This window comes from Typha latifolia, chromosome 5, assembly GCF_019914945.1.
Source record: "Typha latifolia isolate L0001 chromosome 5, TyphaL0001v2, whole genome shotgun sequence".
Taxonomy (NCBI): Eukaryota; Viridiplantae; Streptophyta; class Magnoliopsida; order Poales; family Typhaceae; genus Typha; species Typha latifolia.
The window spans coordinates 7,075,877-7,147,965 of NC_133090.1; the positions used below are offsets into that span (position 1 = coordinate 7,075,877).

General features: G+C 41.0%; 1 protein-coding gene across 1 annotated transcript; it reads right to left on the reverse strand.

Moving 5' to 3' along the window:
* Positions 1-6,892: 6,892 nt before the first annotated feature.
* On the reverse strand, positions 6,893-54,071 carry LOC140788499 (cytochrome P450 89A2-like). The gene is made up of 2 exons (XM_073137763.1): positions 52,534-54,071; positions 6,893-7,172 (listed from the first exon to the last, which is right to left on the reverse strand). Exons 1-2 carry the CDS (start codon positions 54,069-54,071, stop codon positions 6,893-6,895), a joined length of 1,818 nt encoding a protein of 605 aa, XP_072993864.1.
* Positions 54,072-72,089: the final 18,018 nt, after the last annotated feature.

Below are 72,089 nucleotides of genomic sequence, written 5' to 3' on the forward strand. Positions count from 1 at the left end.
GAGACACGAAATGGGATTGCGCTCCTCTACAGATGGAGGAACTTCTGGGGTCTCAGTAGGGGCCTTATCTATGGAGGTCACCCTGGACTGTGAACCTCTATGACGGGGCGGCATCTTTCTATGGAAATAGTCAAATTCATCAACTGATTAGTGATCAAGTACACTTCTAAAATTTATCTCTTGTGTAACCCTAAAAGCACAATACTTCCCTAGACTCAAGGTGACAATGTACAAAATCTCTTGATGATATGCCGGATACTTAACAAACCTAGGCTCTGATACCACTCTAAAATATAACACTCAAACTCTAAACACATGCACGGCACGAGCCCACACGGCACGTGCGTGATACCTGACCATTTGGTTAGTTACTGACAATCAAATAAACCTATATCAACATCATGATTTTATCCACAATGTCTAAACTAAGAATAACTCAAGTTTTACTGTCAACAGCATACAGATAACCCTACTTGGGCCCCACATAGGCCACAACACATCATCAAAAGCTTTTCACAACTATATATACACAACAATGGTATATACATAATTATATAAGTACAAAATCACCTGTTAGAATATAAGACAAGGATTAAGACACACTTTGGAGGATATTGATACAAATCGGATCACATCAAAGGGAGATTAGGCTCAATGGATTGAGTCTAATTATCTTATCTGGTTATTTTGTTTAGTTAGAGTTTTAGTAGGTTAGGATTTTATTTAATTAGCTAATTTCAACTTTGCGCAGTTTTAGGAAAATATTCATAGAATAATCTACACATAAACAAATAATATCAAACCAATTGGATAAGGTCGCCAATCTCCAAATCGACAACTTTTATATTCATAACATCTCCAGATTCAGAATTTATATGTGACAAACTGAAAGCTTAATCTGAAAGGTAATCGGAAAATATAAGGAATACTGGTTTAGTTGGTTTGTTAGGGTTTCATATTGTTTTAGGACTTGTTGGCTAGCCTCTATAAATATGTGGATGGTAGCCAACTTCACTATGGAATTGGATTCTTGATTTCTTGCCTCCTATCTTCTCTCTAGACTCCTCCCTCCTCCTTCTTCACCATCCTTCCACATCTACCGTTGGCAAGGTTTCTCCTCGCTTCTAATCTCCCTCGACTATCGAGTCAGCCCTCTTCTTTGGGATCTCGACCACTTTATTCCCTTCGTCTACGTCCCTTAATCACTTTCACAATCCACCCTTATCTCCATACTCATCTATAACCCTAACATCCACTTCACCCGTTACCACCATCATCACCCACGTTATTTCATATTTTTGTCCCTGCTACAGTTTGAATATGTCAAGAGCATAAATACGAAAGTTGTAGATTAGGAATTTACGGATCTAACCCATTTCATAATTTTTTGACTAGCGGAGAATATCTGATGAATATTTTCCCACGGTTGCACGGACTGCTTCCTGCAATAAATTCAGTTCTTAAGGAATTGTTCCGTAGCCGATCTTGGTAATAGATCCTATTAATTTGGTATCAGAGCGCATCATTTGATATCAAAGCTTATCAATTGTATTAGAGCCTCATCAAATTGGTATCAAAGCTTATCAAATTGGTATCAGAGACTATCAATTGGTAATAGAGCCTAACATATATCCACTAATATATTAGATAAGATAACTCATCTAGCGTATAACACTAACCACACTTTACTCTTCACCCACTGGCAAGACCTCTAAGGAAGTATCCTGCTCCACTCGTTCACCTGGGTTTTTGGAAAGGAGAAAACAAAGAGAGTCGTAAGCTAAAAGCTCATTGGATATACCTTACCCCGAATAAGTGATGCCAAATAGAGAGAATCAAATACTAGATAATATGAATTAGAAAGAGCATCATGTCATGAATGAGTATATGAATGTTCCTCAATAATACATAATGAAAAATAGATAACATTTCATGTCATAACTGATAAAATATATAATCATCGACAATGTATAAATAAATCTCCATATCATTCCATCATCATAACTCTCTTTCAAATATAACACATATAATGCATGCCGATCATGATCATGCTATGATATCAAATGCAACCATCTATGATGCATATTGACCATTCAATAATCAGATATGATAGATGATAATGAAATCATATGCATTTCTCAACATAACGATCATCACCGACATCTCAGTATAATATCATCATACTAGACCACTGTGCATAGTCAATACCCAGTATCTGAGCTCAACATCTTGCCCGTAGGCTCAAAGCATATCTTATCATATGCACTCACCACACACATGCCCTAGTGAACGATAGGTGTCCAATTGTCTGTGTGCATAGACTCAACTAACCTCGGACATAAGCCATGAGATATCGCATATCAGCGACCATAATCATCACTGCAGGCACCCCTATCCCTAGCGACTACTCGGGTACCCTCATGCTTTTTCTATTAACTTTCTTATCAATGAGATTTATGCATTTCCTTCTATATGATAGATTACGTGCATATATCCAGTACCATAACAAGTCATGCATATGAGGAATTTAGGTGGTAAGGAAGTCAAGAGAAAAATAATATAATATAGTCTCCAACCATTTATTCAACACATACATACCCATGCTAATCTATTACATGCATATTCATGCTACAGATCAACTGGACATAAAATTATAATAGTATAGTCATCTTTAATAATCTCTATCTATCATCATCATACTTATATCCCAAATTAGACTAATCAAATGTATGATAAAACATGCTTGACTAAAATTATCTCTAGATAAGTCATATAATATATCCTAATTTGAGAAAGACGTCTAGAGAATAAGACTACTTATTTCTGATTAGAAGACACAACTGACGTAGCCGTCACATCTGACAATCGAGCGACAACTCGTCCTAATAGGGTTCACGGGGCCTCAAATAAGGGGTTCACGATTTGAAAATATTTAAGTAGTATGAAGTTAGCCCTTCACCTAATTAAAATTCGTTCATGTAATATATGATGATTTATTAGGCTTTAGAATTTCTACTTATCTTTATAACTAGCTAGATTTTTAATTATAAATAAAAATATAAATATAGATAAAAACCTAATTATAATTAAATTATATCTTGATTAATTAGGAACTATGTAGTCATTATTTTATAAAATAATAAATAAATAAATAAATACGTAAGCATAGTATTTTATTTGTTACAAAATAATAATGTATGATGATTTATTAGGCTTTAGAATTTCTACTTATCTTTATAACTAGCTAGATTTTTAATTATAAATAAAAATAAAAATATAGATAAAAACCTAATTATAATTAAATTATATCTTGATTAATTAGGAACTATGTAGTCATTATTTTATAAAATAATAAATAAATAAATAAATACGTAAGCATAGTATTTTATTTGTTACAAAATAATAATGTATAATAAACTATTAGAATTACTTAAAATGTATCTTATTCTACAAATTTGATAAATATAATTTAAAAATCTATATATTAATCTAATAGAGATATAAATAAATAAATATAAGTATTACCTATATTTATACCTAATTAATCATTAATCATACAAATTATAATTAATAATAAACATATTACAGAATATATATTGTTAGTAAAATAATTAATGTCTAAATAATCTATTTGTATTAATTAAGAAGGAAAAGCCTAAATAAATAACATCAATACTACGGTGCTGGGCCGAGAAAGAGAAGGAGAAGAAGCCGAGAAAGAGAAGGAGAAGAAGCCGAGGAAGAAGAAGAAAAAGAAAGAAGAAAGAAGAAGAAGAAGAAGAAGAAGAAGAAGAAGAAGAGGAGAAGAAGGGACGAGAGGATGGAGGGGGTTGCGGACTTGGGCTGGCGGAAAGGGCACCGGCCGCTGGTGGCCAACCAGCGGCTGGTGGCTCTGCTTCGACGAGCTCGAGCTTAGGTATTACCGCGCGCGCGTGGGCGAGAGAGAGAAAGAGAGAGAGAGAGAGAGAGAGGGAGAGAGAGAGAGAGAGGGGAAAGGGAGGCTCACCGGCGTTAGTGGAGGTGGCGACGGCAGCGGCAGGCTGACGGTAGTAGATAGAGGGAGAGAGAAAGAGAGAAAAGTGAGAGAGAGACCGAAAGAGAGAAAGAGAGAGAGAGAGAGAGAGAGAGAGAGAGAGAGAAATAAAAGGGTGAGAGGCGGTGGGGAAGGAGACCGCGGCGGGGCCCACCACGCCAGCTGGCCCGGCCAAGTTGGCCGGGCCGACACTTGGGGCGTGTGACACCCTCCTCATCTGCCACTGCATGGCACGAGGTTGTCGTGCCATTGGGTTGTTACAGTATTGCATATCGATATTATCATCCAAGCCCTCGGCTCCACATCATCGCACCACCGTGCGAAAATCATGAGCCATTGCTCATGGAGGCCCTCATCCTGCATCATCAAGTACCTCTAGGTCTAAATCATCCTACCCTTCTCTCTCTCTCTCTCTATCTTAAATACCTTAAAAGGGTACAACTCTTGTCGATCGATAGTAAATCGCCTATCGCCCGACGAAATGGCTGCTTGATTGTTTGGGATCAACAGTCTAAGACTTCAAGCGTGGGCTCTATTACATATAAGTATAAGAATATCCCCCACCCTAACCTTGGCTAGGGAGGTATCGGGTACTGTTGAGACGCAGTAGTCAACCCCTTTTATTATCATGCACCTATGCAACTAGCATGATACTATCCAACACAGGAAGCATAATGTAACACCCATCATTATCATATTTTGCATGCTAAACACATGATCATGCCCAATAAGTATGCGAAGACATCATAATATGTGAAATCTTACCAAACCATAAAATATAATTACCATGCATGACGTGCGATAATAACGGTAAGGAAACATGTGCACATGCATGATATCTGTATATGATGATTTCATAAAGTACGATATTTCATTCTTCATATTACTCTAGATTATAGAAGTTTCAGTTGCCTGAACCACTTTCCTAACACTAGCTACAATTACGCCACGAGATCATCCTCATAGGGTACAGAGTCCACCTCGATATAAAAAGTAAATAAAAAGCATGAGCACAATAATCCTACCACTAATTAGTTAAATAATCTTATGGACGTTCACTACCGACTTAGGTAGGTCCATCTCGTAATTTCTACCCCTATTAATTAGGTAGAGCCGACACAACTATACCAATGCCTGATGTGTTATTAAGCGTAATAAAAAATATTCTCCTCAAACTATCGCCCAAATCACTATTATCAAAATTATGAGAGATAGCATAGACAATATTTAATTAATAAATTTTTGTCAAAAGAAAATGCAACTTGCTTAATATCATTTTCCTACATTTATCTGTATTAATTTTCTGATACGAGCAATTAATACAGATACACCCGGACCACCGACTCTTTTGATAAATTTCAATTAGCCCAAAATTATAATCAGCAAAAGTTTATATCCAATTGGAGCTAGTTCCTAATATGTGTTATTTGTAACGACACTGTTTGATATGATTCAGACATCACCGATGGTGTCTCGAGCATGGATACACTTTTGGGGTGTCTTTTATTCTTATTTTAGTGTTTATTTCATAGAAGAATAAGTTTTCTGTAGGTCGCGTTTGAACGCGGATGGAGTGCGTTCGAACGCGCTTGTGAACGCCTGCATCAGGTTCGCAAAAAATAGATAACGCGAAATGTGTGTTCGAACACGATCGACGAAAATCTACTATTTTAGGGTTAATAATTGCCATTTTTGAATTGTTTGGTTAGCCTCTAAAGGTGTAGATGGCAACCATGGAATCATTATTGAATCAATTGAGTTTTGCCCTAGCCTCCTTCATCTTCTTCTCTCTCATTCTCTCGTTCCCCGGCGTCACCGCTTCTAACCTCCCTCGACCGGCCACTCACCCTAGTCCCTTAGGGGCGGTCCACTCGTCCCCCTTCTTCTAATCTATTTATCATCTTGCCCTAACCCCTTCCATCACCCATAACCCTTCCACCACCACTTATTCACTGGTGCCACCCTATTATCGCCGGTCCACCGCCCTCTTCCATCACCAAGGATCTCGTGCCTCCATCCACGAATTTTAAGACAGACTCCCTAACATTTTTCTACTAATCAGATGATATCTCGAGATCCCATCGTCCGATTTGCCTGAAACTTGGACACGCGCTTCCTATGATGACAACCAGAGCCACGGCTGCATGGCGAGATGAGGAAGATGAGATTTCCCTAATAGAGGATGGGAAATGGTTGCGGGGACTTCCACCTATTGAATTGCCCGACCAAATTTGAAAACGGAAGAGCCTAGCGTTCAAGCCATGTTTGGGTCTCTTTCCGAATAGATGGCCATCAATAATCAGATAATAATGGAGATGATGCAGGAAATACGAGCATGGCCAAAACCTTCTTCAACAATCATGGCAATCGCAAGGCAGCATGGAGAGCCCTCCGCAGCATACCCAACATCCTCCACGGCCTCCTAGTTCCCCACAAAAGTAGGGGAGAGTTTGGCTATCCAGTAAGATCGAGCTTCTACACCCCGACCCATGGTCAGCTGCAATGAATCGCCACTGGCTACAATGGAATCCTAACCATTGTAGCAGCCCTCGGAACCTCCACATCTTCCCATCCACCGGAGACCTCGCCGTCAAACCACAAAAGGCTGGCCGCACCCTTCCCGATCCCTGCAGAAATGGCGAAGAGTCCAGCTTCATTGCTGCAATTTCCTCTAGCGAGCTCGATGGTTGGAAAGGTTCTTTCGACATCAGAACGGAGTTCTTTGATGAGTCAACAATCGTGCGAACCACTGTTGAATGGAGGAAAACCACACATGGTAGCAAGATATCCCTCATCAGGAATCCTCATTAGTGGTGAGGGAGATGATTCGGAACCGCAAGTTCCAGCACTTGGGCCGCCTTACACCACCTCCCTTTGTAACAATGGTGAGTCGGCAACCAGGAAGAAATCACATATGGCCTCTAGCGACCATCCACCATTCTCCTTGGTCAATCGATTGTCGACCGCGACAGCGTCAGCACCGACGATGACGTTGCAATACCGGGCTGAGCTACAACTTGAAAGAGAAGGCCTCAATCTTCTACCCACGGTAGCATCAGCCGTTGATGGCCCCGTAAAGACCTCGAAGGCTGCTGCTTTTCTCACCCAGACGGCTAAAAGCTTCTTGCCATGGCTGTGACTAAACAGAGAAGAAAGAGATGAAGATTTTGGTTTTGCCAAACTCAGCCTTCCACAACAGTCGACCACCGTGATTTTGTTTTAGGACTTGTTGGCTAGCCTCTATAAATATGTGGATGGCAGCCAACTTCATTATGCTATTGGAATATTGATTTCTTGTCTCCTATCTTCTCTCTAGACTCTCTCCCTCCTCTCTATTCACCATCCTTCCATCTCTACCGTTGGCAAGGTTTCTCCGAACTTCTAATCTCCCTCGATTGTCGAGCCACCCCTCTTCTTTGGGATCTTGACCACTTCGTTCCCTTCGTCTATATCCCTAAATCACATCCACAATCCACCTTTATCTGCATATCCATCCATAACCCTAACATCCACTCCACCCATCACCTACGTTATTCCGTATTTTCGTCCCTTCTATGCTTCGAATCTGAGAAGGGCATAAATATGGAAGTTGTAAATCAGGAAGTTATGGATCTAACCCAATTAGTTTCATAATTTTTTAACTATTGTAGAATATCTGACGAATATTTTTCCATAGTTGCGCAGACTGATTCCTGTAATACATCTAGATTTTGAAGGAATCTTTGCGTCGCCTATCTTTAGTTCGAGAATCTAACAAGTGGTATCAGAGCTTATCAAAGTGGTATCAGAGCATATCAAATTGGTATCAAAGTTTATCATTGGTATCAGAGTCTAACATTATTACAACTCCACCTACCATAAAATAAATTTCGTCCTTGAAATTAAAAGATGACTGACTACTGGTGCAAGATTAATTGACAAATCTAGAAATAAAATTCTTTTATGAGCTACTATCGTGAGTTAAAGTCTTAGCCGACTTACCAAGATTAACTAGCGATTAGCAGGAACATTGACGATGAAATTTAAATATATTAAGAATTTACTCTTATACTACAAGTGACTATGAAAATACTCCACACAAAAACTCCTTGAGATAGGGCAAAAATTGAAATTTGCTCACTAATGATCATTATAATGCGCGCCCTAGCTTGGGATACTACATCGCCAATCCTTAAGCTAAACTTAACTCATAAAATCTAATTAGATAAAGCAAGGAACTGCAGTCACTTGGTATCCATCACAACTAAAGGTCTTAATCGCTTATTTATAAGAATCATCATTTAAAACCCATTTATAGCAAAAGTGAGTAGACCATTAACTTAACTCTTACATTACGGATTACTACATAGATATGTCGAGATTACAAAATCCCCGATCCAAATGTCGAAATCAGATTTTGCGCACGAATACTCACCCTACTAAACGCCCAGCTTAGGATACCATACAATAAAGACTTTATAAAATAAGAACTTTAGCTATAGGGTTCTACTTGGATTCTACTGACAAATTCAACTATTCCTTCGTCATGGACCGAAATCACAGGTTTAAGATTATTAGGCTAACTAGTTAAGACAAGAAATCACAGACACCCAAATCAATTGTCATAAAGCTTATCCTAGTAAAACCCAACTATAGGCTTCTCTCACAGTCCAAAATAATCCAAACAATTTGTAACATTGAGTCCACTTTTACAAGTTGATTATATATAGTCATCTCCCAACAATATTAATATACCATTAACATGCTCTTAATAGTTTGAATTTTTCATATAACGGTCTACTAGAGTTTCTATCAACGGAAAATTCATTCTTACTACCAACGAATTAAGGAAGGACCACCCGTTAACAGTAAAATGTTGATCTCACATTATAACACCAATCACAGAAGTTCATTTCACTATAATGACTTTCAAACAATTTGCATTGTCTACTCTTCAAATTTTAATTAAAGTCTAGTAAGAATAAATTTGAAATGCATATTATGTTGTTACCATACTCATCTTTAGGTGATTCAAACTTGTATATAAGTATTCCAATTCCTACATTATGGCAACTCTAGTTGGTCACTAGCTAGCATCCCTTAAATACAAAATTACTAAAGGATGGTTAGTTCTTCTCCCGCGGACATTCATTCATACTTAATAATTTTATACTCATGACCTTGCTATCATATCCCCTACAGTTTCAAATACGAGGCAATATCCACCCCAAATTAGGTTGCAGAACAAAGAAGGAATAGCATGTTTTAATAATCTCGACACATCTTCAATAAGACAACAGTCTAATACTACTTATCCTCGTCGTCACAAACATTATTGCATAATAATAAGGAAAAACTCAAGCATGGAATACTCAACTTACTATGTTGTTTTAGAAATTTAGCTATCTGCAAGACTAACAATTCATAGCTTGTAGGAAACACCATTATTAAAAGGCTTACATAGAGTTGCATTTCACTTGTTCTTCAAATATTACTGGAAGTTCAAATTATGCTCCATCATGATTTATATTTGCAGAAGTTCTAACAACTCAATTATTTAAATGCAACAATTACTCACTAAAGGTTTAACTGTCCACGTAACCCCTTAAATAATTTTTTTTTCAACCTCCTACTTCAATTATTAGAAGAATAAAAGTACAACACTGTCATGATGTAATACTTAGAAATTTCACCCGGGGTAATGATCGAGGGTTCCAAAATACTCAGCCACACAGAGTTTAATTTCCCCTACAAATCTGTATTGGTTGCTAGTCTGCTTTCACTCATCGGTAGAATTATGCAATCCTAATTTAATACTAGACAACTTGAAGACAACCCCTCTTACATTCTTATTAGTAAATAAAATCAAGGTAGGTAAAAGAAACTAATTAACATCTAAACATTTATCATCACGTGACTAAACCTTTTGACAACTAAGGCAATGAACGCGCACTCATTAATGGATGGGTGACAGGTACTGATGACAAACCTATGCCAAAGAGATCACTAACATCACTAACTGACGCATTGCTAACATCTAAGCTGATCTGGTAATCCTGATGCATGCACTTAGTCACTTGTCATAAAAGCCCAATTCGTGAGAGTACACAACACTTTTTTCTGAAACAAAATGAAAGAAAAACAACGTAAAATAAAGTAATAAACAAAAATGGCGTTAAAACAAATATGGTGTACCATGAAAAATCAGACAAGTGACAATTATGCCGGCAGTCAATCTACCACCTAATTTTCTCTCCAACCAACTCGGCTCACAACGGATGACTTGCACAACTCTACAAATAGGATACTCACTAAACCTCCGAATAAAAAGCTCAACATATTAGGGTATAATAAAGGTCAATTACCTATGCTGATCAGGACAATTAACATCCCTAACATTAAAACTCAAGAATATGAGCACTAAACTACTCATCGTACCACGCACATTAGCTGCCTGAAACCAATGAAGTGCCGCATCTTCAAGGTGGAAACTCATAAGCGTCACCTATGCTCTTCTATTGTAGCTTGCTACGTGAAAAGTTGTTCCACCCTATACAACCAATCGACCGGGTCGCCACCTTTGAACTTCGGAAAGTTGAGACGCATAGTTCGCCCACGGATACCGTTGTCTTGATCTAGATTATATCCGAGCCCTTGTCTAACCTGAGGAGAATGCATAATGAATGGTTGATGATTCCTCCTACGGTTTATATTAACTCAACGCGGTTCCAGTTCGTCTTTCTCCGCCCAAGGGTCTAGACCTCCAAGATAATCGCCGTTTAGGTTTGTCCGACGGACGGGCTCACCTGCAAATTGGCCTAGTGGAACCACCCTTACTGGTCCCTGCCCAAAGGGTTGTGGCAGCAAGGGTTCTTGCTAGTGAAGGTTCTTAACCGATGGCGGTGGGTTCATGGTGGTAGACTCGCGTCGGGGGGTCGTCGGTGCGTTTTCGATCAGCATGGCTTCTCTCGTCAGCCATATTTCCCGCATCATCATCTGATTATTGATGGTCATCTATTCAGAAAGTGATCCGACCATGGATTGAATGGTCGGGAAATGACTCTTCCATATTCATATTCGGTCGGGCGGTTCCGCGGGTGGAGGTTCCCATAGTCGTTTCCCCCTCCTCCATTTGGGAGATCTCATCCTCCTCGTTTTGCCGTGCGGCCATGGCTTTGGTTGTCATCATAGGAAGCACGTGTCCGAGAAATGATGGCTCTGATACCACTTTGATACGATCTTCCCTGGATTATGTTTGATCTATCTCATTATCACTTCTGGGTAGGAGACCTTACATAGAACTTTAGAAGGCGATTTATGAAGATATAATCATCGGATTAACATGAAATTTTAATAAGTCGTAGAGCTAGAAAAGAGCTTTCCAACAAATCTAATGTTAGTGATTCGGATAGCGGGATCAGGAGATATCTTTGGATAAGTGGGAAAACATCAGGGAGTCCGATTTACAAGGTTCAGATTAGAATGTGATTTTGGATCCGCAGATGGAGGCACGAGATCCTAGGTGGAATATGGAGGTGGTAGGCAAACGGTAATGGGTGGCACCAGCAAGGAAGGTGGTGGGGAAGGATTATGGATGGTGGAAAGGGCTAGGGCGAAGGTAGAGAGAGATTTGAAGAAGGAGAGGAGTGGGTCGACCCTAAGGGAGTGGGGTGAGTTGCCAGTCGAGGGAGGCTAGAGGCTGCGGAGCCGTGGGATGAGAGAATGAGACGGAAGGAGAGGAAGAAGATTAGGGCAAGAAACTAAATTCATTGATCATCTCCTTTTTGGTTGCCATCCACACCTTAAGAGGCTAACCAAACAAGACAAAATGATAATTATTAACCCTAGAAATAGTGAATTGCAGACATTCGCAAGGGCGTTCGAATGCACCCTCTCCCGCGTTCCAACACAACCTACAAAAATTTTATTTTTCTCTAAATAAAATAAATAACACAATTAGAAAAGACACTTGTAAGGTGTATCTATGCTCGAGACGACTAGGTGAAGTCTGAATCGTATCATACGAGAGATGTTGGATCAAGGCATTATCCAGCCAAGCCATAGCGCATACTCTTCACTAGTGCTCTAGTGTAATGCCTCTGTATGGCATGGGAACGTGCACGCCCACGCGCCCAGACAGTAGGCGCGACGCATGCGATAGGTCGGACGAGGCCCATCGTGCATAGATACACTCCTATGCCCATATAATTATGACATCATCAAATAAAACCTATTAACATATCAATGCTCATATAATCCATCACCAAATAAATCATACTATTAACCAAATAAGCCTGTTAACATAAGAATATTTAAGTCCACAATAACCATACTAGACAAATCATCAAGATACAACTAAAATCACTAATACATGAGTACACTATAATCCCAGCTGTATTACACAAATCATCGTTTATATAATGGAGTACAATATCAAATAATGGTACAACTTAATATCTAGATAAACTATCTTCTATACCATCTCACGTCTATATTTCACCTCATATTTGCTCTAAAATATCTCCTCAGGATATCTCAAATTGCTATCACATACCATAATATCTATGGAGCTAGAAAAAAAATAAAGAGTCATGAGAAAAAGGCTCAATGAATAGACCTTATCCCGAATCAGTGATGCCAAATAGAGAAGAAATCGTGTACTAGATAATATGAATCATATAAGAGCATTATGTCATGAATGAGTATATGAATGTATCCTCAATATTATATAAATAAAATATAAATATCATGTCATAACTTATCAAAGTATATATAATTCTTGATAATGTATAAACAATCTCTATGTTATACCATCATCATAACTCTCTCTCAATATGACACATATGATGCATGCCAACCATGACCATACTATGATATCAAATGCAACCACATATGATGCATATTGACCACTTGATAATTAGGTATATTAGGATAATAAAATCATATGCATTTCTCAACATCATGATAGGCTCTTATACCAATTGATAGGCTCTGATACCAATTGATAGGCTCTAATACCAATTAATGGGTTCTTGTACCAAAAGGTCGGCTACGGAATAATTCCTTAAGATCTGAATTTATTACAGAAATCAGTCCACGCAATTGTGGAAAAATATTCATCAGATATTCTATAGTTAGAAAATTATGAAACCAAGTGGATTAGATTCAAACTTCCTGATCTACAACTTTTATATTTACGCCCTTCGCAGATTCGAACATCAACTGGGACAAAAACATAGAATTACGTGGGTGATGGTGGTGGTGACGGGTGGAGTGGATGTTAGGGTTATGGATGGGTATGGAGATGAAGGTGGATGGTGGATGTGATTAAGGGATATAGATGAAGAAAACAAAGTGGTCGAGATCCCAAAGAAGAGGGGTGGTTCGACAATCGAGGGAGAATAGAAGTTAGGAGAAACCTTGCCAATGGTAGAGGTAGAAGGATGATGAAGAGGGAGGAGGGAGATTAGGGTAGATAGATAAAAGAGAGGCAAGAAATCAATATTCTAATAGCATAATAAATTTGACTACCATCCACATATATAGAGAAGCTAGCCAACAAGTCCTAAAATAATAAGTAACCCTAATTCTAGAAGATTCCCGCCGATCGCGTTCGAACGCACAAAAGACGTTATCTGTATGTGCGTGATACGATTCGGACTTCACCGACGTCGTCTCGAGTTTGGATTTATTTTAGGATAAGATTGAGTTTTAGGATAAGATTGTGTTTTAGGATAAGATTGAGTTGTTGGTTAGCCTATAAAAGTATGTGTAGGGCAACCAAAATTATTATTGAATATTGAGAATTGAGTTTGCCTTGCCTCCTTCATCTTCTTCGCTCTCGTTCCCTCAATCTCCCGGCGCGACGCCGCTTAATCTCCTCGACAGGCCAATCACCCTAGTCCCTTAGGAGTGGCCCTCTTCTCCCCTTCTTCCAATTTATCCATCGCTATCTCTAACCTTTCCATCATCCATAACCCTTCCACCATCACTTTTACACCGGTGCCACCCCATCAACACCGGCCCTCCACAATCCACCATTACCCAGGATTTCGTGCCTTCATCCACGGAATCCAAAAACAGAGTATCCTGACGTTCGTCCACTAAACGAACGATATCTCGAGATCCCCAACTCCGATTCGCCTCAAACTAGATCCGTTGGAAAGCTCTTTTCCGGGCCTACATCATATTAAAATTTCACAGCGATCCAACGGTAGGATATTTCGGGATCTGATCTCAAAGTTCCGTGCAAGATCGTAACAATCTGGTATCAGGGCCATAGCACCAAAAGAGGGTTCGTATCAAGCTGGTATCAGAGCCTATAGCCGAGGAAGGATCGTAACAATCTGGTATCAGAGCCACCGTTCCTCGGACAAGCGCTTCCAATGACGACCACCAGATCCATGGCTGCACGGCGTGATGATGAAGAAGAGATTCTCCCAATAGAGGAGGAAGAGACGATTGCGGGGACTTCCACCCGCGGAACCATCCGATCTAATCGGAATACGGAAGAGCCTAGCGTTCTATCCATGTTGGGGTCTATTTCAGAGCAGATGGCCATCAACCACCAGATGATGATGGAGATGATGCGGGAACTACGGGCGCCAAGGGAAGCAATGTCTAACGGGAAGGCACCATCGACCCCACGACGCGAGTCCACCCCCTTGAATCAATCCTCACCGGTTCAGCCTTTGCAACCACAAGAGCCGCTGCTACCACCACCCTATGGGCAGAGGCAAGCAAGGATGGTTACACCAGGACCAGTTGCGGGGTGAACCCATCCGACGAGCGAATCACCATGGAGACCACATTGGAGATCAAGATCCATGGGCGGGCCGATACGATCCGGAACCACGGCGAGTTGATCTAAACCGAAGGAGGGATCATCAACCCTTCATTGTGCATCCTCCGCCGGTTAGACAAGGAGAAGAAGTTGAGGAGCAAAACGTGGAGGACGTTATAGCTGAAATCTCCCTCCACGCCTATTCGGGGACGGCGGCGCCAAAGACATTGCGGGTGAACGGAGTAGTCAAGAAGACCACAAAGAGAATCTTGATTGACACCGGGTCCACCCACAACTTCATTGACAAGAGGCTCCTTAGGAAGATTGGGCTCGAGTCGGAACCCACGGAAGGGTTCGATGTGACGATTGGAGATGGCACCACCTTGCGAGCAGATTCTATTTGTGGAGGTGCAGAATTGAAGGTGCAAGGCCAAACTTTCACATTGGATCTTTATCCATTGGCCTTGCAAGGTGCCGATATTGTTTTAGGGACCCAATGGCTTCGGAGCTTGGGGCCCGTGACCTTTGATTTTATAAGCCTCACATTGACCTTTTGGAGAGATGGTCAGAGAGTGTTGTTGGATGGAAGTAAACCGCTGCTTGAACTTTCAAAAGAAAGGGAGCTCGCTTCTTTCTCGGCACCCACTTTTCCTTTCTTTTCAGATCTACGAAGAGCCAGTGCAGAGGATAGTGATCTGGTCCGACTCATGGAGGAGTTGAGAGCGAACCCCTCAAGCAACCCCGAGCACGAGGAGCGCAATGGGTTAGTACTAGAGCACGGGCGAATCAAGGTACCCCGAAACGAAGACCTACGGAGGCTATTGATGGCACACTTCCATGATACTCCTATAGCAGGTCATGAAGGGGTATTACGTACTTACAAGCGGCTGGCCCAAAACTGTACTTGGACTGGGATGAAGACGGACGTGAAGAAGTATGTGCGTGAATGTCAAATCTGCCAACGAGCCAAATCGGAGGCACTCAAGCCTAGCGGGCTACTGCAACCACTACCGATACCGGGAGCGTATTTGGGAGGATATCTCCATGGACTTCATCGAGGGGCTGCCGGAAGTTCGAGGACAATCGGTGGTGTTTGTTGTGGTGGATAGACTGAGCAAGTATGCACATTTCATAACATTGTCTCACCCGTTTTCAGCAAAAAGGTTGCTGAAATTTTTGTTCGGGAAGTGGCACGCTTGCATGGGATGCCTAGGACGATCGTGTCGGACCGGGATCGCATCTTCATAAGTGAGTTTTGGTCCGAGTTCTTCAGATTGCAAGGGACTCAAATCAATCTTAGTTCAGCTTATCACCCCGAGACGGATGGCCAAACCGAGGTGGTGAATCGTGGACTAGAGCAATACTTGCGATGCTTTGTGGCGGATCGACCAAAGGATTGGGTCAAATTTCTTCCCTGGGCTGAGTGGTCATACAATACCGCTCATCACTCAAGCATTGGCATGACCCCATTTGAGGCAGTTTATGGGCGCACTCCCCCTGTCTTGATACGATTCGGACTTCACCGACGTCGTCTCGAGTTTGGATTTATTTTAGGATAAGATTGAGTTTTAGGATAAGATTGTGTTTTAGGATAAGATTGAGTTGTTGGTTAGCCTATAAAAGTATGTGTAGGGCAACCAAAATTATTATTGAATATTGAGAATTGAGTTTGCCTTGCCTCCTTCATCTTCTTCGCTCTCGTTCCCTCAATCTCCCCGGCGACGCCGCTTCTAATCTCCCTCGACAGGCCAATCACCCTAGTCCCTTAGGAGTGGCCCTCTTCTCCCCCTTCTTCCAATTTATCCATCGCTATCTCTAACCTTTCCATCATCCATAACCCTTCCACCATCACTTTTACACCGGTGCCACCCCATCAACACCGGCCCTCCACAATCCACCATTACCCAGGATTTCGTGCCTTCATCCACGGAATCCAAAAACAGAAATATCCTGACGTTCGTCCACTAAACGAACGATATCTCGAGATCCCCAACTCCGATTCGCCTCAAACTAGATCCGTTGGAAAGCTCTTTTCCGGGCCTACATCATATCAAAATTTCACAGCGATCCAACGGTAAGATATTTCGAGATCTGATCTCAAAGTTCCGTGCAAGATCGTAACAATCTGGTATCAGGGCCATAGCACCAAAAGAGGGTTCGTATCAAGCTGGTATCAGAGCCTATAGCCGAGGAAGGATCGTAACAGTGCGAACATGATACAGGCATTTGCAAGGGCGTTCGAACTTGCCTGACCACGTTTGAACGCACAATATGTGTTCTCTGTATTTTCATCCATTCTACAGATCGAACCAAAACCAGGGAAATAGATACGAAAGCTGTAGATCAGAAAGTTACGGATCTAACCCAATTAGTTTCGTAATTTTCTGACTACCGGAGAATATCTGACGAATATTTTCGCATAATTGTGCAGACTGATTTCTGTAATACATCTTGATCTTGAAGGAATCATTGCGTAGCCTATCTTTAGTTCCAGATCTTATCAATTTGGTATGAGAGCTTATCAATTTGGTATGAGAGCTTATCAATTTGGTATTAGAGCTTAACAATTGGTATCAAAGCTTATCACTCTAGATGGCGCTCTGGATCATCCAACACCTCATGCAACAATCTCAAAATATCTGTATCAGATGTACATGCATACCTTAGCTCGTCAAGGAAGGGAAAGATAGGAGAAGAATAGGTTGCAAGCTCGGTGGTATCGGGTTGGCGCGATAGTGCATCCACCGCTCTATTTTCTGTTCCCTTCTTATATTGTATTTTATAATCATACCCCAATAATTTTGTGACCCATCTCCGCTATACTGGAGTCTGTATACGCTGTCCCATAAAGTATGAAAGAGTCCTTTGATCGGTTTGTATAATGAATCATCTACTGATCAAATAAGGCCTCCACTTTGTCAATGCATGCAGAATTGCCAATATCTCTCTCTCATATGTCGATAATTGTTGAGATTTTTGTGATAAAGCCTTGCTAAGATGGGCAATGAGACGTCCTCCTTGCATTAGTAAAGCTCTTATGCCAACACCCGATGCATCACATTCCATAATGAACTCTTTGGTAAAGTCTGGTAGCGCTAGAATGGTTGCCATTGTCATTATTGTTTTCAGTTTTTCAAAAGCTGTAGTGCTTCATCTGTCCATCTAAAAGAGTCCTTCAACAAAGAAGCGATCTTGCCGTACCCGGCGATGAAGTGGCGATAGTATCCGGTCAGCCAAAAAAATTATCTCAATCCGATGGTAGTAGTAGGAATAGGCCAAGCGATCATGTATACAAACTTTTGAGGATCCGCCATTACACATTCTGCTGAAATGATGCAGCCTAAATACTCCACTTGTGATACTCCCCATAGGCACTTGAACTTCTTGATCTTCAATTGGTTTTGCTTCAACAAATTCGACACATCCTCCAAATGCCGCCAATGCTCCAATTAATTCCTACTATACACCAAAATGTCATAAAAAAATAACAAGACATACCTTCGCAATAGAGGCCGAAATATATCATTCCTGAGGCCTTGAAAGGTAGCTGGAGCATTGGTAGGACCAAAAGACATCACTCGGAACTCGTAATGCCCGTCCGAAGTCCAAAATGCAGTTTTGTGCACATCCGCCGGGTGAACTCTAATTTGATGATACCCAGCCCTCAAGTCAAGCTTGCTGAATATAGTCACCCTTGCAAGCTCGTCCAGTAGCTCCTCTATAACCGGAATAGGATATCGATCCTTGACGGTAATAGCGTTTAGTGCCCGATAGTCAACACAAAAATGCCATGTCCCATCCATCCTTTTTTTGCACCAATAGCACGGGGGATGAGTATGAGCTACGACTTGGTTGAATGAGACCTTGCTCCAACATCTCAGCTACCATATTTGAGATAACTTCTTTTTGCACATGTGGATACCAATATGGCCTCTCGTTCGCCGGTATAGCCTCGGGTATAATCTCTATGCGATAGTATGCCGCTCTCCTTAGTGGCAACTCCTGTGGCACCTCAAACAGTCCAAAAAAGTTATCTAATAAATTAGACAATTGAATAGTAGTATCTCATTTGAGGCTCATCACTTGCTGGTCCTAATTGAAGAAGATAGGCCAAATCATACGCACAAGGCAGCCCCACCAAGGGCTGCATCGCAAGAATTGGCGAAGACCGAATGCCATCAACCCGCACATCTTTGTTTCCTTATTTAAATTTCATCCACATGCTCTGAAAATCAAATGTGATGGGTCCCAAACTCTGTAACCACTGAGTGTCAAGGACAATGTCTGCTTCTTACAGCGCCAACGGATACAAGTCCATAATAATGTCGTGTCCTTGCACCTGTATACCGACTTAGCGACACAAGCTCTTTGCCTTAAGCTTCGTGCCGTCTCCAATAGTCGTGTCAAATCCGGTGGTCGGTTCAACATCTAAACTCAAACTCCTCACTAACCTCTTGTCTAGAAAATTGTGTGATGAGGATGTGCACACAATGCTTTCTAACGAGTTTGTCTACCCATAACATCCTCGATGCGGAAGTACCCGATTATGCATGCATCGATATTTCAGCTTGGATATCTTCCTCCACACTGATGACCGGGGGTGAAACGTTCATTGCATCAAAAGCAAAGGTCCTTCACTCTTCACTTCTCCACCTAAGCAGGTGTGAGAGTTTGAACTGGGGGTCTTGTGCCTCCTCTAACATCTAAAGAAGGTCTCAAAGGTGGTCGTGGTCTAGTGCTCGCAGCCGCTATTTTTTAAACCCACAGAATTTCTAGCCGGCGTTCTAAGTGCAAACTGCCCATCTCGTTTGCCTCAATTAGTTTTCGCTGCCATCTTTAGAGCCTTATGCTTTTGCTCTATCCTCACAGTCTTCTCAAAGGTCTCCTCAAGAGTAGTAGGACATAGAGCACGAACATCCGCTTGTATCTCCTCTTGCAGCCCTGATATAAATGTGCTGATCAATGTCAGTTCGGGCCAAGGTGGCTCACGACGACTACTAACTCTTTCAAACTCAGCTTGGTACTCCAATACGATCGTCCTTTGAACCATCTTGCTTAATATGGTAGCAAAATCTTCATATGCCCCTGTCCCAAATCTTCATGTAATCCTTCTACAAAACTCAGCCCATCGAGTAAATCCTCCACCATGAATAACCGATCTATACCAATGCAATACCATTCCTTGGAGGTGAAAGCTTGCCATCTGAACTTGTGCATCTTCTATTGTACCTTGACAATCAAAATATTGTTCAACTTTGAACACCTAATCCGTTGGATCACCGCCTTGGAAATCCTCGAGCACATCCATCTTGAAAAACCCCTAGACACAAGTATGTACCTAAATACTAGGCGATGATATCACTCGTTCGCTTAAGTAAAAGTCCGAAGAAATATTAAGAACGAAAACAGAGATGAACGCCAAGATTTTAACGTGGAAAAACCCAAACGGGAAAAAACCACGGATCCAAACTCAGATCAAAACCAATCACTGTAATAAAAAGTAGCAGTTACAAGACTGACTCACAAAATAACCCGTCGATCCAAACAACTTTGTTCTTCTCAGTCTTGCTCGTGAGAACCCACAATTCACTGCTTCTCGTGATTGAAGTCCAACCTCAGTAACCCTCGAGATTGATCTTTCGTCTAGATAGCCCTTAAGACGAAAGATTAACTTTTGTTGATGAGTGGAACCTTGTTAGTTAAAGAACCGATGTAGCCTCAAGAAGTCTCCTTCAATAATGCTTCTTAAACCACACTAGAGATAGGGCATCACAATCCTTATATATGATCTCCAAGATAGAGCCAAATCCAAGTCTTATTCGTACTCACGAAAGTCCAATTTTATCAAACTTCGTTGGTGCGTTCGAACGGCATGACTTGATCTCAGATGCGTTCGAACGGGCCCGAGTGCGTTCAAACGTGAAAGCTTGAATTCTTCAGGTTGCGTTCGAACGCATTTGTGAACGCGGCTCTTTGTCTGTGTGAACACAATACCCGCGTTCGAAAGTGTTTGTGAACACGGTATGAACTCAACGGCTTTTCTCCAATAATCTTGTAATTCTTCAAACCAGAGATATTATAGACTTGTGTAAAGCTCATATACATGAAAAAAATATACTTAGAATATTTTGTACATAATTGCCAACAAATAAAACCCTAACAATCTCCTCCTTTGGCAATTTGTGACAAAACACCTAGGTTACAAGATAATACAAAGACTTCAAACTGAGCAATCAACAAGTCTAGAATATTTTGCACATCAATCCCTACAAATAAACATATACCAATCCAAGATCAAGTGAAAATAACTTGAAATGAATAAACAATCCAAACACAAGTTATCAATGGAGCATAAGTTCAAAAGTATTTAAGCAGACAAAGTTCACAAGTATTCACGCAAAGGTATTTAAGCAGTAAACAGAACCTAGTAAACTCCCCCTATGTCATTACTCCCCCTACACCAGTAAACTCCTAAACTCACACTCACTCACCTCCCTTTTGGAACAAATGCCAAAGCCTAGGAACTCGGAGGGAACTGACGATGAAGAATCGACAAGATAGAGTCTAGAACGGTCCCCTGACGTGCTTGCTCAGCTCGTAAATCATTCACGACCGAATGGAGGTCCTGCACCTGAGTGCTAAGCTGATCGAAACGGTTAGTGAACTGTGGTAACTACCTCTTAGTGTGAGATGAGTCATCGTCCGAACTGTCGTAAGAAATATCAAGGTGTGCGGAACGTCCAACGGCGGAAGAGGACGGCTTGAGAGGAGATGACTAATCATGAGCTTGACTCCGCTTAAGAGTAATCCGATCCAATGGTTTTTACGAAGTAAGAGAAGGTTCTGTGGCATCCATGCGCACCCCACTCTGATTGCACAAATTTGTAATAAATATGCCAAACGACAACCTTTCACGGGGCGCTTCTTTCTGTGTAGCTGTTAGAATGGAATCGTAGATTACCGCAGCCAAATCAACAGAAACTCCCGACAACATCGCATGAAGGAGGAAGGCACGATCAGGACTAATACTGGAATGGCGAGTCTTGGGGGTGACGTTGTACAGACAAAGCAGGTGAAGCATGCGAGCCACTAATGTCAGTTTCGCATGAGGCATCTTATTACCCTTTCAACGTTCCCCTTTAATTAACACAATACCAGCAAATTCATTGACATCAGGGAGTGGAGTAGACGATGGATACTGGAACTCACCATCAGGAAGTTGGAGTTCTGCACGAATAACATCGGAGTCCAAGTAGATCGAAACCCCACGGATAGTAGAACGTATACAGTGTTCTAAAACCGTGGCATTATAGAAAAATTCTCTAACCACTTCCACATATGCAGTCAACACACGGATAACCATCCTCGCTCAGTAAAGATCTGTTTGATCCCTAAGGCAGAAAAATCAGAAATGACCACGGGCCGTTCACAAATAACAGGTCGAGTGCCAAAATTGTGTTTGTAATGCCCCGCAGCCGTAGATGTCGAAAACTTGGGAGCCGAAGTAGGTGAGGAAGGTGGCCTAGGTTTCTTGGAAACTGCAGCTTTTCTAGGCATTCTTGAGAAAAAAACAAGATGCAAGATTCAATACATGCCCAAAGCAAACAAAAAGATAGCAAGAAATAAAAAAATTTAAGAAACCATGAAGGCCCTAAATGAAATCCATCATCCACTTGAAAACGCTAAGATATCACGTTCAATCACACAAGAAACATCAAGATAGTAACTTTAACGTGATCAAAACTCGAAAATGCACGAAATCAATCAAGATCAAGAGACTTAATTGAATAAAAAATAGGAAAATTGATGGATGATCATACCTCGCAAAAGTGAAGAAAAACTATGAAATTCGATCGAAAGATGCTAGATCCGAAGGAGAACGACCCTTTAAAAGGGTTTGTAGTGAGAAATTTGATGAAAAATACCAAGATCTTGAAGATTTGAGAGGGAGAAAATGAAGGGTTTCTAGGATTTGGAAGATGGAAGATGAAAACCCTTGGGTTCAGACGCAATATATAAAGAATCCTCGAGTACGTTCGAACGCACCAGTCTGAGCGTTCGAACGTGCCAGTCACCGTGTTCGAACTCAAAAAATTGCGTTCGAACGCTTGCGAGATGCACCTCTAGAAATACAAAATAGATTCAAGACATAGAATATGACAATCGAATGAAATAAGTCATACATAGATCAATCAAATCATCAAAAGCATATTATAATCAATTCTAATGCATCACTCAAAATTAAATTAATCTTGATTGATCATAACAATATACATATGCAAGGTGAGCATAGATAACATGAAACATTCTTCTTAAATAAACTTTCCTATTTAAATAATGATACAACACAGTAGTCAAACCGACTTAGTATTTAAATTTGCACTTTTCGACTTATTCTCCATGACCGAACAGGAATTTTTCCTGTATTATTATTTTTTATACATAAACCATATAGGTGCAATGACGGCTTTCACACATGAGTAGGTAGCACTTTTCTTGTAGTACATATCAAACAATGTGCAAGAAGATATTCACAAACATCAAAAAAATTTATTTAATTTGCAAGCAATGTACTGAGTCAAACTGGACTCTAAACAAGATGGCTTTCACACAAACTCATTGTAGCTCTTTTCACTGATATTTTATGAATACATTTGTGATGACTAAGCATGACGTCAAACTATGCAAATCAACGTCAATAATGAGCTATTTAAAAAAATATTCATGATGTAATGCTCACTCAAGAATATACACACGTTATGAGTGCATTAAATTTAGTTTAATTATCATAGAAGTCCAGAAAGTGAACAAATCAAAAATGATACAATATACTACAAGATGACAAAATTGACTATTATAACTCATAATCAAGAGAAAAATCATATTTATATGTCAAGAGTATATTTTAAGTCTAGAAGTGCATCAAATTTATTTTTTTTATGACAAAAACTCTTGACAAATATGAAACTAAAAACAAAGAAAAGTTCAGAGTAAAGAAAACCTAAAAAGAAACAAAAATAAATAATAAAAAAGAAACACGCAAACCAAACCAAAAGAAAATCAATCCAAAGCACAAATCCCTAAAAAAGTACGAAGATACTCAAATCCTTGAGGTACTTTTTCTATCATCACATGAACCTGCCCAATCAGAATCCGTGTATCCAGATATGATAGCTCCCGAGTCATACGTAAACCAGATACCTAAGTCAACTGTGCCATCGACATATCTTATAATACGTTTCACAACAAACAAATGTGTCTCCTTAGGTTCAGACTGAAACCTAGCACACACACCGACACTAAATGCAATGTCTGGTCTACTAGCAGTTAAGTACAAAAGACTACCAATCATGCTCCTATAAAGTGTCTGAATCAACACTTTTTTCTGAAATATCCTTACCTAGTTTGGTAGTTGTACTCATAGGAGTTCCAGCATGTTTTGCATTTTCTAAACCGAATTTAGTCACAAGATCCTTAGCATACTTGGTTTGAGCGATAAATATCCCTCTTTCCAATTGAGTAATTTGAAGTCCCAAAAAGAACTTTAACTCACCTATCATGCTCATCTCAAAATGACTATGCATAAGATCTGCAAACTCCTTAGCTAATGATTGACTCGTTGCCCCGAAGACAATGTCATCCACATATATTTGAGCCACAACTAAACTATTGTTCGACCATCTAATGAACAATGTCTTGTCCACTCCGGGATCCACTAAAAAAGTGGTCAACTTCTCATACCAAGCTCTTAGAGCTTGTTTTAGCCCGTAGAGGGCCTTCTTCAATTTAAACACATGAGAAGGAAATTTTTTATCTTCCAACCCTTTCGGTTGTTCCACATAAACATCTTCATTCAGAGTATCATTCAAGAAAGCACTTTTCACATCCATTTGAAACAATTTAAATTTTAAGTGACAAGCAATAACAAGCAGTATACGAATAGATTCTAATCTAGCAACAGGAGCAAATGTCTCATCAAAATCTATACCCTCAACATGAGTATATCCCTGTGCTACGAGTCTAGCTTTATTTCAAACTATATTGCCATGTTCATCACTTTTATTCTTGTAAATCCATTTTGTTCCAATGACGTTCACATTCTTAGGTCTAGGAACTAAATACCACACATCATTCCTAGAAAATTGCTCTAATTCCTCATGCATAGCATTAACCCAAGAATCGTCTAACAATGCTTCCTTCACATTTTTAGGTTCAAAAGAAGATGTATAACAAGTAAATGATACCTCACTTTGGATTTGTCATCTTGTCTTAATTGGTTCATTCACGTCTCCGATCACTTGTGAAAGTGGATGATTTGATTTCACTCTGGCAGATGGTTCCGGTACGTTGCAGTCATCTTTGTTCATTTCAACTTTGTCCTCGTCCTGATTCTCAATTTCCAGATCATGCTCCTTTCCTATTTTTTTGTCATATGTATCTGCAGAAACAGAAATAGGAGTAGCTTTAGTTAAATCAGTCGTGGATTCATCTATCATAACATTAGCAGATTCCATAATAGTAGAAGTGTCAAGATTAAATACTCTGTAAGCTCTACTATTATTCGAATACCCCAAGAAGATGCCTTCGCTACTTCTAGTGTCAAATTTAGTCAAATATTCTCGATCACGCAAGATATAACATTTACTAATAAAAACTCAAAAATATTTAACACTAGGTTTCTTACCTTTCCAGATTTCATAAGCATTCATTTTTGTATTTGGTTTTAGATAAACACGATTTATCACATGTACCGCTGTATTGACCGCCTCCGCCCAAAACCTTTGAGTAACCTGTTTAGCGTGAAGCATAACCCTAGCCATTTCCTACATAACTCGGTTCTTTCTTTCAACAATTCCGTTCTGTTGTGGAGTTATAGGAGCTGAAAACTCATGTTGAATACCAAGAGAATCGCAAAATATAGAAAAATTTTCATTTTCAAATTCTCTACTATGATCAGAACGAATCCTAACTAGGGTTGTAGATTTTTCATTCTGCAATTTTAAGCATAGTGATTTAAAAACTTCAAAGATTTTAGACTTCTCACGTAGAAAGGCAACCCAGGTATATCTGGAGTAATCATCGACCATTAAGAATATATAGCGTTTACCTCCAAGACTTTCCGTTTTTGTTGGACCCATCAAGTCCATGTGAACTAATTGAAGCACACGGTCGGTGGTAGCTGCATTTACCTTCTTGTGTGAGATCCGAATTTGTTTTCCAATTTGACATTGCTTTCATCTTAGGTATTCCTCTTACCACTTCTTGTTTGGACAGAGTAAATAATTCCTTGTGATTCACATGTCCAAGACGTTGATGCCAAAGATCTGCAATGTCGAAAGAGGCACTGTTACATTTTAGTTTATGTGATGTTCCAACAACATAGCAATTATCAGATGTTCTAGATCCATAACATATAACATTACCACCATGATATAGAATAATACAATCATTTTTGGAGAATTTTACCTCATAATCTTCATCACAAAATTGACTAATACTCAGAAGATTTGCTTTCAAGCCCTTAACATAAAGTACATTTTCAAGAATAAGAACCCCTGGAGAACTAACCTTTCCTTTACCTATTACCTTGGATGAATTACCATCTCCGAATGTCACAACTCCCCCTTCATGCTTTTCAAGATTAGAAAATAACGACTTGTCACTCGACATATGTCTTGAACAGCCACTATCTAAATACCACAAATTAGAATTTAAAGCTTTCAAGGCTGTATGCACAATATAACATTTCAAATCATTTTTTTTGACCCATATGGCCTTTGTTTTCATTCCATAAATGAAAGCGGTTCTAGGTTTTTGCAAAAATTTGCAATGAGGTTGAATATGCCCTAGAATGCCGCAATGATAGCATGTCGAAACAATCCCTTTTCTACTCACCTTTTGTCGAGGAGTGTGACTAAAGTTTACCTTTGGTGCCGTTGAGGATTCACCAGTTTGTAGATTCACCTTCAGTTTAGAAGCATTCAACCAGGATTGCTTTGTAAATGCGGTTGATGACTTCAGATATTCTTCCTTTTGTATACCTGTAGAAACGAAGACAATTTTATTATTATTTGAATTACTAGTGTATCCAACAAAATACCTGTCTTTTCTAGAGATCTGAGCCTTTAGAATCTCATCAAGTTTCTTCTTCCCTTTTAGAAATGTCACTTCCTTATTCAGTCGCTCTAGTTCAATTTCATCAGCCTTCATTTTATTTTTTGCATTGTCAAGTTGTTCAGAAAGGTCTTTGACACGTTCAAGTTCCAATTTGTACTTCTCTTCAAATTGAATTCTTTCTAGTTCGATTACCTCGAGTCGTTGAAGTAGTCTAAGATTGCTTTTCTTGAGTTTAAACGACTCCAGGTACAGGTCATTATATGCCTTTTGAATTTCAGATTCATCTTCCTCAGCTGGTAACATATCCTGCTCATATGTACTATTAGTATCAACAACAGAATCGATATTAAGTAGAGAAGAGGCAAAAGCAACAAAGTTTTCTTCGTCTTTTCCGGAATCATCATCATATTCATCTGAGTCATCCCAAGTAACTTTCATAGCTTTACCCTTCTTCTTAAGGCGATTAGGGAATTCTTGTGCTATGTGTCCAAAACCAGAACATTCAAAACATCGAACTTTATTCTCAGAATTCTTATTTTTCTGTTTGACACTGTTGTTGCTCAAACCTATATTCGAACTCGCAGTATTCTTCTTTTTCACAAAGGCTTTGCTTTTCTCAAGTTTTTTAGCATTCAACTTGTTTGGCTTTCGAAAAAATTTATTAAACTTTTTGACGAACATGGCCAACATCTCAACATCTAAATCACCTTCATCATCAGACTCCTCTATAATTTCTTCAACTGTGGATAGAGCAATCCCTTTGGACTTCCTCAGTTTTGAAAGACTGGACTCAAATGTTTGTAGATTTCCTACCAATTGTTCAACTTTCATAGAATCGATGTCCTTACTTTCCTCAATAGCTGTAACTTTCGCCTGAAACCTCTCTAGAAGAGACCTAAGGATCTTACGGACAATTCTGTTTTTAGAAATTTTCTCTCCTAGGTTAAAACTGGAGTTGACTATATCACTTAGCTTTGCATAGAACTCATCAAATGTCTCATTCTCCTCCATACGTAGAGTTTCAAAACTAGTAGTCAACCTCTGAAGTTTAGAAAGTTTTACAGCCATAGTTCCTTCGTGAGTAGTTTCTAAGATTGTCTAAGCTTCTTTTGCTATCTCACAAGTATAAATTTTTCTAAATTCTTCCGAGGAAACACAACTAAAAATTGCATTATTTGCCTTGCTATTCCATCCAACTTTTTCATAGTCTGACCTATCCCATGAATCTATCGATTTATCAGCAAGTTTATCATCCACCATGTACATTGGTGAACTCCAACCGTTCACAACGACAAACCATACTCGTTCATCTATAGACTTCAAGTAAGCTCTCATCCTAGCTTTCCAATATCCATAATTTGATCCATCTAGGATAGGAGGTCTAATAGATGATGGTCCATCTCTATGAAAATCCATGCCTATCTGATCTCTCTCAAAGGGTGAGAGAACCTACTTTGATACCAATTGAAAAACCCTTAGACACAAGTATGTACCTAAATACTAGGCAATGATATCACTTGTTCGCTTAAGTAAAAGTTCGCAGAAATATTAAGAACGAAAGCAGAGATGAACGCCAAGATTTTAACATGGAAAAACCCAAATGGAAAAAAACCACGGATCCAAACTCGGATCAAAACCAATCACTATAATAGTAGCAGTTACAAGACTGACTCACAAAACAACCCGTCGATCCAAACGACTTTGTTCTTCTCAGTCTTGCTCGCTAAAACCCACGATTCACTGCTTCTCATGATTGAAGTCCAACCTCAATAACCCTCGAGATTGATCTTTCATCTAGATAGCCCTTAAGACGAAAGATTAACTTTTGTTGATGAGTGGAATCTTGTTAGTTGAAGAACCGATGTAGCCTCAAGAAGTCTCCTTCAATAATGCTTCTTCAACCACACTAGAGATAGGGCATTACAATCCTTATATATGATCTCCAAAATAGAGCCAAATCCAAGTCTTATCCGTACTCACAAAAGTCTAATTTTATCAAACTTCGTTGGTGCGTTCAAACGCGACCCGAGTGCGTTCGAACGGGCATGACTTGATCTCAGGTGCGTTCGAATGGGCCCGAGTGCGTTCGAACACGACAGCTTGAATTCTTCAGGTTGCGTTCGAACGCGTTTATGAACATAGCTCTCGGTCTGTGTGAATGCAGTACTCGCGTTCGAATGCGTTTGTTAACGCGGCTCTCAGTCTGTGTGAACGCAGTACCCGCGTTCGAACGTGTTTGTGAACGCGGCTCTCTATTTGTGTGAACGCAATACCCGCGTTCGAACGCATTTGTGAACGCGGTGTGAACTCAACGACTTTTCTCCAATAATCTTGCAATTCTTCAAACTAGAGATATTCTAGACTCGTGTAAAGCTCATATACATAAAAAAATACACTTGGAATATTTTGTACATAATTGCCAACAAATAAAAACCTAACACATCTCCATCTCCAAATGGATCAACCTCATCCTCAAAGTGCCAATCTTCCTCATCGACGAAGTGCACCAGTGCCACATGCCTCTCGGGTTCCACCACCGCCGGTCTTGAGTTTTGTAACGGAGATAGGGGATGATGTGTAGGCATAGGTAGGAGGGGATCATTGACACTCACATGATGCACCTAGACCTATGGGGTATCGGTTCGATAAGGTCCCATCGCTGGTCCTTTTTGAAACTCCGATCATTGTTGAGGAGATAACGAATCCAATTGGTTCATGACATATTCTTTGAAATCATTGTGATCCTTTTGAATTATGTCAACTATATGCAGCAATGTACAGAACATGCCCCTAAGTTCATTCACCAAGTCCATATTCACACCCATGGACGTTGTTTGACTCAGTCTTGCCGTGGTCCTCACGGTTATGGTCATCGTGGATTGAGTCTTTCTTATTTCAATCATTAATGGAGGTTTGAGGTTTGCGTGCTCTAATACCAATGATAGGTTCTAATACTAATTGATAGGCTCTGTGATAGGCTCTAATATCAATGATAGACTCTAATACTAAATTGATAGGCTCTGATACCAATGATAGACTCTAATACCAAATTGATGGATTCTTGTACCAAAAGGTCGGCTACGAAAACAATTCTTTAAGATCTGAATTTACTGTAGGAAGCAGTTTGCGCAACTGTGGAAAAATATTCGTCAAATATTTTCTGGTAGTCCAAAAATTACAAAACTAAGTGGATTCGATTCTAAACTTTCTAATCTACAACTTTCGTATTTACGTCCTTCACCGATTCTGACTAAAACTGGGAAGGTGATGGTGGTGGTAACGGGTGAAGTGAATGTAGGGTTATGGATGGGTATGGAGATGAAGGTGAATGATTAATGTGATTATGAGATATAGACGAAAAGAACAAAGTGGTCGAGATCCCAAAGAAGATGGGTGACTCGACAGATGAGGGAGATTAGAAGTTAGGAGAAACCTTGCCAACGATAGAGGTGGAAGGATGGTGAAGAGGGAGGAGGGAAAAGCTTAGAGAAAAGATAGGAGGTAAGAAAAATCAATAATCCAATAGCAGAATGAAGTTGGCTGCCATCCACATATATATAGAGGCTAGCCAACAAGTCCTAAAACAATATGAAATCCTAATTCTAGAACTTTCCCATCGATTGCGTTCGAATGCACACGATAGCGTTCAAACGCACCAAAAGACGTTCTCTATATGTGAATCGGGGAATGAATAGTTTGGATATACTAGTAGTGATAGTAATTAAATAGATAATGATCAAACTGGAATTATGTGAATCGATGAATGAATAGTTTGGATATAGAAGTGATTGATAGAAAGATCATTATAAAGTTTATCATGTATGTTTCTTAAAATAGTTTGAATTTTAACCTTTCAGATATTGTACATTAAGAAGGAAGATAATGTGGAGAATCAGAAGAGTGTATAAATTCGTTTGAGGTTGCATTAGGATTTACATTGATAGGTTGGAGTTGATGCACTGCATGTTATTCTGAAGAATGTATTATGAATACATGTTGATATTGTAGTCTTATATGGATAGGTGTGATCTCTTATATTGATTTATCTAGTAATTTGTATAATGGTTTAACCATATGAGCAGTGCACTTTAAATAAGAGACTTTGTGCTATTGCCTAAATTTTATGAGGATATCGAATGATACTGAGTATGTTTAGATTAATGACATTATTTATTAGAAAGAGAAGTATGAGTTAAGTCTTTCAGATATTCTTGAAATAACTTGTAATTATCGTTCTAGTTGGTATTATTGATAGTATTGAGGGATAATCATTTGAGTATGTTTGAGATTGGAGTATATATTCAGTAGATTGGAGATAATTTACTTGAATAGGTTGTATCGTATTATCATAGGTGATTATGGCATTACGCTGTGTATTGTTGTAGTTAGCAGGAAAAGTGATCAATTGGGATAGCTTGAGGTATTTTGGAGTAGAATGAATGCATTATTTCTTGTAGACCAATGGTATTATTGATATGTATAGACATGGTATGATTACCTAACTGACCTAGATCTAGAAAAGTTAATTTTGTAAGGGAGTTACTTGTGGTGGTATAACTTATAGATTTGAAAAAGTAAGATTGTGCAGTTGTCGATTTGATTAGAAGGTACTAGAACTAGATATGTAGATTTTCTTATAATACTAGTGTGATTTAAATTTCGGGGTCAAAATTTTTATAAGGGGGGAAGGAAAATGTAACAACCCAACCCTAAAAAAAAAATTTTGGGCACGACGTGGCTGGCCACATTGTGGCCGGTCTCGTGCCAGCTTGTATGGTGGGGGCGCCACGCGCCCACTGTCGCTAACGCAGCTAACGGGCTGTGGCTAGCTGGCCGCGGCAGGCCCCGGCACCGCCTCAACTCCTCCACTATCTCTCTCTTTCTCCCTCTAAATCTCTCTCTTTTGGTCTCTCTCTCCCTCTCTCTCTCTCTCCCTCTCTCTTTCTCTCCTTCCCTTGCTGACGCCAGCCTATCGCTGTCGTCGCTGCCATCGCCGCCGCAACCCCCCCTCACCGTCCCTCTCTATAGCCCTCTCTCTAACTCGCTCGTTCCCTCTCTCACTCTCTCTCTTACCCTTCTCTCTTTCTCTCTCTCTTACCCTCCTCTCTCTCTCTCTTACCCTCCTCTCTTTCTCTCCCTCTATCACCTCTCTCTTTCTCTCCTCGCCAACGGCTTCTCGCCGTCACCGCCGCACCACCTTCTCTCTCTCTCTCTAACTCCCTCGTTCTCTCTCTTACCCTCCTCTCTTTCTCTCTCTCTATCACCTCTCTCTCTTTCTCTCCTCGCCGACGGCTACTCGCTATCGCTGTCGTCACCGCCACACCCCTCACCACCTTCTCTCTATTTAGTGCTCTCTCTCTAACTCTCTCGTTCTCTCTCTCTTACCCTCCTCTCTCTCAATCACCTCTCCCTCTCGAGCTCTCTCCCTTCTCTTATCAACGCCGACCCGCCGCTGTCGTTGTCGCCGTCGCCGCCGCCACCGCCGCAGCCTAGGTGAGCCGCCTCTTGTTGTATAGCAGACTATGTTGGAAGAGGATTATTATTATTTTTATATATAATTACTTCCTAATGATAAGTAACATAGTCTATTTAGGTAATTAATTATTTTGATAATTTATACTCACTAATATAATTTTACTAAGCATTTTAGTATAATAATTTATTAATTACAATTATAAATATTGCCTATAAATTTATTTAGAGTTTTAGTTATTATTTATTAGTTAATATATGTAGTCTTATTGATAATAATCTTATATTTATATTTAATTTATTTTATATATGTCTATTTTTAGTATATTAGTATTGTCTAATAGTTTGTATAAAATAGAATACTATACTTGCAGATTATTTTTGTATAGTAGGATAATGATTATTTTACGTATAATATAGGATTAGTTAAATAAGAGTAAGTAGTACAAAATAACTAGTAATAATATTATTTCATAATTATATTTTTATTAAATCATATATATATAGTCGTCTTGGTTATTTACAAAAAGGAAATAAATTACTATATACTTATTTTCTATAATTATCAAATTAGAATTTTATTAAATAAATATAAATAGCATATTAATATTGTCACAATTAAATTTATCCTATAAATCTAATCAATATTAAACCTAATAAAATATCATATTTTACTCAAACGAATTATAATCAGATAAACAACTAACTTTATGTTACTTAAACATTTTCAGACTCTGAACCCCCTTATTCGAGACCCCGGGGATCTCACCAGCGTCGAGTGGCGGTTGATTAATAGACCTGAGGGATACGTGTGTTGAGTCTTTTAATAAGATGTGAGTAGTCTTATCCCCTACACGCCTTTCTCAAATTAGATTATATTATATATTATGTACATGCATGTTTTGGCCTCTAGCATGATTATATGATTTTATCTAGAGATGATTACAGTCGAACATATTTTATCATGCATTTGATTATGCTGATCTAGGATATGAGTACATTGGTGATATATATAGAGATGATTGAAGATGATTCTACTATTATGATTGTATACCGAGTTGATCTGTAGCATGAGTATGCATGTAATATATTAACATGAGTATGCATGTGTTGATGATACAGTTGGAGACTACATTGCATCATTTTCTCTTGATTCCTATTCCACCTAAATTCTTGTTATGCATTGACTTATTATCGTACTTGATATATGCATATGATTTGTCATTGAGAAGGAAAACATGAAATATGATTGATAGGATAGTTGATAGAAAGCATGAGGATACCCGAGTGGGCGCAGGGGTCAGGGCGTGCTTGGAGATGATTGATCGCTCGACTTAGTCGTGATCCTATTGGCCTTACGTCTGAGGTCGTTAGTCTGTGTGCGCAGCAGACATTCGAACACATGTCATTCGCCAAGGCATATGTGGCAAGTTATCCTCACGAGGTTTCTATCAACTATGTGGGTGCCCGGTCTGGATAGATGTTGATACCCCAGCGGGTGGCGGGGTATGGTTATATTTGAGATACTCTTGCGGGTGGCGGAGTATCCTCTGAGCCTTCGGACATGATGTTGAAACCAGGTACCGGGTGTTAACTGTGCATAGTGGTCTAGTATGATGATATTATACCAAGATGTCGGTGATAATTGTGATGTTGAGAAATGCATATGATTTCATTATCATTTGCTTACCTGATTATCGAGTGATCAATATGCATCATATATGGTTGCATTTGATATCATAGCATGGTCATGGTCGGCATGCATCATGTGTCATATTTAAGAGAGAGTTATAATGATGGTATGACATGGAGATTTATTTATACATTGTCGATGATTATATATTTTATCAGTTATGACATGACACGTTATCTATTTTTTATTTATGTATTATTGAGGATACATTCATATACTCATTCATGACATGATACTCTTTCTGATTTATATTATCCAGTACATAATTTACTCTCTGTTTGGCATTACTAATTTGGGGTAAGGTCTATTCACTGAGTCTTTTGCTCATGACTCTCTTTATTTCTTTTTTAAACCCCTCAGATATGTGGTACGTGATAGTGACTTGAGATATCTTGAGAAGATATTTTAGAGCGATGATGAGGTGAGCTATAGATGTGAGGCGATATAGATGATAGTTTATATAAGAATTGAATTGTACTAGTATTTGATATTTGTATACTTTTGTATTAGACGATGAATTATATAATACAAGTCGAATCATAGTGTACTCTTATATTAGTCGTTTTAGTTGCATCTTGATGGTTTATTGTGGCCTGTGTGGGTCTTACTAGATTATGTAGTGGTTTAATGTATATTATTATGCACTGGGATATTCATATGTTAACAGGTTTATTTGGTTAATAGTATGATTTATCTGATGATGGATTATGTGATCCTGGATAGGTTAGCAGGTTTTATTTAATGATGTCATGATTATATGTCCACAAGAGAGTATCTATGCGTGAGGGGCCCCGCCCGACTTGTCGCGTGCACTACACGTGCCGTGTGGGCGTGTGGGCGTGTGGGTGTGCACGTGCCCGTGCCAAGCGGGGGCATTTCAATTCAGGTGGTATCAGAGCTTAAGTTTAAGAATGATCTAGCAAACCATCAAGTATAGTAGTCGTCGATTTGGTTTAGGGTTACGCTAGTAGTCGATCTCGGTGAGTTTGATATTAATTGGTTGAGATAGAAATCTAGGTTGTGATATTGAGATTATTAAGTTTTGATACTCTTACGATATTGATAGAAATAATTTGTGATATTAGTATATTGACAATTTATTTGAACGACTAATGGATAAGAAAAGATATTACTAAATCATGCATTGATATTATTGATATTGAGGTGTTATAGTCTGTAGAGCCTAATATTGGATATATAGACTTGTTCATATGTTGTGATAAAGTGTAGAAATTTATAAATGTGGAGATATGTATTTTGTACAGAAGGATTATTATTAGTAGATTCAAGGTTATTCTGAGTAGCCATAACATATTTTTGGATTTTTGATCTTTTATGAATATATGTGAGATTAGGAGATTGATATAAAAGGTATATGTGCAGAGAGACTATTCTGATTTTTATGAAAGTTATAATTATGGATGGTGGATGGATGAGTAAGACATATGATGAATTTGTATAGTAGAAAAATATTTGTCGATATTCTTTTTGTAGTCCGAAATCTACGAAACTAAGTGGATTAGATTCGTAACTTTGTGATCTACAACTTTCGTATTTATGCAATTCTCATATTCGAATTACAACTAGGACGAAAACATGGAATAATGTGGGTGATGGTGGTGGTGACAGGTCGAGTGAATGTTAGGATTATGGATGGGTATAGAGATGAAGGTGGATGGTGGATGTGATTAAGGGATACAGATGAAGGGAACGAAGTGGTTGAGATCCCAAAGAAGAGACGTGGCTTGATAGTCGAAGGAGATTAGAAGTTAAGAGAAACCTTTCCAACGGTAGAGGTGGAAGGATGGTGAAGAGGGAGGAGGGAGATTAGGATAGATAGATGATAGAGAGGCAATAAATCAATATTCCGATAGCATAACAAATTTAGCTGCCATCGACATATATATCGAGGCTAGCTAACAAGTCCTAAAATAGTAAGTAACCCTAATACTAGAAGATTCCCGCCAATCGCGTTCGAATGCGCCCGATTGTGTTTGAAAGCACAAAAGACGTTCAATGTATGTGCGAACACGATGCAGGTGTTCGAACTCGCCCGACTGCGTTCGAACGCACAATATGTGTTCTCTGTATTTACGAACTTGATGTAGACGTTTGATTGCGACCCCACCTGTGTTTGAACGCGACTAATAGGAATTTTATTTTAATAAAAATAAACAACTAATGCAGTAAGAAAAGATCATAACAAAACGAATCACATCATGATCATTACTGAGATGTCGGTAAAATATCATCTTAGTAGACACTATACACAGTCAACACCCGATACCCGATCTCATCAATATGCCCGAAGGCTTAAAGCATATCCTGCCATATGTTTAGGGTATTTCAGTCATAATCATACCCTGCCATAAGCTAAGGGTATATTAAAATCCATCCAGATTGGGTACCTCACCAATTAGTAGAAATCGCATGAAGGTAACTCGCCACACACATGCCCTAGCGAACGGCAAGTGTCCGATTGTCTGTGCACACAGACTGAACTGACCTCGGACATAGGCCATGAAATATCGCATATCAATGATCATAATCATCACTCCAGGCACCGTTAACCCTGGTGCCTACTTGGGACTTTTCTATTAATGAGATTTGTGCATTTCCTTCTATATGATAGATCACGTGCATATATTCAGTACTATAACAAGTCATGCATATCAGGAATTTAGGTGGTTAGGAAGTCAAAAGGAAAATAATACAATACAGTCTCCAACCATATAGCTAACACATACATATTCCTGCTAATCTATCACATGCATACTCATGCTACAGATCAACTTGACATAAAGTATAGATAGTGTATTCATCTCCATTCATCTCCATTCATCTCTATATATCACTAGTATACTCATATCTCAAATCAGTCTAATCAAATACATGATAAAATATGCTCAATTGAAATCATCTCTAAATAAGGTCATATAATCATGTTGGAGGCCAAAACATGCATGTACATAATTATATAATATATCCTAATTTGATAAAGGAGTCTACGGTATAAGACTACTCAAATTAGATCAGAAGATACGAACCATGTATCCGTCACATCCGTCAACTGAGAGTCAACTCATTGCTAATCGGATCCACAAGGTCTTACATAAGGGGTTCGGAATCTAAAAATATTTAAGTAACATGAAATTAGTCATTTATCCAATTAGAATTCGTTCGTGTAAAATATAACAATTTATTAAATTTTATTAAATAACTGGGTTTATTATATATATATATAATTATGATAACCTTATTCTAATTATATATTGGGCATATAATAATTAATCTCTTTTGATATAAAGAATCAGATATAAAATAATATAATTAAAAATACATGTATATAAAATAACTAAGTCTAATTCAATTATTTGGCAATGACTATTTTTTACTTAACTAGTCACTAATTATACATAAAATAATTATTATCTATTTATATAAAAATAATTATCATAGCTTAGCATTTTATTTTATGCTAATCTAGATAACAGTAAGTGCTAGAAATGCAATATATATATATATATAAAGTATACATGAACATTAATGGAAACTTATATAATTTGATTATTTTTAATAAACTACATACATTAATCTAATAATGGTAATTACGCTATAAATACAAAAATACTTATAATGACAATTAATTATATTTGTCCAAATTATGCTTAGCTAATAATTATATTAGTGAGTATATATATACATCTTTAAACTAATTAACTATTTTTAAATTTAATGTAAATAATAAAATAATTTGAAAGAAAAAGAAAGAAAATTTTCTATTACAATGTTGAGCCAAGCCCAGTACTATCACTATAGCAGAGAGGAGAACAACGAGGGGAGGAAGGAAAGAAGAGAGAAGAAAAAAGGAGAAAAGAAGAAAAAGAAAGAAAGGAGAAGAAGAAGAAGAAGAGAAGAAAGAGAAGGGAGGGGACTACGGACCCGGGTCGGCGGGGAGGGTACCGGCCGCTACTAGCCAGCCAGCGGTCGGCCTCTCACTAGCAGCTCCGCTCTAGTGAGCCCGAGCCCCAGGGTGAGAGAGAGAGGGGGGGGGTGAGAGGAGCTCACCGGCACTTAGTGGAGCTGGCGACGGTGGGTTCTAGTTGTGGCACATCCATGAGAAAGAGATCAAAAGAGAGAGAGGAGAGAAGAAAAAGAGATAAAGAGGTAGTTGCGGTGAGGCCCGTCGCGCTAGCTGGCTGCAATCGGTTGGCTGCAGCAGCGGCGGCGGGGCACGTGGTGTAACACCCACAACCCTAAACACATGCATGGCATGTGCCCACATGGCTCGTGCGTGGCATCTGACCATTTGCTTAGTTACTAACAATCAAATAAACCTGTATCAACATCATAAAATTATTCACAACATCTAAACTAAGAATAAAACAAGTTTAACTGTCAACAACATACGGATAACCCTACTTGAGCCCCATACAGGCCACAACACATCATCAAGAGTTTTTCACCACAACATATATGCCATGGTAGTATATACATGCTAGAATATAAGACAAGGATAAAGACACACTTTGGAGGATGTCTATTAATACATCAAATAAAATAACTCATCTAACGCAAAACACTAACCATACACTACTCTTCACCCACTGGCAAGATCTCTAAGGGAGTATCCTGCTCCACTCATTCACTTGGGTTTTTGGAAAGGAGAAAACAAAGAGAGTCATGAGCTAAAGGCTTAGTGAATAGACCTTACCCCGAATCAGTGATGCCAAATAGAGTAAATCATGTACTGGATAATATGAATCAGAAAACAGCATGATGCCATGTATGAGCATGAATATATGTATCATCAATGACATATATATGAATGAAGTCAATTCTCATGAATGAGCATATTATATCCTCAACAAAAAATATATCACATGATGAAATTACCATATAACATCACTGAATATAACAACATATCATGTATAACAATTATGATCCAATGATACTAGTCACATCAATGATGATGCATGATGCATGCCAACCACTAGATAATCGTATATGCCGAGGCCAGATATAATCCACATATTTCTCACTATCACAATCATCCATCTCAATTCTGAATATCATCTTTCATGCTGGACTACGTTACCTGGCCCCAAACTCAATACACATCATATCACAAGCTCAGAGCATACCCTATCATATACTAAGACTATCTTTGTAAATAAATCATACCCTGCCATACACTAACGGTATCTCAAAAAAAGTAATCATACCCTGCCATACGCTAATGGTATATCAATGATAGTTGTACCCTATCATACGCTAGACTACAATCATCAGCCATCACCATACTCTGCCATACACTAAGAGTATGTCCAGTACTAATCCAGACCAAATACCGTTCTACCCATCACATCGTATCACATCACATCACATCACATATACATGTACTTTTATGATTTCCTATACATAATAAATCATATGCATATATGCAGTAGTACTGCAATAGATCATGTAACTCAGGAATTTAGGTGGTAAAGAAGCTAAGAGAAAAATGATGCAATACCGACTCTAACCATGTATCTAACACATGTATATTTTTGCTAGTCTATGACATACATACTCATGATTGAGATTATCCCGACATAAAACCATAACAGTATAATCATATCTATATATCACCAATGTACTCATATCTCAGATCAACCTAATCAAATGCATGATAAAATATGCTTGACTGAAATCATCTCTAGATAAAGTCATATAATCATACTGGAGGCCAAAACATGCGTGTATATATGATATAATATATCCTAATTTGAGAAAGGCATCTAGGGGATAAGACTACTCACCACCACTACAAATATTAAACAACTAATCGTTCACGTTGCTACGACAATGATCAAGCCTCGATAGCTAAGTCCATAGGGTCTTGAACAGGGGGATCAGGATCTGAAATTATTTATAACAAATAATGTCAGTCTTTCTATTCATTAAAATTAACCCAGCTAAAAGATAATTTCTTGTTGTAATTATGTACTCTTCATTTCTATATTTGTTTTGTTATTTATTAACCATAATTATATTATTTAATAGTGTATTTAAAAACATAATTATCTGCCTATTATTATCTTTAATAATTAAGAAACTAAGAATTAAGTTACTATAAATAATTATGTAAGAATATACGTACATAACCCTAATAATTACTATTACCTACCTAGGATTAAAATAGTATTTTATGTTACAGGTATTTTGCTAAACATGATATAATTAGATTTATTTACTAACTATGATATAATTATATTTAATTCATATGAATTAAATACATTAAATTAACTAAATTAATTAAATAATTAATAACATAAATAAATATAATTAGTAGTCAATAATATGCATATATATATATAAATATATATAATTATATATAACAAATTTACATAGTGCTGGGCTTAGCCCAGCACCTTAACATAGCAGGTGTTGGGCCGAGCCCAGCACCATGCGCAACAGGGTGCTGAGCCGAGTCCAGCACCTCTTGCAAAGTGCAATCCGAGAGGGGAAAGAAGGAGAAGAAGAAGAAGAAGAAGAAGAAGAAGAACAAGAAGAACAAGAAGAAGAACAAGAAGAACAAGAAGAAAAGGAAGGAGAAAGAAAGGAAAGGGGGTTAGGCTGTAGGGGAAGGGTACGACCGCTGGTGGCCACTCAGTGGCTGGCCTCTCACCTGCGGCTCAAACCTCCGGTGTCCCGAGAGGAAACTGATAAGGAGAAATAGTAAGAGGGAGAGAGAGAGAGAGAAGGAGAGAGAGAGAAGGAAAGAGAGAGAGAGAGAGGCTCACCGGCGGACAGACGGCCAACGGCGGCTTTTCCAGCAGCCGGTGACTGCTGGTGCAATAGATGGAAAGAGAGAGAGAGAGCTAGAGAAAGAAAGAGGTCGGGAGAACGTGAGGGAAAAAAGAGAGAAAAATATTAGAGAGAGAGAGAGAGAAAGAGGGAGCCGGTCACGCGACAGCGGCGAAGTGGCCGGTGGGCCGAGTCCCACCTCCACGTGTCGTCGCGACGTGTAGTGCCATGGCTCGGTGGATGTACGTGGCACCCCCATCGCTGCCACGACATGCTGTGCATGCTAAGCACGAGGCCGGTCACAGCGTGGCCAGTCGCGTTGTGCCCAGAATTTTTTTTTTACTACCTTACTTGGGTTATTACACGTGGCACCCTCCACGTAAGCTGCTCTTGCAGTTGCATGGGCACTAGATCGGACATAGTGTGGTTGACCATATCGTGCCCATGAAAATTTTAATTAATTAATGAAATTTTTTTTACGATTGGGTTGTTACACCAAGTGAGGAAGAACGACAACTCATGACAATTCTGCATGGATTACCGAGCACTAAATGTCATCACCGATATTCGATACCGGTTATCGAGAACTTATTGGACGAGTTATGATGCGAACTAGATCAGATTGGATCACATCAAAGGGAAATTGGGCTCAATGGATTGAGTCTAATTATCTTATTTGGTTATTTAGTTTAGTTAGAGCCTTAGTAGGTTAGGATTTTATTTAATTAGCTAAATCCAGCTCTGTGTAGTTTCGGGAAAATATTCCTAGCATATTTTATAGACATTCGAATAATATCAAACTAGTTGAATAAAATTGCCAACCTCCAGATCTACAACTTTGGTATTCAACTTCTCTAGATTTGGAAGGCATATAGGTACTTTGGACCGTACCAAGTGATTAAATGGGTAGGCTTTGTGGCCTACCGACTTTATCTTCTAGTTGACTCGTAAGTGCACCTAGTGTTCTATGTTTCAGCTTTGTGAGCTTGAGTTGCAGCCGAGACAGCTGTTGGAGCCAACATACCCGATCTAGTCACACATGACCAAGAGCCCATGCCACTTCGGGTTCTAGCTAAGAGAAGGATTTGGGTAGATGGAAGATTGATCATGCTAGTACCAATGGAGTAGTCCAATGGACCAACCGGAAATTTGATTGGGAGTTTGAGTTTGAGTTGATGCAACGCTTCCCAAAATTCTCACCTTGAGGACAAGGTGGTCAGAAGCGTGGTGGAGTGTGATGGATTCTTGTACCAAAAGGTCGGCTATGGAATAATTTTCTTAAGATCTGAATTTATTGTAGAAAGCAGTCCACTCAACCGTGAGAAAATATTCGTCAAATATTCTCCTATAGTCAGAAAATTACGAAACCAAGTGGATTAGATTTGCAACTTCCTAACTTTTGTATGCTTCATAGATTCAAACTGCAGTTATGACAAAAACATATAATAACGTGGGTGATGATGGTGGTGACGGATGGAGTGGATGTTAGGGTTATGGATGGGTATGGAGATGGAGGTCGATGGTGGATGGTGGATGTGATTAAGGGATAGAGACGAAGGGAACAAAGTGGTCGAGATCCCAAAGAAGAGGGTGACTCGACAGGTTAAGGGAGATTAGAAGTTAGGAGAAACCTTGCCAACGGCAAAGGGTAGATAGATGATAGAGAGGCAAGAAATCAATATTCCAATAGCATCATGAATTTGGCTGCCATCCACATATATATAGAGGCTAGCCAACAAGTCCTAAAATAATAAGTAACCATAATTCTAGAGGATTCCCGCCGATCGCATTCAAACGGACAAAAGGCGTTCTTTGTATGTGCGAATGCGATGTAGGCGTTCGAACGCGGGCGTTCGAACTCGCCCAACCATGTTTGAATGCACTTTTCGTGTTCTCTGTATTTGCGAACCTAATGCAGGCATTCGCAAGGGCATTCGAACGCGACCCCTATTACATTCGAACACGACCTATAAAAATTTTATTTTAATAAAAATAAACAACTAATGCAGTAAGAAAAGATCCTAACTAAATGTATTAGAGTGATGTAATCTGGGTCTGATCAACTCACGGGGACATTGGGCTCAGTTGATCGAGTTTATTTATCTTTTAATTATTTAACGATGTAAGCATTTTAGGCAAGTCTAGTTTAGTTATGTGAGCCATTAAGGCAAGTCGAAATAAGTCATGACAGCCCTTAAGACAAGTTTAGTGAAGTCAAGTAAGCCTTTAAGGCAAGTCCAATTAAGTTATATAAGCATTTAAGGCAAATCCTAATTTGAGTCGTGTCAGCCTTTAGGGCTAGTTCTAGTGGGACTCATTCTAACCTACTTCTATATATAAAGGGGTTGGGCTCCTTGTTAGGGATCCAAACATTGAGAAAGTATTATAGCCTTGAGTTTATCTTAGGAGTAAGAGTAAGATAACATATGAGTAGAAGTAAATTAATCTCCCTTCATCATCGCCATCGCTGCCCATCATCTTCCTCACCATCACCACCACCATCATCCCTGCTTCCACCCTCTCCATATACCATCATTCACCATAGTCAAAGCATACACTCCCTTGTTGCAGATCATCTCTAGTCGGTACGTAACAATCGGTGGATGAGGGTGGTAGAGAAGGAAGGACTAGATGGATAGATCAAAAATATATGATGGAAATACTAACTAAAGGTCAAGGAGTATCATGATGAATATGGATGATGATAAATGGTGATATGATTAGGGTTATGGTTATGAAAGTGAATAATATGATCTCCCCTTACCCAATTTTTAGATCTGGACAAAATTTGATATGGAACTTTGAAAATAGATCCCGAAAGATACAGCCATCGGATCAATATGAAATTTTGATATGTTGTAGCCCCGCGAAAGAGCTTTCTAATGAATCTAGTTTAGGCGAATCGGACGGTGGGTTCTCTAGATATCATCCGATTAGTAGATGGACGTCAAAACGTCCTTTGGATCCGTGGATGGAGGCACGAGATCCCAGGTGATGATGGATGGTGGCGGACTGGGGGTAATGGGGTGGCACCAGTGAATACGTGGAGGTGGAAGGGTTATGGGTGATGGTAGAGGTTAGGGCAAGGTGATAGATAGATTGGAAGAAGGAGGAGTGGGCTGCCCCTAAGGGACTAAGGTGAGTGGTCGATTGAGGAGGGTTAGAAGCGGCGTTGCCGGGGGACAAGAGAAAAAGAGAGAAGAAGACGAAGGAGAAAGGGGCAAAACTCAATTCATTCAATAATGATTCCATGGTTGCCATCCACACCTTTAGAGGCTAGTCAAACAATTCAAAAATGGCAATTATTAACCCTAAAATAGTATATTTTCGCCGATCGCATTCTGACGATGATACGATTCGGACTTCACCGACGTCATCTCGAGCATGGATTCACTTTAGGAGAGTTTTTGCTTCATGTTTTAATGTTTAATTTCCATTAAATTAAGTTTTCTGTAAGTCGCGTTCGAACGCGGGTGGAGTGAGTTCGAACGCGGTTTGTGAACGGGGTTGTGAACGTGGTGAAGAGAATGTACTGTGCGTTCGAACGCACTGTGAACGCCTGCATCGCGTTCGCAAATACCGACAGGCGCGTTCGATCACATGTTCGAACGCCTGCATCGCGTTCGCAAATCCAGAAGAGCTAATTCGGTGCGTTCGAACGCGGTCGGGCGAGTTCGAACGCGGTCGGCGAAAATTTTTTTTTAGGGTTAATGTGAGTTGTTGGTTAGCCTATAAAAGAATGTGTAGGGCAACCAAAATTATTATTGATTATTGAGATTGAGTTTTGCCTTGCCTCCTTCGTCTTCTTCGCTCCCGTTCTCTCAATCCCCGGCGACGCCGCTTCTAACCTCCCTCGTCCGGCTAATCACCCTAGTCCCTTAGGGGTGGCCCTCTTCTCCCCCTTCGTCCAATCTATCCAACACTTGCCCTAATCCTTCCATCAACCACAACCCTTCCACCATCACTTTTCACCGGTGCCACCCCATTAACGCTGGTCCTCCACCATCCACCATTACCTAGGATCTCGTGCCTCCATCCACGGATCCAAAATAGAGCATCCTGACGTTCGTCCACTAAACGAATGATATCTCGAGATTCGATTCGCCTGAAACGTGATTTGTTGGAAAGCTCTTTTCTAGGGCGACAACATATCAGAATTTCACGTCGATCCGACGGCGGAATATTTTGGGATCTTATTTCAAAGTTTCGTGCAAGATCTAGTCCAGATCTGAGAATTAGAAAAGATCGATCTTTAGCCCTAAAGGAGAGATCGTATCAAGCTAGTATCAGAGCTCCATAGCTAGAGGTGTGATCGTATCAATCTGGTATCAGAGCTCCATAGCCAGAGGCGTGATCGTATCAAGCTGGTATCAGAGCCTTAGCTCCAAAGAGAAGATCGTATCAGACGAGCGCGTTCGAATGCACATTTTGCGTTCTCTGTATTTACAAATATGATTCAGGTATTCACAAACGTGTTCGAACGCACCCCACCCGCGTTTGAACGCGACATATAGGCATTCACAATTTTTTTTCTTTTAAATAAACACTAAACAAGAATAAAAGACACCCCTAAAGTGTATCCATGCTCGAGACGACATCGGTGAAGTCCGAATCGTATCAATCCACTATGTTTCCGCAACCTTGTCCTCAAGGTGACTCGAGTCAAACTTGCTATGTTCGGTGGGTCATCCTTAGTCGAGCTTGGATACTTGTACTCCTGTTAGCCCAAGGTGGGATTCGGGTCCGTCCACATTGAGTCCACTTGGTCTCGGGTGGTCGAACCAATTGACTCAATGTTAGTTCAGCTATAGAAATCTAGTGCATCCGATTGCACTCGGGAGGTCGAGTAGTTGGTGGATCCTGATTAGGTCCACCTAGTGACTCGAGTTAGGTTCAACCAGCCGAACTGACTGTTGGTTGTGCTCATAATCATTTTGCCCACTCCCTGGATTAGGATCCAAGTCAATTGTGTCCTGGTATAAGCAAACTCAATTTAAGTCAAGTAGAGGGTTTCTTATCAGGTCCCTTATTTGACTTAATTGAGTCCCCAAGTCTAGAGATGACTCACACTTGACTTGACCCTTTTGGCTCGTAGGTCCAACCTAGCTCATGTCTAGCAATTCAACTTAGTTAAGCCCAATCATGTAGCCATCTTGAAATTCTAACCATTTAGGGTTTTTAAAAAAATTTTGATATCCCTAATATTTCTCCCATAATTCCCTCGCCATCAGCCGTTGCCATAGGAGTTGCCTTAGCACGTGGCAGCCATGGCTGAGTAGTGACCACCTTTGGTAGTTGCTTTGGCAGGGTTCCCGGTGATATGGCGGCAATCGACGGCGATAGAAGGCCAAAGTTGGCCCAAAAAATGAAATCTTCATCTCTTTCTTCTCTGTCCCATCGTAGCAATGACAAGGAGCCTTCGGCCGTCTGGAATACGAAAATAGCTACCGATGAGGTCCTTCTTGGGTGGCGGCAGTTGACTGCTGTGGAAGGCTAAGTTTAGCGAAAATAAAATCTTCATCTCCTTCTTCTTCATTTAGTCGTAGCCATGGCAGGAAGCTTTTGCTCGTTTAGGTGAGAAAAGCAGCAGCCCATGAGGTCTTTACGGGGCAGTTAGCGGTCGGTGTTGCCGTGGGTGGAAGATTGCGGCCTTCTCCTTTGAGTTGTAGCTCGGCGGGGAGCGGCAACATCATCTCCGTGACGACGCCTGTCGTGGTTGACCGTTGATTGATCGAGGAGAATGGTGGAAGGTCGCTGGAGGCCATACGTGATTTCTTCCTAGTTGTCGACTCGCCATGGTTGTAAAGGGAGGTGGTGTAAGGCGGCCCAAGTGTTAGAACTCGCGGTACCGGATCATCTCCCTCAACACTGATGAGGATTCCTAATGAGGGATATCCAGCGACCATGCGTGGTCTTCCTCTATTCAATAGTGGTTCACATGGTTGTCAACTCATCGAGGAACTCCATTCTGACGTCGAAAGAACCTTTCCAACCGTCGAGCTCGCTGGGGGAAACTGATGCCTTGAAGCTAGACTCTTCGCCGTTTCTGTAGGGATCGGGAAAGGTGTGGCTAGCCTTTCGCAGTTTGTCACTGAGGTCTCTGATGCATGGGAAGATGTGGAGGTTCCGAGAGCTGCTACAATATATTGAGGATTCCATTGTAGTCGGTGGCGATTCGTTGCGGCTGACCATGGGTCAGGGTGTAAAAGCTCAATCTTGTTGGATAGCTGAACTCTCCCCTAATTTTGTGGGGAACGGGGAGGCCGTGGAGGATGTTGGATATGTTGCGGAGGGCTCCCCATGCTGCCTTGCGATTACTATGCTTGTTGAAGAAGGTTTCGGCCACGCCCGTATTTTTCACATCATCTCCATCATCATCTGATTATTGATGGCCATCTGTTCGGAAAGAGACCCAAATATGGCATAAATGCTAGGCTCTTCTGTATTCAGATTTGGTCGGGCGGTTCTATGGGTGGAAGTCCCTGCAACCGTTTCTATAATAATCAGATAAAAATAAATAAATAAAATAATAATAATAATATTAATAGCAATAATAATAATAATATAAAAATTAAATATAAAAAAGAGACAAAAGAAAGAAATAAAAAAAAAGTTGTTCCATGGCACGAGCTTGTGGCTACAGTGGGCCCCACCGCTGCCATAGCTACCACCCTTCCCCTCCTTCACCGCCTCTCTTTCTCTCTCCCTCTAAATCTCTCTCTCTCTCGTCAATGTCGGCCTACCACCATCATTGCTTCCACCACTGCCGCACCGCCCCCCACTGCCTCTCTCTCTCCCCCTCTTTATAGGTCTCTCTCCAGCTCTCTCTTACGCTACTCTCTCTCTCTCGAGCTCTCTCTTTCTCTTTTTCCCTTGCCAATGCCAACCTACCACCGTTGTCGCTGCTGTCACCGCTGCAACCCCCCCTCACCGTCTCTCTCTAGAGCTCTCTCTCTCTAACTCGCTCGTTCTCTCTCTAACTCACTCATTCCCTCTCTCACTCTCTCTCTTACCCTCCTTTCTTTCTCTCTCTCTTTCTCTCCTCGCCGACGGCTTCTCACCGTCACTATCGTCGCCGCCACACCCCTCACCACCTTCTCTCTCTAACTCTCTCGTTCTCTCTCTTACCCTCCTCTCTTTCTCTCTCTCTCTATCACTTCTCTCTTTCTCTCCTCGCCAATGGCTTCTCGCCGTCGCCGTCGTCATCGCCGCACCCCTCACCACCTTCTCTCTCTAACTCTCTCGTTCTCTCTCTCTTACCCTCCTCTCTTTCTCTCTCTCTCTATCACCTCTCTCTTTCTCTCCTCGTCGATGGCTTCTCGCTGTCGCCGTCGTCACCGCCACACCCCTCACCACCTTCTCTCTCTTTAGTGCTCTCTCTCTAACTCTCTTGTTCTCTCTCTCTTACCCTACTCTCTCTCTCTCTCAATCACCTTTGTCTCTCGAGCTTTCTTTCCCTTCTCTTATCGACATCGGCTTGCCGCTATCGCCATCGCCGTCACTGTCGCCACCGCCACAGCCTAGGTGAGCCTCCCTCCCTTCCCTTCTCTTCTTCTTCTTCTCCTTCTTTTCCTCTACTCCTTTTTCCTCTCTTTGTTTTACCTTCTTTGGTAATAAAACACATGTCTAAATTAATTATGTTATTTAGTTAATCTAAATAAGATTTTTAGTTTAATTTTTCAAGAATAGATATATTTAGTAACATGGTTATTAGATAAGTGTAATTAGTGTAATTTTAGTTAATTATAATTATAAATATTTGTACATAAATATATTTTTAACTTTATATATTTTTATTAGATTAATACATGTCTTTATAATTAAGTATATATATGTACAACTTATTATACATTATTATGCATGTAATATAATAGTAGGCTTACTTAATATTTATATTACATGATTAAGTAAAGATTATTTTATATGCAACTCTTAATTTGCTTAGTAAGAGTAGTAGTGACAAAATAATTATAGTATAATTATATAATATTATATAATATAGGTGCTTGTATTTTAAATTATATTATTGTGCACGTAGCCCTTTTACGTTTTTTTTATCAAAAGAGATTGACTATTATATAGTTAATATATAATTAGCAAACTATGGTTTTATAAATAAATCTACAATTGGAATAATAACATATTAATATTATTATAATTTGATCTATCATATAGATCAAATTATTTAATAAAAACAAAAGAAGAAATTTTAAACCTAATAAATCATCATATGTTACACAAACGGATCCCAAATTAGATAACTAACTAATTTTATATTACTTAAATATTTTTAGATTTCAATCCTCTTATTTGAGACCCCGTGGACCTTGCCAGTGATGTGTGACAGTTGATTGATGGACGTGAGGGGTACGTGTGTTGCGTTTTCTGATCGAAGGTGAGTAGTCTTTTCCCCTAGACGTCTTTCTCAAATTAGGATATATTATATATTATGTATATGCATATTTTGACCTCCAGCATGATTATATGACTTTATCTAGAGATGATTTCAGTCAAGCATATTTTATCATGTATTTGATTAGGCTGATTTGAGATATGAGTACATTGGTGATATATAGAGATCATTATACTATTATAGTTTTATGTCGGGATAATCTCTATTATGAGTGTGCATATGATAGACTAACAGGAGTATGCATGTGTTGGATACATGGTTGGAGTCTGCATTACATCATTTTTCTCTTGGCTTCTTGATCACCTAAATTCCTGAATTGCATGATTTGTTGCAGTACTGAATATATGCATATGATTTATCATGTATAGAAAATTATAAAAGTATATGTGTATGTGATGTGATGTGATATGATGTGATGGCTAGAATAGTATCTGGTCCGGACTGGTACTGGACATACTCTTAGCATATGGCAGAGTATGGTGATGGCTGATAGTTGTACTCTTAGAGTATGACAGGGTATAACTATCATGGATATACCCTTAGCGTATAGCAGGGTATGATTACTTTCTTCTGAGATGCCCTTAGCATATGGCAGGGTATGATTTATCTACAAAGATAACCTTAGCATATGGCAGGGTATGATTTATCTATAGAGATACTCTTAGCGTATGACAGGGTATGCTCTGAGCTTGTGACATGATGTGTATCGAGTTTGGGGTTGAGTACTGTAGTCCAGCATATAGGATGATATTCAAAGTTGAGACGGATGATTGTGACAGTGAGAGATATGTGGATTATATCTGCCCTCGACATATATGATTATCTAGTGGTTGGCATGCATCATGCATCATCATTGATGTGACTAGTATCATTGGATCATAATTATTATACATGATATGTTGTTATATTCTAGTGATGTTATATGATAATTTCATCATGTGATATATTTTTAGTTGAGGATATAATATGCTCATTCATGAGAATTGATTTTATTTATATATATGTCATTAAAGATACATATATGCATACTCATATATGGCATCATGTTACTTTCTAATTCATATTATCTAGTACATGATTTACTCTCTATTTGGCATCACTGATTCGGTGTAAGGTCTATTCACTTAGCCTTTTACTCATGACTCTCTTTGTTTCTTTTTTTAACCCCCACAGATATTATGGTACGTGATACCGACTTGAGATATCCTGATAAAATATTTTAGAGCAAAGGTGAGATGAGCTATAGATGCGAGACGGTATAGATGATAGTTTATATAGAAATTGAGTTGAACTAGTATGTGATATTTGTACTCTTTTATATTACACGATGATTTGTATAATACAAGTCCAATCATGGCATACTATTGTATTAGTTATTTTAGTTATATCTTAATGGTTTGTTGTGGCATGTGCGGGTCCTACTAGATTATGTAGTGGTCTAATGTATATTATTATGGACTTAGATATTCATATGTTAACAAGTTTATTTGGTTAATAGTATGATTTATTTGGTGATGGATTATGTGATCATGGATAAGTTAGCAGGTTTTATTTGATAATGTCATAATTATATGTGCACAGGAGAGTATCTATGCATCTCGGGCCCCGCCTAACCTATCGGTGCGCCGCACGTGCCGTGTGGGCGTGGGGGCGTGCACGTGCCGTGCCGGGACGGGGGCGTTACAGTTTCTCCCTCCTCTATTGGGGAAATCTCATCTTACTCATCTCGCCGTGCAGCCATGGCTCTGGTTGTCGTCATAGGAAGCGCATGTCCGAGCCACGGTGGCTCTGATACCAACTTGATATGATCTCCTCTTAGGCCAAGACTCGATCTCCCCCAATTTTCAAATCTGGATAGGATCTGACATGGAAATTTGAAAATAGATTTTGAAAGATGTAGCTGTCAGATCGATGTGAAATTTTGATATGTTGTAACTCCAGAAAAGAGCTTTCTAACGAATCTAGCTTTAGGTGAATCGAACGGGGAGATATCTAGATATCATCTTATCAGTAGATGGACATCAAGAAGTCCTTTAGATCCGTGGATGGAAGCACGAGATCCTACGTGATGATAGATGGTTGTGGACCGGCGGTAATGGGTGGCACCGGTGAATACATGGAGGTGGAAGGGTTATGGGTGATGGTAGGGGTTAGGGCAAGGTAATAGATAGATTGGAAGAATGGGGAGGAGTGAGTCGCCCATAAGGGACTAGGGTGAGTGGCCAGTCGAGGGGGGTTAGAAGAGGCGCCGTCCGGGGACAAGAGCAAAACTCAATTCATTCAATAATGATTTCATGGTTGCCATCCACACCTTTAATTTAAAAATGACAATTATTAACCCTAAATCAGTAGATTTTCGTCGATCGCGTTCGAACGCATATTTTGCGTTGTCTATATTTGCGAACCTGATGCAGGCAGTCACAAACGCGTTCGAACACACCCCACCCGCATTCCAACACGACATATAGGCGTTCACAAATGTTTTTTTTTTTTGAAATAAATACTAAAACAAGAATAAAAGACACCCCTAAAGTGTATCCATGCTCGAGATGACATCGGTGAAATCCGAATTGTATTAGTGATAAATGATTGTGGTGGATAGGACAGTACCTTGAGCAAGTTGAGGAGGGGAGAAGGGGCTTTCAAGTGGAACTGATCGTTGGACTGAGGAGGAAGAAGCGACGGGAGGTGTAGCCTCAACCGTAGGAGAAATCTTAGTGTGGATACTAAGGGGAAAAGATGAGGGAGAAGATTGGCACATGCCTAGATTGAACCGAACGACCAAATATTCAATAATATCAAAATAGCTACCATTCCACACATTTAGAAGCTAGCCATACATCCAAAAATTAATAAAAAACTTTAATACGAAATAAACCCAACTATCAGCAGTTAGAATGCCTATGCTGCTATTATGTTCTTGGGTTACGACATTCGAACGTCGGATTGGGCCGTTCGAACGCCTATGCTACTGTTCTGCTCTCAGGCTATGGCGTTTGAACGCCAAGCTAGGACATTCAAATGCTCAAACTGCTCTTCTAATCTCGGGTGCCCAAACTGCACTTATGCTCTCAGATTATAGTGTTCAAACGCTGTGATGCATTCAAACGCATAAAACAAACTGAGATTATTCCAACAACAAACTAACTACTCCGGAATCCATAATCTACTATAATTCATAAGCAAGATAACTACTACATAATCACTAACCCCAACAGCATAAAAGAGCACTCACTACTCGTAGATATCACTTGCTACTTTCGTTTCTCGGAACTACAACAGCACGCAGTGGATTCTTCATAGCCACAGTAAACTCCAACTTTTCAGTGAGATCCATCTGCTCGCCCTCCACTCCCTTCCACTCGAACTCCCTGACCAAGTTGGCCACAAAATACTCGAGATGCACCAAAGCCAGCGAATACCCAGGACACAACCTCCTTCCGGCCCCAAAAGGCATCATCTTGATGTGCCTACTCCCCGTCACGTCCACCCCCTCCCCCTCCCCTCCGACCAAAAACCTCTCCGGCCTGAACTCCATCGGCTCCGCCCAAACCTTTCCATCCCGCCCCATCTCCGCCACCGTAAAATTCACCAGAGCCCCCCTGGGTATCACGTGCCCGTCCAAAGACACTTCTTCCGCCGTCGCTCGCGGGAGCAAGAACGGCGCCGGCGGGTGCCGTCTCAAGCCCTCCAAGACCACCGCCTTCAGGTATGCCATCCTCTGCGTCTCCTCCGGCTCGATCCTCCCCTCCGACGACGCGAACTCCGCGATCTCGTTGTACAGTCTCCTCTGCGCGTCTTGGTTCTTGACGAGGTTCGCCATGATCCACTGTAAAGTCGTCCAGGTGGTATCCGTGCCGCCGTTCAAGAACTCCGAGCAAAGGCTTACGATCTCTCCCTCGTCGAGCTTCCTCCCTCCCTCGCTCGGGAGATCGAGATCCAGAACCGTGTCGAGGTAAGTAATAATGAGTCCGTCTTTGTCGAGATCTATGTTTTTTTCTCGACGAGCTCTTATTATTGGAATCATGATCTCTTCTTGCTTGCGGCGGATGTCCAAGAACCTCCTCCACCTCCTCCACAAGAGAAGCTTTGCGGCGGTTGGCCAGATGTCGAAGACGATGATCTGCGAAGCCATGCCGACGAGCTCGCGCTGAACGCCTTCGACGGTTTTTGCCACCTCCTCTGAGACTTCCTCCCCGAAGCACATAGTAACCAGTAAGTCGAACGTGGCGTGCTGAATCTTATCCCCGACATTGGTAACGACTCCGCTATCAATTGCCTCAGATTTGATGTTCTTGACAAGAGAATTAACGGCGAGCTCGCGGGCGCGGGCGAAAGATTTGACATGGGAAGGATGGAGGACGCCGGCGGTGAGGTTGCGGCGGAGGTGGCGCCACAACGGGCCATAGGCGGCCGAGCTGATGTTGCGGCCACCGCTGCTGTAGACGTGGTTGGCGCCGAGCGGAGGCGGCCGGCCGGCAAAAGCAGCGGCGTGGTCTACGAGGGCTCGGTGAGCGACGTCGCAATCAGTGATGTAGACGGACGGCTGCGAGCCGATGTAGAGGGTGATGACAGGGCCGTAGGTGTCGGCGAGGCGGCGGAGGGTCGGGCCGAGATCCAAGAAGGATCCCCGGAGATAGAAGAGGCTACCTACTATGGGTAAGGTCTTGGGCCCGGGAGGGACTTTGGAATTGTTGCCTTGTTTGGAAAAGAGGCTGTAGTGGCCTACAAGGTATGTCAGGATTAGGGGAAGAGAGACAGAGAGGAGGATGAGATTCCATGTCTCCATTGAGATAATATTACTTCTCTGCTATGGGAAGCTTACAAGAGTAGGCGATTGTGTGTATATATATATGTAAAGTCTTTTTAAAGAGAGAGAAACAAACGGATTCAGTACAATACTAATGGTAAGAACATTTTGACGACTTTCTTTATTTATATTAAATAATTGAAAATATCTTCGCAGAATCAAAGTCCAGTTGATATATTTTTTAAAAGCAATTACATGGAGACCAATCTACAATCCTCCTTGCCAAAAAAAGAAAAGAAAAGAAAAGAAAAGAAAATATTTTTCAAACTATTGGGCATACTATAAAACGAATATCATTTTTTGTTTTTGCGCTCCTGCCCTTTCTTCGCCACTATACCTAATTTAAAAAAATTAAAATACCAAAATTATACTTGCACTAATTCTGAGAGTATCTCTCATTTTAAAAAATATCAAAATTACATTTGCATCAATTTTGAGAATATCTCTCTCTAATACATGTAGGGAAATCCCATAGTTATTTTTTCGTAAGTCTCCCTTCAAATACTTGGTTATTATGCATCGGATTGCATCATTGGGAATCATGTGAAATCAACTAGTGACAACTTGTTTGGTTGACAAATGTAACTTAGATAAATTGTTCCTCTTGAAGTAAGGAATCCAATGTAACTGAGATCACATTGATCGGACTTGTAGATCAAAAGTTATAGGAAAAATATTGACCTCGGGTTAGATGGTGGCATGAGGAACGTGAGTACTGGAATAGAAAAATAATGGTTAGGTTTTGTGGAAGATGGTGACTATGGTGGTGGGGTAGAGTAGTAAGCTAGATGAAGGGGGAGAGAGTGAACCGATCCTTGAGAGACAATGGGGCATGGTCAAATTGAGGGAGGATGAAGATGACGTCCAAGATTGGATACCGTTGGAGGAAAGAGAGAGGGTTGGGAATGATAACTCCAATATTTCATCAATAATCCTCAATTAGGTTGCCTTCCACATATTTAGAGGCTAACCTATCAAACGAAATAATTAAAAGATAACCCTAGGATACTGCAGTTTGCCGATTGCGTTCGAACGCAGTCGAACGCGGATTTCGCGTTCTTTGTTATTGCGAACGTGTGCAGGTGTTCGAACGGCGCATTCGAATGCACTAAACACATTCTCTATTTTTGTGAATATATGTAGGCATTAGATAGTCACGTTCGAATACGACTGCCAAAAATCTTATTCTTCCAAAGCAAAGTTATTTCTAAAACAAAAATAATCAAAAGTTATAACTAGCTGAATTATAACAGCCTACCACGTTTACCCCACCTTGCCCTCAAGGTGTGAAGTCGGGAAATCGATCGATGATCTCCGACTCAAGCTCCCATGATGCTTCATCGGATGGTTAGCCCAACCATTTAACCAAGATCTTTGTCTCTAGCCCCGAGCCATGTCGCCTCCGTCGTCGTGCTAGTACCCATATTGGCTCCACCTGATGCAATTCCTCCTCGGATTCGAGTATAATCGACCCCGCCACTTGATCTGGCCTAATCCTCACCTTCAGCAATGAAATATGGAATACTGGGTGTACTCTAGAGTCCTCTAGTAGCTCAAGCTTGTAAGCGACTGGTCCAACACGCTCACAAACTCGAAATGGACCAAAAAATTTGAATGCCAATTTTTTGTTCTAAATAGGGCGTAAGGTGATTTGACGAGAGGGCTGAGCTCGTACAAACACCATATCGCCCACACTAAACTCCTTCTCGCGATGATGCTGATCATACATTTGTTTCATTCAATTCGGGGCTCATATGCATCTACAATCTCCTAAGGCATCACGATCCATCAATGATTGAATCAACCTCAGTCCGTTCCATCAATGATTGAACGTCGGTACCGCCCGTCCGTATACTACTTCGAATGGGTCATGCTGGTGCTACTATGATGAGAAGTGTTATACGACCACTCAGCCCATGGAAGATACTCCAACCAGCGTTTAGGACGATCACCGACAAAACACCTAAGGTATTGCTTAATTCCCTTGTTAACCAATTCCGTTTGCTCGTCAGTTTGTGGGTGATATGCTGAGCTCAAATTCAGTTTTGTACCCTGCAACTTGAAGTATTTAGTCCAAAATTTGCTGTTGAATATACAATCACAATCTGAAATAATTGAGTGAGAGATTCCATGAAGTTTGGCGACATTTTGAATGAAACATTCGGCTACTGATTTGGCAGAAAAAAGGTGAGCCTAGGCTAAAAAGTGAGCATATTTACTCAACCTATCCACCACCACAAAGATAACTGAATACCCACGTACCAGTGGTAACCCCTCTATGAAATCAATAGAGATGTCCTCCCAAACACAATCTGGTATTGGCAAAGGTTGTAGAAGTCCAGCCGATTTCAAGGTCTCCGTCTTTGCTCGTTGACATGTCTCTCCCGTCCTCACATGTGCCTTGACGTCCTTCTTCATTCCAGTCCAGGTACAGCTATAAGATCGCCTCTTGTAAGTCCTTAGAACACCTTCATGACCTGCTTCAGGAATGTTGTGGAAGTGTTCCAGTAGTTTGGACTGCAACGATGCATTCTGCGGGCACTCGGATACACGCGTGGTCAAGTAATAAATTGTCTCAGTCCTCCATCTCAGGATGGTGCTCTAGATCAGCTCGAATCTCTGCAATAACTCCCTTATGCACGGGTCAGCAACACTTGCGCTCCTTAACTCCTCGAGGAAGGGAAAAGAAGGCATGGAAAAAGCTGCCAATTCAACTCTAGTCGGCTGGCATGAAAGAGCATCCGCTGCTCGATTCTCTGTTCCTTTTCTGTATTATATCTCATAGTCATACCCCAAAAGCTTTGTCACCCACCGCTGTTGTGCTGGTGTGTGTATCCGTTGACTAATAAAATATGGCAAACTCCTCTGGTCAGTGCGAATGATGAAGTGACGTCTCACCAAATATAGCCTCCACTTTGTCGCGACGTGAATAATCGCCAACATCTCTCTCTCATAAGTTGAGAGCTATTGTGATCTACCGGACAAAGCTTTACTCAAGAATGCTATAGGTCTTCCCCCTTGCATTAAGACAGTGCCTATTCTCACTTCGGATGAGTCATATTCAACAACAAAGGGAAATCTAGCAACGCCAAAACTAGGGCTGAAATCATAGCAAATTTTAATTCTTCAAAAGCCGCCGTCGCCTTGTCGCTCCACGCAAAGGAATCCTTCCTCAAAATGGCAGTAAGTGGTGCTGTAATTTTACCATACTTAGCAACAAATCTATGGTAGTAACCTATTAACCCAAGGAACCCACGCAGCTCGCGGACATTCCTCGGAATCAGCCAATTGATCATACTCTTCCCCTTGCTTGGATCGACTACTACAACTTCTGCTGAAATGATATGCCCCAAATATTCCACTTTTCTCTCACACCACAAACATTTAGGCAAAGTTTTCTTCAAGCAGCTTTAGCACTTCATGTAAATGTTAAATGATCTTTAAAAGTTCTACTATACACCAAGATATCATCGAAGAACACCAACACATACTGGCGCAAGAGTGGTCTGAATATGTCATTCATTAAGCTTTGAAATGTTGCTGGGGCATTGGTCAATCTGAAGGGCATGATCAAAACTCATAATGATCGTCATGAGTTCAAAAAGCTATTTTGTGCACGTCTTCGGGATGAACTCGAATTTGGTGATATCCAGCTCTAAGGTCCAGTTTGCTAAAATAAGAAGCCCTTGTCAATTCATCCAATAACTCTTCTATCACCGATATTAGGTACCGGTCCTTGACGGTTATAGCATTGAGTGCTTGCTAGTCAACACAAAATGCCATGAATCATCCTTCTTGTCGCACAAGCAAAATCGGTGAGGAGTAAGCACTATTGCTTGGTTGAATGATTCCTTATCCAAGTATCTCGACAACCAGCTTTGTTATCTCTTCTTTTTGTATACGAGGATACCAATAGGGATGCACATTAGCCGGCTCAGCTCCCAGTACAATGGCTATCTTGTGGTATGAATTTCTACACGGCGGCAGTCTTTGTGGCTCTTCAAACAACATAGAGAATTTAGATAATAATTATAACAATTTGGGGTTTACCTGAGCTTATGGGAGGCTCCGTTTCTACTGGAGACATATGAAAAAGATAGGCCAACTCCCTTGGTCATGGTAACCCAACCAAAGGTTGCAATGTGGGGTTAGATTGTGTTTTCACCCCCATTCAGCCACACCACCTTCCCATTTCGTCCAAATGTTATCCACATGTCGCGAAAATCGAACATCACTGGTCCTAGGCTTTGTAATCACTGAGTACCCAGCACAAGATCAGAACCCCGCAAGGTAAGTGGATACAAATCAACAATCAATTCGTGTCCTTGGACCAAAATTTCCACTCGACAACACAAACTATCTTTCAATTTTTTCCATCGCCAATTGCTACATCAAATGCATTGGTCGGTTCCGCTTCCAACCCAATCCTCCTCAGCAAGCACTCATCTAAGAAGTTATCCGTGCTCCCAGAATCAATGAGAATGTGCACGCAGTGCTTCTTGACCAACCTATCTACCTGAAGCGTCTTTGTTGCAGCGGTTCCGGAGTAGGCGTGCATTGAAATTTCGACTTGCATATCCTTCTCTTCATATGCCTCCGGGGCCTCCTCAAGAAGTTATTCCACAATCTCTTCCTCGGCTAATTCCTCCTCTGGATCATCTTGACCATCAATCAATATGACGCTCCCCATCGCTTTAGCACACCGATGATCGGGTGTAAAACGTTCATCACATCTGAAGCATAGGCCTTTTGCCCTCTGCTCTTCCAGCTGGGCAGGTGTGAGAGTTCGAACAGGAGCTCTATAGTTCCCCTTCACATCAGCGGAGGGCTAGAGTGGAGCTCTCAGTCCTGGATTTCTAGCAGCCAACCTCAGAGTCACTATTATAGTACCAATTGCTTCAACTAGTCGATAAGGCTATCGTGGTTCTCGGATGTACCATGAGTTTTTGCCTTGGTTCCTCCAGCCCTGATGCTTTCTTTCCAAAATGATGGCATCCTCATATGCTTCCTCTAAGGTTCTTGGACACAAGGCTTCAATATTCGCCTGTAATTCACTTCGCAGCCCAGCTAAGAAGTTAGATTTTAGCAAGACGTTCGACCATGGTGGATCACAATGTGCACTAATCCGATCGAACTCTTCTTGGTATGCTATGACTATAGTTCGCTGTACCGTCTTGGTGAGGAGAGCATCAAAATCTTCATATCCAGCAGCCCCAAACCTTTTCACAATGCCCCTTGTAAGGTCAACCCATGTCTCAAGCCGCCCGTTCCTTGTGGCGCCCCAATACCAATGAAGGGCTAGTCCTTCAAAATAGAAGCTTGCTAGCATCACCTTGGAGTCTTCCAGTGTTCTTTGGAACTCAAAAAATTGCTCGGCCCTGTATATCTAATCATGAGGATTGCCACTTTGAAATTTTGGAAATTCAAGACGTACTGATCGACCCTGTACACCGAAATCATTATTAGGATCATAGCCTTGACCCGACCTTGACCTAGCCTTGCCCCGGGAGGGTGTTGTTGTTGTCGGTATGCATCCCTTCTCCGCTGCATGAAATCATGCCGGTGCTTCACCTCATCATACTCCACCCACTCCTCATCATCTTCATATAAAGTTCGTGATAAGATCTGGAACCAAAGATAGGATTCCTTCAAGATCTGGATATATTATAGGAATTAGTCTGCGTGACCGGGGCAAAAGATTCATCTAATATTCTCTGGTAGTAAGAAAATTACAAAACTAATTGGGTTAGATCCGTAACTTCCTGATCTACAACTTTTGTATTTATGCCCTTTGCAGATTTGAACTATACTAGGGCCGAAAATACGAAAAACGTGGGTGATGGTGGTGGTGACGGGTGGAGTGGATGTTAGGGTTATGGATGGATATGGAGATGAAGGTGGATTGTGGATGTGATTTAGGGATATAGACGAAGGGAACGAAGTGATCGAGATCTCAAAAAAGAGGGGTGGCTCGACGGTCGAGGGAGATTAGAAGTTAGGAGAAGCCTTGCCAACGGTAGAGGTGGAAGGTTGGAGAAGAGGGAGGAGGGAGAAGTCTAAAGAGAAGATACGAGGCAAAAATTCAATAATCCAACAGTATAATGAAGTTGGTTGTCTTCCATATATATATAGAGGCAAGCCAACAAGTCCTAAAATAATATGAAACCCTAATTCTAGAACTTTCCCGTCGATCGCGTTCGAATGCGCCCGATCACGTTCGAACGCGCCAAAACACGTTCTTTATATGTACGAACATGATGCAGGCGTTTGAACTCGCCCGACAGCGTTCGAACGTACAATATGCGTTCTCTGTATTTGCGAACCTAATGCAGGTGCTCGCAAGGGCGTTCGAACGCGACCCCTCCTGCGTTCGAACGTGACTTACAGGAATTTTATTTTAATAAAAATAAACATCTAATGTAATAAAAAAAAAACTATGTGTATCATCCCATCACGCATCCCCCACCTTGCCCTCAAGGTGAAAAGTTAGGGAAATGCTCCAAGTTATCAGTCTCCAACTCCCATGTCGCCTCATCGGATGGCTTGCCAAGCCACTCCAATAGAATCTCCATCTTCAATCTGGTACCATGTCGTCGTTGGCATCTAGCAAGTATTCAAACTAGCTCTACGATCTCTATCTCCTCCAATGGCTCCGGTAGAACTAATCAAACTATCTCATGATCTTCAATGTGCTCTCTCAACAATGAAACATAAAAAATAGGATGCACTCTCGACCCCTCCGACAACCGGACCAATACGCTTCAACACCCGAAACGGACCAAAGTAGCGATGTGCTAACTTTTGATTTTGCATTGGACATAAGGTCACCTATCGATACGGTTGCACCCTCACAAACACCCAACTACCGATGTCAAACTCCTATTCCCTATGGCTACGATCATAAACATGCTTCATGCGGTTTTGAGTAAGTTTAAGATGAGAACGTAACCTCTTCAATGTGGCGTCTCTATCCATCAATGCTAAGTCCACCTCTATACATTACCTCATATGGAGTCATGCCAATGCTGCTATGGTAGGCGGTGTTATAAGACCACTCTGCCCACTATAAGAACTGCAACCATCATCTTGGCATCTCTCCCACCTCAAGTACTGCTCAATGCCTCGATTGACCACCTCAGTTTGATCGTCCGTCTGTGGATGGTAGGCCGAACTGAAGTTCAATTGAGTTCCCTACAATCTGAAAAACTAAGTTTAAAAGTTACTCATGAATACACGATCACCATCCGAGACAATCATGCGAGGCATGCCATATAACCGAGCAACATTTCTGATAAAAATTTTAGCCACCAACTTTGCTGAAAATAGATGTGACAATGCCGAAAAGTGCGTATACTTGCTCAATCTATCAACCACCACAAAAATAACAGAATAACAATGTACCAACGAAAGACCCTCTATGAAATCCATAGAAATGCATTCCCAAACACAGTCCGGTATAGGTAAAGGCTGTAGTAATCTAGTCGGTTTCAATGTGGTTGCTTTAGCCCTTTGACGACTTCGCAAGCACCAGACAAAACTCCTCACATCTCACCTCAATCCTGGCCACGTGCAACTCTGAGATATTCTCCTATAAGTCCTCAAGACACCCTCATGACCAGCATCTAGAGTATGATGGAAGTGCTCCAACAATTTCTACCGCAATCCATGATTTGCAGGCACTCGAATGCATCCACGGTCCAACAACAAACTCCCTCGATTTTCCAACTCTGGATGGCACTCCAGATAATCCATCACCTCCTGTAACAATCTCAAAATATCTAGGTTAGATGTACATGCATACCTCAGCTCGTCAAGAAAGGGAAAGATAGGAGAAGAATAGGCTGCAAGCTCGGCGGTATCGGGTTGGCACGGTAGTGCATCCGCCGCTTGATTTTCCGTTCCCTTGTTATATTGGATTTTATAATCATACCCCAGCAATTTTGTGACCCATCGCTATTGTGTCAGAGTGTGTATGCACTGTCCCATAAAGTATAGAAGGCTCCTTTGATCAGTTCGGATAATGAATCATCTACCGATCAAATAAGGCCTCTACTTTGTAACCGCATGCAGAATTGCCAACATCTCTCTCTCATAGGTTAATAATTGCTGAGATTTTGGTGACAGCCTTACTAAGAAAGGCTATGGGACATCCTCCTTGCATAAGTACAGCTCCTATGCCAACACCCGACGCATCACATTCCACATGAACACTTTAGTGAAATCCGGTAGCGCTAGAACGGGTGCCGTCGTCATTACTGCTTTTAGTTTTTCAAAGGCTGAAGTGGCTTCATCCGTCCATCTAAAAGAGTCCTTCTTCAGCAAAGAAGTGAGAGGAGCAGTGATCTTACCATATCCGGCAATGAAGTATCGATAATATTCGGTCAGCCCCAAAAATTCTCTCAATCCGGTGGTAGTAGTAGGAATAGGCCAAGCAGTCATTTATGCAACCTTTTGAGGATCCGCCGCTACACCATCCACGGAAATGATATAGCCTAAATACTCCACTTGTGGTACTCCTCATAGGCACTTGGACTTTTTAATCTTCAATTAGTTTTGCTTCAACAAATTCAGCACATCCTCTAAATGCCTCCAATGCTCCAATTTAGTCCTGCTATACACCAAAATATCGTCAAAAAATACCAAGACATACCTTCACAAGAGAGGCCAAAATATATCATTCATGAGTCCTTGAAAGGTAGCTGGAGCATTGGTGAGACCAAAAGGCATCACTCGGAACTCGTAATGCCCATTCGGAGTCCGAAATGCAGTTTTGTGCACATCCGCCAAGTGAACTCTAATTTGATGATACCCAGCCCTCAAGTCAAGCTTACTAAATAAAGTCGCTCCTGCTAGTTCGTCTAGGAATTCCTCGATAACCGGAATAGGGTACCGGTCCTTGATGGTAATAGCATTTAGTGCCTGATAGTCAATACAAAAATGTCATGTCCCATCCTTTTTTTGCACCAATAGTATGGGGGATGAGTATGTCTTGGTTAAATGAGACCTAGCTCCCCCATCTCGACTACTATCTTTGAGATAACTTCTTTTTACATATGTGGATACCGATATGGCCTCACGTTTGCCGGTGCAGCCCCGGGTTTAATCTTCTATAATCTAAGAGTACTGTAGAGAATAGAATATCGTACCTTATAAAATCATCACATTCATATCATGCATATGCATGCATTTTACTTACCATTATTATTGCACGTCATGTATGGTAATTATATTTTGCAATCCAGTAAACTTTCACATATCATGATGTCTATGCATATTTATTCAACGTGAGTATGTGCTTAGCACACAAAACATGATAATAATGGGTGTTATATTATGCTTGCTATGTTGTATAATATCATGCCACTTCTAGACGTACACGATGATACGATATCCCCTTTTTGGGCCAAGGCTCGATCTATTTCAATTTTCAGATCTGGACAGGATCTGACACAGAAATTTAAAAATAGATCTCAAACGATGCCACTGTCAGATGGATGTGAGATTTTGATATATCGTAACCCCAGAAAAGAGCTTTCCAACAAATTAAGTTTCAAGCGAATCGGATGTAGGGATCTCGAGATATCATCCGATTAGTAGATGAACATCATGGGGTCTGTCTTAGGATCCGTAGATAGTGGTAAGAGATCCTAGATGATGGTGGATGGTGGTGGACCGGCGTTAATGGGGTGGCATCGGAGAATAAGTGGTGGTGGAAGGGTTATATGTGATGGAAGGGTTAGGGCAAGTGTTGGATAGATTGGAAGAAGGGAGAAGAGTGGGAAGGGACTATGATAATTGGCCGATCGAGGGAGGCTAGAAGCGGCGTCACTGGGGATCGAGAGAACGGGAGTGAAGAAGACGAAGGAGACAAGACAAAAACTCAATTCATCAATAATGACTCCATGGTTGCCATCCACACGTTTAGAAGCTACCCAAACAATTCAAAATAATCCTAAATAGTACATTTTCATCGACCGCATTCGAACGCGCCCGATCGCGTTCGAACGCACATATTTCTCACTTCTCTGAATTTGCGAATGCGATGCAAGCATTTGTAGCGCGTTTGAATGCAGCGTTCGAACGCACAATTCGCACTCGCTGGATGTGCGAACCTGATGCTAGCATTCACAAGTGCGTTCGAACGCACTCCACTCGCGTTCGAATGCGACATATAGAAAACTTATTAATATTATTATTTTAGAATTAAATACGAAAAAAAAGACAAAGACATCCCTAAAGTGTAACCACTCTCGAGACGACATCGGTGAAGTCTGAATCGTATCAATTCACCACACTTCCGCAACCTTGTCCTCAAGGTTTGAAATTAGGGAAGCAATCTTTGAACTCTGACTCAAGGTCCTCCATGATTTGATCCTTAGCATTGGTTCCCCACATATCTGAAAATAGAGGAAAGGTTGGTGCTAAAAAAGAGGCGAGCTCATTTGTGTCTGATTGGCACGAAAGGGAATCGGTCGCTCGGTTCTCGATCCCCTTTTTGTAGATTAGTTCGTAGTCATACCCAAGGAGTTTTATGACCCACCGTTGCTGTGCTGGTGTGTGCACACGTTGCTCCATGAAGTAGGGTAAGCTATGCTGTTCCATGTGGATAGTAAACCGTTGGCCAATCAAGTAGAGTCACCATTTGGTGACAGCGTGTAGAATTGCTAGCATTTCACGCTTGTAGGTGGATAGCTGTCGTGACCGGTTTGACAATGCCTTGCTCATATATGCCACAGGTCTGCCCTCTTGCATCAATACTGCTCCAATTCCCTAATCTGAAGCGTTGCATTCCACCACAAAGGGCTTGCTGAAATCCGGTAGTGCTAGAACCGGTGCGGTAGGCATGGCTGTCTTCGATGCTTTAAAGGCCTCCGTTGCCTTACCCATCCATTGAAACCCTCCTATTCTAAGTTGGCAACGAATCGTTGGTAGTACCCAGTCAACCCAAGGAATCCCCTCAACTCCCGCTGATTAGTGGGAATCGGTCAGTCCACCATATTCTTAATCTTGCTTGGATCGGCTTCCACTTCTCTTGCCAAGATTATATGTTCCAAGTACTCTCCCCAAAGACACTTGCTCATCTTGACTTTTAATTGGTTTTGTCGCAAGATATTCAACACCTCACGCACATGCTGCAAGTGCTCGCTCTAATTCCTGCTATACACTAGAATATCGTCAAAATAGACGAGCATGTATCGACGCAAGAGCGGGCAGAAAAGGTCATTCATCAGTCCTTGGAAGGTGGCCAGTGCATTGGCGAGCCCAAACAGCATGACTCAGAACTCATAGTGGCCATCGTGAGTTCGGAACGTCATTTTCTGCACATCTTCCGGGTCGACGTGGATTTGATGGTACCCCACTCTTAAGTCAAGTTTGCAAAAGTAAGCCGACCCTATGAGTTCATCTAGAAACTCCTCGATCACCAGCATTGGATACCGGTCTTTTACGGTGATCGCATTCAAGGCTCGGTAGTCGATGCAAAATCACTAACTCGTCTTTCTTCCGAACCAGCAACACCGGGGATGAGTAGGCACTTCTACTCAGTTGAATAATCCCTTGCTCGAGCATTTCCACCACCAATTTGCTGATCTCTTCTTTCTAGACATGCGGGTACTAATAGGGCCAGACATTTGCTGGTTTAGCCCCTGGAATGATCTGGATGCGATGGTCGTGCCGATGGGTCGGCGACAGTCCTCGGGGTTCCTCAAAGAGATCCTTGAATTCCTATAGCACCTCTTGCATGTCAGCAGCTATTTCCCGTGGTGGTGGATGTTCTGGTTCAGCAACAGTCATTTGCAATAGTAGCGCTTAGTCCCTTGCACAAGGAAGGCCCAAAAGTGGTTGCAGCGTCGGTCCTTGCTGCGGTTGATTTCCATCCAGTTGCACCCTTCGACCATTCCTCCAAAAATCAATGTGAGGTTTGGAAAATCAAATGTTACGGGCCCCAAGCTTTGAAGCCATTAGGTCCCTAAGATAATGTCGGCACCTCGCAAGGCCAACGGATAAAGATCTAATGTGAATGTTTGGCCTTGCACCTTCAATTCCACACCTCCACAAATAAAATCCGCTCACAATGTGGTGCCATCTCCAATCATCACATCGAACCCTTCCGTGGGTTCCGACTCGAGCCCAATCTTCCTAAGGAGCCTCTTGTCAATAAAGTTATGGGTGGACCCGTGTCGATCAAGATTCTCATTGTGGTTTTCTTGACTACACCATTCACCCGCAAGGTCTTTGGTGCGATTGTCCCTGAATAGGCATGGAGGGAGATTTCGACTATCATGTCCTCCACGGGTTGCTCCTCAGCTACTTCTCCTTGATGTCCAGCCACACCTTCATCTTCAGCTGCAAACTCATCCTCCACATCCTCTAATCCATCTATTAGCATCACTGATCCCATCGGCTTAGCGCAGCAATGTCCGGGTACAAACTTCTCATCACAATGAAAGCATAGGCCTTTGGCTCTTCGTTCCTCCACTTGAGCAGGTATGAGTGCTCATCCTAAACCTCTAGGTGCATACTTCACATCGTGGGATGGCTTCAGGGGTGCTCGAGGAGGTACCATTGCACCAGAGGTTCTTGGTACTCTGGTAACATTCCCTGCCGCTATGGTTGGTTGAGCTTGATTGCGGCTTTCTTGGCTCGTCCAGTTCTATTTTAGATGTAGCTTCATGGCTCGATGTTTGTCTTCCATGAGCACCACATCTTTGAAGGCCTCCTTTGAGGTTCTAGGCCTTAAAGCCCTCACGTCGGCTTGTATGTCTCCCCGTAGCCGGGAGATGAAGGTGCTGCGAAGTTGTTGATCCATCCATGGGGGTTGGCATCGGCTACGTATCCTCTCAAATTCTTCTTGGTATGCTCCAACCGTGGTCTTTTCACCTTCTTTGAGAGGAGAGCATCGAAGTCTTCATACCCTGACGCTCCAAATCGCCGCGTGATATCGGCGTAAAAGTCAGCCCAAGTTTTGATAGCCTCATTGGCATTGGCTGCTTGAAACCAATGAAGTGTCGCATCTTCAAGGTGGATGCTCGCAAGCGTCACCTTATATTCTTCTGCCGTTTCCTAGTATGCGAAGAATTGCTTCGCCCGATACAACCAATCGATCGGATTGCCACCTTTGAACTTGGGGAATTCAAGACGCATGATTTGCCCATGGATGTCGTTGTCTCAATCCGGATCATGTCCAAGTCCATGTCTAACCGGAGGAGGATGTGCCATAAATTGTTGATTATCCCTCCTTCGATTTTGATTAACTCACTGTGGTTTGGGTTCGTATTGCCCCGCCCATGAATCTAGATCTCCAAGGTGATCTCCATAGTGGTTCGCTCATCGGATGGGTTCACCTGCAACTAGGCTTGGTGGAACCATCCTTGCTTGCCTCTGCCCATAGGGTGGTGGCAGCAGTGGCTCTTGTGGTTGGAAATTTTGAACCGGTGGCGATGGGTTCATGGGAGAGGACTCGCGTCGTGAGGTCGATGGTGCATTCCCATTTGTCATGGCTTCCTTTGTCGCCCATAATTCCCGCATCATCTCCATCATCATCTAGTTGTTGATGGCCATTTGTTCGGAAAGAGACTCCAATACGGCTTGAACACTAGGTTCTTCCGTATTCCAATTTGATCGAGCGGTTACGCAAATGGAAGTCCCCGCAACCGTTTCCCCCTCCTCTATTGGGAGAATCTCTTTTTTATCATCTCACCGTGCAGCCATGGCTCTGGTTATCGTCATAGGAAACGCGTCTCCAAGGAACGGTGGTTCTGATACCAGCTTGATACGATCTCCCCTTTTTGGGCCAAGGCTCGATCGATCTATTTCGATTTTCAGATCTGGACAGGATCTGACACGGAACTTTGAAAACAGATCCCAAACAATGCCGCCGTCGAATGGATGTGAGATTTTGATTTGTCATAGCCCCGGAAAAGAGCTTTCCCATAAATCAAGTTCTAATGAATTGGATGTAGGGATCTCGAGATATCATCAGATTAGTGGACGAACATCATGAGGTCTATCTTAGGATCTGTGGATGGTGGCACGAGATCCTAGATGATGGTGGATAGTGGTGGACCGGTGTTAATGGGGTGGCACCGGAGAATAAGTGGTGGTGGAAGGGTTATGGGTGATGGAAGGGTTAGGGCAAGTGTTGGATAGATTGGAATAAGGGGGAGGAGTGGGCCACCCCTAAGGGACTGGGGTGATTAGCCAGTTGAGGGATGCCTAAGGTCTCAATCTTTTGATCATAGACAATCATGTAGCCATTTCGCTGAGCGATGGGCAATTTACTATCGATTGACGAGAGTCATACCCTTTAGGATGTTCAAGATAGAAAGAAAGGGTAGGATGGCATAGACCTAGCGGTATTCGATGACGTAGGGTGAGGGCATCCGTGAGCGACGACTCATGATTTCCGCACAGTAGTGCGATGATGTGGAGCCGAAGACTTGGATGGTAGTATCGATGTGCGATACTGACCTATATGATGGGCTTACGACTGAGGTCTTTAGTCTGCGATGGAAGACAATTAGTCATGTTGTTTGCCAGGTGATGGGCTGGCGATTCTACCACTAGGATCTACCCTCCCTTAGGGGTATATGTGTGGTCGGGTGTGAGATGATGATGTGGCCTGCGGGCATAGCTCTGCAAAAGCCTAAGTTATAGGGTTGGTAGTTGAGAGGATGCATTTTATGTGGTGTATCATTGACATGGCCTCTAGGTGAAGCTCAGTGTGAGCTTGAGTTTGAGGACTTGATAGTCCGGATGATGTGTGGTAGGTTATCGATTGCAAATGCATATGCACATTAGATGGGCATGACGAGTATGTGGTATTGGTGCATTCTATTTGATCATGATGCGCATATTTATATACTTATTGTTACATCATTCATTGCATAATTTTTAGACTATAGAAGTAGAAACTTGTTGAGCTTTATGCTCACCGCCTTTCGGTGGAAATATTTTTAGATTAGTAGATGAGTCGAAGTTCATAGCGGAGCTAGCAAAGAAATATCATTAATTTCTCTTATTTATATGTTCTTGTAAACTAAATGGCTAGTAGCCCCTGCATGGAAAATTTTATTTGTCTATGGATATATATTATGGGGCTTGTTGTGCGGGTTATGGGTTTCTTTTTGTTTGTTTTATTTGTGGAAATGTAGGTGTTTTCGTTTGTATATTGTGTTGAAACATTGACTAGCAGGTCACGTGGTAATCACGTGGGTTCTACCCACGTGAGGGGCACGTGTTTGGTGGCGAGTGTTACATCATGCCTTCCTTATTTTCATCTCTCTTTCCTCACATCAAGACACAAGAAACACTACATCGAGAACAATGACAAATGGGACGGGGAGGCTAGGTTGGAAGCTTTCCTTCCATTGCTATCCCTTCCTTCAAACCTCACTGTCGTCTTCCTATGCTGGTGTGAACGAAGATGACGATAAATGGGAACGAGGAGGCCATGTTGGAAGCTCTCCTTCCACCGCTCTCCCTCCACCCCAACCTCGCCGTTGTCTTCCTTTGCCAGCGCGAAGGTGTCGAAGCCTCCCATGGAGTTCCTCTGCCCCATCTCCCATTCTTTCATGGCAGACCCCGTCATCATCCCTTCCAACTAGACCTTCGAGTGCAACTGCATCCAAGCTTGCGTCGACCTCTCCTTCTTCCCTTTCTTACTTCTTTAGCTTCAAATTCTTCTCCTCTCCTTCTTCCCTTTCTTACTTCTTTAGCTTCAAATTGCATCGACCACCCTCAACTAGTGCAAAAGCTTTAGCCTTTCTTCCCCTTCACCTCCCTCCTCTGATGTCGTGCACGACCTCATCCGACGCCTCATTATTACGATCCAACCACGTGGGTTAAGTTAGTTGAGTTGGTTGAGTCGAGTCTATTTATTTTTTTAATTAATTCATGCTTATGTAAGCTACTAAGGCATGTCCAATTAAGTTAGGAAAACCCTTAAGGCAATAGTCCTAGTTGTCTTAAAGTAAGAGTTATAGTTGAATTAGGAAAGTAAATAGAATAAATCCTAATGAAAGTCGGTCTAGGATTAGCTCTATAAATATGTGGAGTGTAGCCATAATCGTTTATGCTTGGAATGAACATTGAGTTAAGCTAAATTAAGTTTATTTACCTTACATTACTTTTAATCATAGCCGTCTATTTTTCCTAGGAGTAGATTTAAGTTAGAAACTCAATCTCCACCTTCAAACCCTAGCCACCATTTATCTCCATGAGCTACCACCGGCCGACCAACACTATCCCACGCTAGTCCGCAACCCTCCAATGACTGCCACAATGTCAGATATTTAGCGTTTTGCGCCTTTCTAACCTTTCTCCACTCTTTTATTTTATATATTTTTATCCCGACCTCTAATTTAGGTGAAACTAGATCCATTAGAACCCTAACTCATGAGACTACCATCTAAATTTTTATAATTTCTTATGTTCGAATCGGTCCAGATCTAATTCGCAACACTCATGCCCTCCGAATCTAACCCCAGTTCCCACTTCTCGCGGTCATCTTCCTCCATCTCCTACTCCTCTAGCTCCTCTTCCTCATACCCCTCCTCGGAGCTTGCGAACATTAGCGTGAACAAGGAGGCGGCAGCCCTTGGCGACGTTGCACCACACGTCGTAGCGTCTTTGTAATAACCCAAGCCCAAGTAAAAAAAAAACTGCACTGCATGGCACGACAATTCGTGCCATGCAGTGGCAGCAGAGATGGGCACCACGCGCCCCAAGTACCAGCCCGGCCAACCTGGCCGAGCCAGCTGGCGTGGTAGGCCCCTACCGCCGCCGCCGCTGCCGCCGCTGCAACCCCCTCCCCACTGCTTCTCTCTCTCTCTCTCTCTCTCTCTCTTTCTCTCTCTCTCTTTCTCTCTCTCTCTCGGATTCATTTTCATCTCCCTCTCTTTCTCTCTCTTTCTCTCTCAAACACCCCTTATCTCTCACTCTACCCGCTGCCGCCGCCACCTCCACTAACGCCGGTGAGCTTCCCTCCTTCTCTTCCTCTCTTTCTCTCCTTATCTCACTCTCTCTCTCTACCTCTCTCTCTATCTCTCTTTCTCTCTTTGTCGGCTTTCTCTCGGACCGCCGGAAGATTGAGCTGTCGGCGAGAGGCTGGCCGCTGAGTGGCCACCAGCAGCCGCACCCCTCCCCCATGGCCCAACCTTCTTCTTCTTCTTCTTTCTTCTTCTTCTCCTTCTTCTTCTTCTTTTTTCTTCTTCTCCTTCTTCTTCTTCTTTTTTCTTCTTCTCCTTCTTTTCTTCTTCTTCTTCTTCTCTTTCTTCTTCCTCTCCTCCTCCTTCTTCCCTTCTCTCCCTGGCTGCACCCTACAAGGGGTGCTTGGCTCGGCCCAGCGCCCTTGCAGCGCCAGGCGCTGGGCTAATTATATTTATATATATATATATGCACAATTAATTTAGCTTAGTTAATTTAATGTATTTAGGTTATACAAATTAAATATAATTATATCATAGTTAGTAAATAATTCTAATTATACCATGTTTAGCAAAACACCTACAATATAAATTACTATTATTATCGTAGGTAGGTAATAGTAATTATTAGGGTTATGTACGTATATTCTTATGTAATTATTTGTAGTAACTTAATTCTTATTTTCTTAATTATCAAGGAGAATAATAGGTAGATAATTATGTTTTAAATACACTATTAGATAACATAATTATGGTTAACAAATAGCAAAACAATTATATAAATGAAGAGTATATAATTACAACAAGAAACTATCTTTTTGTTGAGTTAATTTTAATTAATAGAAAGACTGACATATTTGTTATAAATAATTTTAGCTCCCGATCCCCCTATTCAAGACCCCGTGGACTTAACTATCGAGGTTTGATCGTTATCGTAGCAACGTGAATAAGTGGTTGTTTGGTATTTGTTAGGTTTTTATTTGTTGGCAATTGTGTACAAAATATTCTAAGTATATTTTTTCATGTATATGAGCTTTACACAAGTCTAGAATATCTCTGGTTTGAAGAATTG

Coding starts and splice junctions, on each gene's coding strand:
- LOC140788499 (XM_073137763.1), bottom strand. CDS start 54,071: ATGGAGACATGGAATCTCATCCTCCTCTCTGTCTCTCTTCCCCTAATC. Junction 7,173..52,533: donor CCGAGAAACGAAAGTAGCAA/GTGATATCTACG, acceptor TTCTCTGTTTAG/TCACAGCCATGGCAAGAAGC.